The sequence below is a fragment of the Stenella coeruleoalba genome, assembly GCF_951394435.1.
Source record: "Stenella coeruleoalba genome assembly, chromosome: X".
Lineage (NCBI taxonomy): Eukaryota > Metazoa > Chordata > Mammalia > Artiodactyla > Delphinidae > Stenella > Stenella coeruleoalba.
The window spans coordinates 29,735,378-29,807,466 of record NC_137152.1 but is presented as its reverse complement, the minus strand read 5'-3'; the positions used below and the strand labels follow the sequence as shown (position 1 = coordinate 29,807,466).

At 43.6% G+C, this 72,089-nt stretch overlaps 1 long non-coding RNA gene across 1 annotated transcript; it reads right to left on the bottom strand.

Annotated features, from left to right (window-relative positions):
* Positions 1–23,548: 23,548 nt before the first annotated feature.
* LOC307180304 lies at positions 23,549–56,800 on the bottom strand. The gene is made up of 3 exons (XR_013825719.1): positions 56,688–56,800; positions 27,766–27,861; positions 23,549–23,671 (listed from the first exon to the last, which is right to left on the bottom strand). It is a non-coding gene; the product is annotated as an uncharacterized lncRNA (long non-coding RNA).
* Positions 56,801–72,089: the final 15,289 nt, after the last annotated feature.

Genomic DNA, 72,089 nt, shown 5'->3' with positions numbered 1-72,089 from the left:
ACTTCATCCTCTCCCCAGATCATTCTTCGTTTTTCTGTTAACATCATCAAGTGTTTTCTAGAGTCTGAGATGGTGCTGGCCTCAGCAATTGCCACATTTGGTGTGCACGTCTTGCCTTTTTAGCAGGGATCATAGTAGGGGAGCTACAAATCTGTTGAATGAATGGATAAATAAGTGTTGGAAAGTCTCTTGGGGTTAATTACTAAAGTATCATTCATCTCCTTTCCTCTCTCTCATATATATATACATATATGCATATATATGTATACCTATATGTATTAACAAATATATAGATATAGTTATATAAATATAAACATGTATGTGTGTATGTTAACTTTCAATGCTTTTCATATGCTCTGAACTAACTTATCTATTTTGGAAGATAACTAAAAATACTATAATAGCTAACTTTTGTGGTGTGCTTACCATGTACCAAGAACTGTTCTAACTGTTCTAACTGTTCTAAGCTCTTTAAATATTTTAGCTCACTTAATTCCCACAACAACCCTTTGTGGAATAAGCTATCATTTTTCCATTTGACAGGTAAAGAAATTGAAACACAGAGAGTTTGAATACTTTGCTCAAGTTTTCACAGCTACTAAGTTGAAGAGTGAGGATCTGAACCTACAGGTAGGGCTTCCCTGGTGGCGCAGTGGTTGAGAGTCCACCTGCCGATGCAGGGGACACGAGTTTGTGCCCCGGTCCGGGAAGATCCCACATGCCGCGGAGCGGCTGGGCCTGTGCGCCATGGCCGCTGAGCCTGCACGTCCGGAGCCTGTGCTCCGCAACGGGAGAGGCCACAACAGTGAGAGGCCTGCGTGCCGCAAAAAAAAAAAAAAAAAAAAAAAAAAAAATTGAACCTACAGGTAGGCTGTCTCTAATCCTGCAATTCTTAAATTGAAAGGTAGAGACAACTTTTGAAATTGCTGAATAAGAAAATTACATGAATTATATTCACCTCCATCATAGTTTGTCTCCCCTGGAGAGAAACTGGTCATTTACCCTGTAGCCCTGAGTAACCTGATTGTTTTAAGTGTAACCCAAATAAAATTGGGTTGCCTTGAGGCCAGCCCCTGTCTCAGCATATCCAAAAGAAACAAAAATCCAATTACCAAAAGCCTTTAAAAACACTGAAGATCTCTTGAGATGACAGTGGGGGGGATTTTATCATGAAACATACAGGAACACTAATTAAAATCTAATTTACACGCTGTCCTTTCCAAAATCTGTCTTTCTGTCTTTTCTCTCTCCCCCAATCTCCCAGTCCCTGTCCCATTGCTGGTTTGTCTTACTCTCTTTCTCCCCGTTCTTCTACCTCATCTGTGTTCACAAATAGTGCTACCATTCTTCTTTCCATCCCTCCTTACCCTGAGTAGCCAGTAAAGACCTCAAAAGCCAAAGAAGCAATGGAGAACCCCCCTCTCTCCCCGCCACGGCCAGGAGACACTAAAGGAGGCATGTTGAAAATACCTATAATTCATTTATTCCTGACCACAATTCCACAACATGGGCACTATTATTATTCTCATTTTCAGATATGTAAATTGAGGCTTAGAGAGGTTAACTTTCTTAAAATCACACAGCTGGTAAAGGCAGAAGCAGGACTTGACTCCTGACCTGCCTGAACCTGTAGTCCATGCTCTTAATCTCTTTGCTATACTGCAGGTGGTTCATGCCCACACACAATGATCAGGAACCTGCTGATCTGGGGGAATTTTTCTGGTTCCTTGAGCAAAGCTGGAGAAGGAAGCTATGACTAGATTCTGAAGAGTTTTACATGTTTGTTGAAGACTTAAGATTGTGCTTTAGGTTTTAGGAAATCACTAAAGATTTTAAGCAGGGGAGATTTTAATCAGGGAAGTTTTAAACATGAGCTGTTTTGTTTTTTGGAACAATGACAACACTGTGGAAAGTGGACTGGTATCTCAAAGCCACACAAACTTTTTTTTTTTTTCTGCTTGGTCAATAAGTTTATTGTCTTTAGCTGAAAAAAAATCTTCATAGAAAATTGTGATTTGGTTTATTAGCTCTCAGCAGCCCACTCCTGAGCATACATGGTGTTCATGGCTCAGGTCATGGATGGGGTGGGACTGCTTGACATAGGATATGTCTGAGGGATTGAAGTGCATCCTGGGAAATAACTCTCTCTGAGGGAAAAAGAATAGACGTGCCATGTTTATTCAAGGGCAATAGGATAAAGCTGTAAGGGAAGGGTAATGATTCTTAAAAAGATCTGTTTATCACTAAGATTGCCTTCTGTCTCAGGCTTCATGGATTCATACCCAAGTCCTAAGGTGAGAGGGCTACAATAAAGAACAACTAAAGTATTTTTAAAAGGGATGCAGTTCCCTAACATAAATACCCATGAGGCAGCAAAAACTTGTCCTTCGGCAGCATCAGTTTCCACAGTCTCCACAGGGATGGGAAACAATGCCCTGGGTTCTGGCATCAGTAGCAATGACCACACCTCAGTGAGCTCAGTGGGCAAGGCCTTGGGCATTGGTTGGTAGACACCAGCAGCAGTGAATTTTTTGCTGTTTTTGACAATGACGGTAATGCATATCACTAGAGCAAGCTAAAGTAGGAAAATAGGAACATGGCAACTCCTGGGGAGTAGCCAAGAAGACTGGTTCCCAAGGTGCATGTGAAACACTCCCTGGAGAATACCAAAAGTATTTAGAACCCATCTGAGGGGATCTGGAATTCCAGTAGATGGTTAGGGGTGGAGCAAAAGAAAGACCGTGTTGTGATAGATATTCTGGCCCTGATTTTTACCCTCATACTGGGACTGTGTGGCCTGGGGAAGTCCAAGGGTCCCCTGCAGTGGTATAGGTCAGAGATTATAAGGGTTGAAAAAAAAGAAGGAATAGTGGGAGCTAAGGGGAGGTGACAGCTAAAAGAAATGGTTAAAAGGAAAATTGCCAGGATATGGTAACTGGGTGTAGAGAGTAAGGGAAAAGGAAGAGCCTTAGGTGACATCCTGGTCAATGACGGAGCCATTAACCAAAATAGAGAAGTGAGGAAGAGGAGCTTGAATGGAAAGATGATGAATTCTGCTCTGGGACATGTTGGATTTCAGGAGCATGGAGCTGGTTAAGGTGGAGGTACAGTTTATGACAGAAGAGATACATTTAGAAGATATCTACATATAGATTATAAATGAAACCTTGGGATAAAACAAGTCATGGAAGTATGCTGAGTGAAGAGAGAAGAGAAACAAGAATGAGTCCTGGAGTAATGTTAATAGTTTGATATCTGTTAACCAACTGAATATAGACACTGAAAGGCTTTTATACATCTAAATATCAGGTGAGTATGGGCTGTATGTAGTGAGGTCAAAAAATTGAGGGGGAAAGTAAAATAGTATGATCATGAGTTGGTTTTATAAAGGAGCATGGATAATGTATTATAAATATAATATAAAGAGGTTCAACAGACACTTCCACACAATCCCTGTGGAAGGACAGCTCATGTTGAGATCTGCTCATAGATTAGAGTCAAATTAAGAAGATGCTTTGATATCTCAAAGCCTGGTGGACTGGATATTTTCAGCACCATCAGTCTCTTCCAAGTGACTCAGCACTTGAGAAATGCGGAGTCACTGGGGAGAGGCTGATTCCAGTTAATCTTTTCTTAGGACCAGGCTCAGCTGTCAGAACAGGGAAAGTTCCCTTTCGCTAAGCCAAACAAGAATGATATCAGGGTTGTATTAAAAGCACAGTTGGGGTGAATCCTCATCATCTAGTATAATTTCAACTTACCCTGTAGCATCATCATTCAAGTTAATTATGAAGTTGTTCTCCAGTCAGCCCTCTTTCCTTTTAAAGAAACCTTCTAAATGGGTTTTCCTTCTGGCCTGAAATTTCCACCATATGAGTCATTAAGTCATAAAACTTTAGGGCAGTCAGAGACCATAAGGTCCAACTAGCCTAATCTCTTTATTTAGATGATGTTAGTTAAGTGCAGAGAGGTTAAATCAAATTCCCAATCAAATGCCTTCCGGGATGAGGTAGATAACATCAGTGAGTACAGCAGGCCTTGAATCTGCTTTTTAAACACCTAATTTTCACCAATATGAAATACGCCCCTCTTTTGTTTTTCTTGAAATCATGTGACCTTCATGTTCTAGCTCCCCTCCCCCCAACATTTTCAATAGCAATATGGAAACAAATATTTCTAGCTACAGGGAAAAGCAGCACCCATTATGAGCAGGATAAGAGATATGACTTCAGTGTCAGGCTCAGTACGGAGCTAACTGGACAACTAACTGGACAAGTTCCATCCAGAAGGGTCAGATTCTCCCCAGCTTCAGTCAATAGTTGTCTTCAGGGCTTCCCTGGTGGCACAGTGGTTAAGAATGCAGGGGACACGGGTTTGAGCCCTGAGCCGGGAAGATCCCATGTGCCTCAGAGCAACTAAGCCCGTGTGCCACAGCTACTGAGCCTGCGCTCTACAGCCTGCGAGCCACAACTACTGAGCCTGCGTGCCACAACTACTGAAGCCCACACACCTAGAGCCCGTGCTCCACACCAAGAGAAGCCACCGCAAAGAGAAGCCCGTGCACCACAACAAAGAGTAGCCCCCGCTCACCGCAACTAGAGAAATCCCGTGTGCAGCAACGAAGACCCAGCACAGCCAAAAATAAATAAATAAGTAAATAAATAAATTTACTTTGTTTTAAATGGTTGTCTTCAAGACTGTGAAGCAATTGCTGCCGGACCTTCTAAATGTGTTTACTTTTCTTTTTCTCTCTTTCGCCTACAGGCTGCTCCATGCTCTTTCCACAGACCTTAACTCATCTCCTGAAAATAGGCTGTTGACCAGGATGAAAGCATAAATAACTTTCCTAGAGTTTCCCTGTTATTTTGGGGGCACCTGTTGGTTTTCCTGTGTTTCAAATGGGAGAACGTCCTGTGTTTCAAATGGTAGAACGTTCCAAATTTCTTCAGCCTAGGTCATTTGGTACACAGCACTCATGTTTCATTTCTGTCTGCCTCTCCCTGTCTCTCTTCCTACAGACTTTTTTCTGCAACAATTTCAAACACCAAACCAAACAGATTTTAAACACTCATGTAGAAGTTTCTTCATAGTACATAATGGATTAGGTAACCAGAGCAGTATGATAGGGCAATTTTTCCAGAAGTTCATGGTTTAAAAATGCAAACAGGAGCCAGAAACACTTCAACATATATTTATCTCTAAGATTGCCTACTTGAAATTAGAAGGTTACCAGTGTTAACAGATTGTGGGTAAACCCCAGATTAAAACCCAAATATCTGAGTGTATTAATTGTCTATTGCTACACAACAAATTACCCCAACTTTTAGAAACTTAAAACAATACATACACATTCATATTTCCCAGTTTCTGTAGGTCAGGAATCTGGACAAACCTTAGCTGAGTCCTCTGTCTCAGGGTCTCTCACAAGGCTGCAACTAAGATATTGACTGAGGCTATAGTCTCATCTCAAGGTTCAACTGTAGAAGGATCCATTTCCAAACACATTTATGGAGTTCTTGGGAGGCTCCAGTTCCTTGAGGCTGCTGGACTGAGGGCCTCAGTTCCTCACTGGCTGTTGGGTGGAACCCACCCTCGATGCCTTGCCACATGGGCCTCTCCAATATGGCAGTTTGCTTCATCAAAGCCAGGGAGGAAATCTGCTAGCACAAGGGAAGGCACAATCTTTTGTAATCTAATCATGGAAGTGACCCTCCATCATCTTTGAACTATTCTACCAAATATAAACAAGTCATTAGGTCTGTCCACATCCAGGGGAAGAAGATTATATGAAGATGTGAGTTTCAAGAGGTGGGAATCATTGGGGGCCATTTAGAAGTCTGCCTACCCCAGTGTGATTCCAAATATACTTGTCACTATACCAACTAGAGCTTAAGAACATCAGTTATAAGGAATTTGAACTTCATTGTAGCCCTTGAAATGGTAGGAGGGTTGGGAGATAGAGATGTGTTAGTTCAGATAACACTGGCTTCTATAACAAATAAACCCTAAAATGTCACTGGCTTAACACAAACTAGGTTATTTATTGTTACTATAACCATGTAAATTGGGGGTTCCTGATCAGGTGGGTCTTCTGAAAGTGGTGATTCAGAGACCTAGGCTCCTTCCATCTTGTTGCTAACTGTCTTCAAAACGTCACCCTGGAGATTGTCTCCATTCCAGGAATCTAGAAGGGGGAAAGGGCATGAAGGATACCGTCTGAGAAGTCTCTGTGCATCTAACTTGGAAATGGTGCTTCCACGGAATTTCCATCAGATAGAACTCACAGGCTATTCCTAAGCACAGGGAGGCTGGGGAGTGAGGTCTGTCTACGTGCCCAGGAAGAATATGAATCATTTTGATGAGTAACTAGCCAGGCTCTGCCACAGAAACTTTATCAAATTCATTCATTTAACAAACATTAACTAGGAGCCTCTTTGTGCAAGACTCTATCCTAAATGTTGGTAATATACACATGAATGTATGCATATTTGTAGAGTATTCCTATTATATTCTTGAATTTTCTTTCTTCAATTTCTGTGTGTTTTTTTTTTTCCTTCACCATTCCCTTATATTTCGCCCTCCTTGCTGGTAAACTATCACTAAAGATGGCTACCAAAAATTCCTCCCACCCTTTACGTACACGCTGTTCCTTTTATTTAGAACTAGAATCTATTTCCCTCCCCTTGAATCTTATGCTGACTCGGTGACCTGTCGTGGCCACTAACATGCTGTGGACTTGGTACAGTTTAATTTCACAGTACTGGGCTGAGGCCTTAAGAGGCTGGCACCTTCTACTTTCCTGCTCTTGGAACCCTGAGACCACCTTTTTGCAAGAAAGTCCAAGTTAATACCATGAAGAGGCCATGTGGAGAAGAACCAAGGCATCCAACTGACAGCTCCCACCCTGCCATTAGCTGAATGCAGCCACATGAGTGACTTCAGCCAACATCATGTAGAGGAGAACTGCCCAGCTAAGTCGAGCCAACCCACAGAATCACAAAATATAATAAATCATTGTTGTTTAAGCCACTAAATTTCGTAGTGGTTTACTACATAGCAAAAGATAATTGAAACATATTTTATTCATTTTTCTTTCCTTTCTTCCATGTTCTTCACATTTCTAGCATGTCTTCCAGATAATGTTAGAAGAAATTACTTCAGATAATAGAAAACAGGTGAAACATATCACGGGGTACAAATACACAGGATACCACAGGAACCCTGAGCAATCACGCTACTTCAAATCATTGATGCAGTGTGGGCAGGGTATTTATTTGCCTTGTAGAAAGTGTAACCTGTGAAAAAATGCCAAATGAACTTTGGATGCGAATTGCTCCCCTCCTAGGATATGACCTGTTACAGCCACATTCTGCAGGCATGTAAATACTGACGAGTGATAAGTTCTGTAGTTCAAATAAAAGAAAGTTCCAAGCGATATGGTCATGGATTCAAAATGTCAATAGTGAAAGTGAATAGGGATTGATATGCCAGCCCATGCCTGACAGTATGGAAAGACAGATTCCAATAAGTGCTGATATCCTGTTTCTATTTGCATATTTCTCCTACAATTAACCAGCACTTTTTTACACAATTTTGAAAAAAAAATTACATAAGAAGAAGTCTCAATTCCAAGAGAAAAGGTGACAGTGAAACCTAGAGATATTGCTACCTCACATCAAAGCCTAAAAGAAAAAGACACACCCTCAGTTTGCAGAAAGGAAAAATGGCTCTTCTCCAAAGGATGAGTACAAATGATTCTACCATTGGTTCCCATCCAGGCTTGGCTAAGTCTACCTTAGTTTCCTCTGTCCTTGAGTACTCTAGGGGCGTTTGTCTGGCAGCCCATCAGCTATTTGCCTTGGAAGGGTGGAGGGGAAGTAGGGTGGAACCAGGGTGGAGCCAACAGGTACTCTGTTATTTGCCCTTCTCCCACGCCATTACACTTAACCTCATAAGAGTTGCCCCTGAGTCTCTGTGCAGAAGCCTGGCATCACTGAGCTTTATACCACAGTCTGTCATTTGAATGATTTTTGTCTGCCTCTGAGCAGATGATATGTTTGGTGTCCATATTACAATCAAAGCATCCTTATTATGGTTAATTCCCATCAATCAATAAGACTTGCCTCTTTGCTTCATCAGAGAAACAGAGAATGGCCTCCATGCCAAAGCTCTGTAGATAAAATGAGAGTCAAGGCTTATTTGAGGAGGCAGAAGACATCTGGGGGAAATGAGAAAGGAGTTAGTGAGTAATTCAGCTCTAGGGAGTCACATTTCCTGCACTTAGATGGGTTAAAGGAGCTGGGGACCAAAGAGATTCTTTGCTTAAAGATCCAAGGGTGAGAATCTCATTTGTAGTCAGATGGCAGCTGAAGCAGGAGTCATCTGAAGGTTTCACTGGGCTGAACATCCAAGATCAGCTTCTTCACTCACATGTCTGGCATCCCAGTGCTCCTCTACATGGCCTGTCTCTTCAGCAGAGTAGCCTGGACTTCTTTTATGGACACTCAGGGTCAAGGCTAGAATTAGAAAGTACCAGTCCTCTTAAAGACTCAGCCTACCACTGGCAAAGCATCATACCTGCCATATTCTATTGGTCTGTGTAGTCACAGACAAGCCCAGATTGAAGGGAATGTAAGAACGATTAATTCCTCTTAATGGAAACATAGCACTTCTTTACAGGAAGAGAAGGAGTTGACGGCAGCCATTTGGGGGACAAGGTACCACATTGTCCTTCCACTCTCAAATTTTTCTTGGTTTGCAAAATAAATCTGTAGTCCTAGAAGTCAGGATAGTGGTTACCCCTGAGGGAAGGGGAGTGACTGGCAAGAACCCAAAGGGGCTAGTGCGTGTTCTGTTTTTGTTTTATCTATGTGTTAGTTACACAGGTATGCTCATTTTGTGAAAATTCTTCAAGCTGTACACTTGTGATTTGTCCATTTTGCTGGGTGACTGTTACACTTCAATTTAAACAAAGTTTACAGAAGGTGAAAAAAACAACCACAAATCAAAAAAAGCTGACCCTTTCTAGATGATAAATTATAAGGTCATCCTGCCCACTACCCAACTCCAGGCCATATGAGAAAAGCCAAGTGACTCATTAGAAGTTAAAGGTGGGGAGAGAGTGGCTGGAGTGCTGTCATGAGCCTCGCCGTGCCTGTGCCTGTCAGTGCCTTGCCGTCATGAGTGAGAGGAATGGGGCTTTTTCTCTTTGTCTTAAACCAGGTGATAAGGGCTTTATGAGAACCGCGGAGAGCCTGACCTATGCTCCCTGGAGCTTGAGGGACATAAAGGCAGCCATCTGACTCCCTCCTGGGGAAGTACTAAGGTGAGCCTGTGGCCGACCAGCTGCCCTGGAAGCAGCGTAAGGAGAGCTGACTGCCCTCGGAACCACCAGCACTTGCTGTGTCAAAAGGGTCTGAGATGCATGCATATTTCCCCTGAGCCAGACGTGGCCCTTGGAAGGGATCTGGACTGAGTGATCCTGAGAGGGCTCTTCCCAGGAGGACCACTTATAAGGCACTTGATCAGTTGATCCCATCAAGGGATGGACTGTACCAAAGCCAGGGCGCTGAGGGAGAAGCCAGCCAGAGGATGCTCACCCTCACCAGAGGCCTTGCTGGGGAGAGATTCCCAGCAATGCAAAGTCCCCTTTGGGACCATGAGAGCTGCCAAAATAAGAGTCAACACTGAACATTCTCCACACCTGGGAAGTTCCCTGGCCAGTAACAGCTGCACCTGTCTACTGAGGGGTGCCCTGTCCTGTCCTCAACCCCTTCCTCTGCACCAACTGTGGAAGGACTGGAAAGGGTAGCCAGAGACTGGGGGAGACAGTGAAAGGTGGAAAAGAGAGAACAGAGGACATCACTATGCATCTCTCCCAGCCCCTTTGCACAGGTCCCAGTCAGAGGCAGGCTAGAGTGTGGGTGCAGGGCGTGGGGAGCAGAAAGTGCTTCAAATTGAATAAAAGATTGAAGTTTTCAGGTTAGACTGGATGGGACGTTTTATTTACTGAAACGAGATCACGCTTGAGACTGAAGGGGATTGAAAACCTCTGGCACCCGCCTAAGATTTCATCCAGGAGTGAGAAAGAGCTACCTGAGAAATTACGTTTGATAAGGCGGTGGAAGGAAGAATGAATAATTTTCTTCTTACATCCCCACACAAGTCGGATACAAGTAAAACACAAGTTGTAATGTACGCCACAGGCCTTTGTTAGCTGGTGACTTCAAATGAGATTGCCGCCCCGCCTGGTACTCAATATTAAGGCACAGGCCTGTATCAATCCAATTGCTACCACGAGTGCCCTTGAAAGGGCTCCCCCTTTCCCAAGCTCTTTAGGCGAGTTCCCCACGGCACTGACTTGTGGATGTTCCAGAAGCAGCCTCTCTGTTCCTTCCATTCACACGTCCTCATTTGCATCTTTATGCCACAAGAGTCATTGAGTTTAGTATGTATCGGGGCAAGAGGTACAATAACAAAAACAATAGAGTCCCACCTAACAGTGAGGGAGGTCAGAAGACTGTCCTCTGAGGGACTTGTGATTGAGGTGGGATCTGAAAAAGAGTACCAGTTAACTAGGGGAAGGGGGAGACTATCCCAGGCGGAGGGACCAGAATGTGGACTGAGCAATAAAAATAGGGGCTGGAATAGAGAACCTGAGGAGGAACACTGTACCAGGTGGAGAGGTGGGTAGGCGCTGGGGAGTCCTATAGACCTTGTTCATAATTTTGGAGATTATCGCAAGAGTGAGGGCGCTAGGAAGCCACCAAAGTGTTTGAGTATGAAGGAGACATTAACAGAATTAACCCTACCCTCAAAATACAACTCAAATCTGACCACTTCCCCACCCTGACTGCCGCCAGCCTGTTCCAACGTATCACCACTTCTCACTTGATCTCTGAAATCACTTTCCAAGTGGCCTTCATGTTTCCTCACCTGCCCCTCCCCCTATAGCCTGTTCTCCAAACAACAGCTACAGCGATCCTCCCAAAGTGTAGGACTGGTCATGCCCTCCCTCTGCTCCAACCCCTCCAGTGTCTACCCATCATCCTCAGAACCCAATACAGAGTCTGCACCATGGTCTACAAGGTCCTTCAGGAAGCGGCCCCTGCCTGGCCCTTGCTCGATCTGCTCCAGCCCACTGGTCTCCTGGCTATTCCGGGCCCCAACCGAGCGTGTCTCCACCGCAGAGTACTTGCACTTACTGTTCCCTCCGTCTTCCCAGATTGCCGTGTGGCTCTCAATCTCAACTCATTTGGGACTCAAATGTCACCTCATCAGCAAAGCCTTTTCTAAAATAGCACCCTGTCACCCTTACCCCTAGTCACTCTCTATCCCCTTTCCCTGCTTTATTTATTTTTCGGGGCACTCACCCGTAGCTGACATATTTATTTTGTTTATCTCTGTTTCCCAACCACCTCCCTAGGATAAGCTCCAAGTGGGCAGGAACTTTCTCAGTCTTATATACTCCATCGCCAAGAACAGTGTCTGGCACACAGCGGTCTCTCAATAACTCCTTGTGTATGGATGCATGCAGGGAAGAAATGAGATGAGCGAGGCGAGGGTAAGAGTGAAAGTGCACGGCCCACCAGCTGCTAAGTTCCCCCATCCCGCCAAACGCGCAACCGACACGCTACGCCCCAACCAGGGGCAAGGAACCGGTCTTCCTGTGAACCTGTCACTCCGACCCATAGCCTACCCCTACCCTCCAAACGTGCCATGACACTAATCTCAGAGCAGAGGCGGCTATAGCGATGCCCCACGGCAAGATGTGCAGGGCACATGCTCCCGGCCCCGACCCTTCCTACACCTGTACCCAGGCACCCTATAAAGGCAGAGGGCAGAAGGTGGCAGTGGTCACAGGGTGTGGGCAGGGCAGCAACCAGCCAAGAACCCAACCTGGGGAAGCAGGGAGGCAGCAGAGGCAGGAGCACAGTGAGCTGACGCTCCACACCCCGGCACCGTGGGGCTGCATGATGCCTTTGGACTCCATTTACAAAATACAAACTCAAGGACAAAATTATGAAGAATTTCAAGATAACAACCGCAGAGCATTAAACTCCAAGCGTGAGACCCTTCTGAGCACGGGGCTCTGTGGTCCTCCTGTACTGGCCACAGGACCATGAAGCCAGGGCTGCTGGCCCTCTTTGTATTCGGTGAGAGATCTGCGGCTTCTGAGCCAGGATGGGTTGGCAGCGTTCGCATTCACCATCCTAGGGTAGGAGGACCCTGGTTGAGGCTCCGAACACAGCCCTCAGCCTTTTTTGCCCTCCTCCTCACTGTGAGCCTGTTCCCGCATGACATGTGCAGCAAGAGCTTTGACCCCCCCCCAGCCCTCTCCAGTGGAGCTTATCCACTCTTGCTTCTCTCCGACACTTTGGAACTGAACCAGCGGCCTCCTCCCTACACCCCACCCCCATCACACACTTCAACTTTTCCCGCCTCTCCAACTACTTTGATGGGATGATGGCTTGCCCAACATTTTAGAGACTGAAGGGGAGGACTAGGTTTGGGCGACCAGATGGAAAGAATGAGGCAAGGGAAGGAGGGGCCCTCCATGGGAGGACATACAGTGCTGAGAATGCTGAAGAGGTACTTTTCACCACGATATGTCGGGAATTTATGTTTCTATGCTCTACTCAACCCAAACTTCCTGCAGCTCTCAGGAAATTGCTTGGGGTGGGGGAGGGGAGCCACACAATGTCACCGAAGCAAGGAGAATTTCAGTACATTAAAGGTTAAGAGGGATCTTGGCTATTGTTAATTGCTAATTGCCTACTACTTAAGGACTTCCAAAACAGACACTCAGTTGATCAAAGGAAAAATGTAAGTGCAGATAAGACTCTCCCAAACACTCACCCAGACACTCAATGTGTGTGCACACATACTCACAGAGGGGAAAGAAGGCAACTTCAAGTAGAATAAAAGAATAATACTAATAGACAGCACTTAGGTTGTCTATTACCATGTGCCTGTCACCCTTCGAAACATTTTATTTGTAGTAACCGATTTAATCCTCACACAAATCTATAAGGCATTACTGTTATCCCCATTTTACAGATGAGAAAACTGAGGCACAGAGGATGACGTAACTTTTTCTGTGCTGTCATCGTGTACATAGAACTAACTAAACCAGGCAGCGAGTCAGAATTCTTAGAATTAAAACATCAGTCTTCAGAGCAGTTCAAGAAAGAGTACTCAGCTACACAGGTAAAGCTTAAGAGGAAAGTCAGTCCAATGCATAAAACTACAAGCCTGAAAATATATTCATAAGCACTTCTGTCCTGTTGCCTCTATTCAATTACAGTTAGGGGCACAGTCTCTGACTTTGCGGAAGACTGGAGAGGAGATGATGTGACTACATAATCTGTCAGAGCAAAGACTAAGGCCTTCCCACAATTCCCATCTGTTCCTGCTCCCGAGAATAAACAGAAAGTTCCCACATGAACTCATTTTTTAAATATTGCGAGGAGCATGCCAAAGGTGTCCTGACTCATTGCTCACGGGTGGCCACCCCTGAGCCATGCTCAGCTGCTTCATCAGCATGGCCCTAAAAGTCCCTTCATACCAGAACAGCGACCTGCCAAATATAGCAAGCGCCCTATTTTTAAAAAGGTTCAAATGAGCTAGCAGAGAGCCATCAACGCATGCCATCAGCGTAGTTTTATAAAAACCCGGGCCAGGCCATCTGCGCGGCATTCAAATAATGCTGAGGCAATACAGCCACAACAGCAGCAGCAGCCATGAGAGTGAGTAGCTCCTGCTCAGTGAGGGCCTCCACGGGTCAGACCCCTCTAAGCACTCTCTTATATCCACTCTCACTTCATGCTGGTAGCTGCCCTGCATGACAGGTTTTATTATCCCCATTTTACAGATGAAAGTACAGTCTCAGAAAGGTCAAATGACTGCCCTGCATTCACCTAGCCAGCACTCCACACCGTTTCTGAGACACCTCATGAAATACCACTTGCAGTTGTACATTCCCAGGCGTGTGACACTTGTGCTACTGGAGGTTGATTGACCCCAGATGTACCGAGGACCTAAGAGGAGACAAAACCTAGTGGCATGTTGTTGCCCCTGCACCTAACGGTCAGACCCTCAGCTATCAGCGTGGAAATGCCCTTCAAGTTTTGAAAGGTTAGAGAGCTTCAAGAATGGATCATAGACCTAAGCATAAAAGCAAAAATGATAAAATGTCTAGAGAAAAATAAAAACATTTTGTGACATTGGGGTAGGCAAAAAATTCCTAGATAAACAAGCATGGACCATAAGAGAAAAACTAGATAATGGACTTCATTGAAATGTAAAACTTAGGCTCTTCAAAGGACACCTTTAAGAAAATGAAAAAGCAAGCCACAAACTGGGAGAAAAAAGTTGATATATACTTGACAGAGAACTGGCATCCAGAATGTAGAACTCTTACAACTTAATAATAAAACAAACAAGTCAATTAAAAAATGGACAAAATATTTTAACAGACACTTCCCCAAAGACAAGTACAAATGGCCAAGAAGTGTATGAAAAAGTACTCAACATCATTAGTTGAAATGGAAATTAAAACATGAGATGTTAGTACATACCCACTAGAATAGAATGGCTAAAAATGAAAAGTCTGACAATATCAAGTGTTGACAAGAATGCAGAGGAAGTAGAACTGGCCTACATTGATGCTGAGACTGTGAAATAGTCTAGCCACTAAACCAGTTTAGCAGTTTCTTATAAAGTTAAACATACATTCACCATATGACTCAGCCATTCCACTTCTAAGTATTTACCCAAAAGAAATGAAGACATATGCCCACACAAAGACTTGTACAAGAACATACACAGCAGCTTTCTTCATAATAACCGAAAACTAGTGACAACCCAAATGTCCAACAACAGGGGAATGGATGAACACATTTTGGTACATCCATACAATGAAATGCTACTAGCCATGAAAAAAGAGCAAACTAATAATGCATACAATGCCATGGATGAATCTCAAAATAATTATGCTAAAAGAAGGAAACTAAGCAATAAAATAATATAAAAATCTCTGTGTGAGTCTATTTATATGATATTTGAGTACATGCAAAATGAATCTATACTGACAGAAAGCAGATCAGTGTCTGTCTGGTACTGAGGGTTAGGGTGGGTTTGGCTGCAAATGGACACAAGGGAAATCTGGGGGGCATTAGAAATGTTCTACATCTTGACTGCAGTGAGTACACATACCACACGTGAGTATATAAATCTGACTAACTGGATGTTTAAAATTGGCACATTTTTCTTCATGTTTATTACTCCTCAGTAAAGTTGATTTTGAAAAAAAATACTGAAAAAACGTGCTTTGAGAAAGGACAGGAAATTCAGAGGACAAGGAAAGAGGTTCGGCGAATGGGTGGCAGTTAGTGATGGGGCAGGGAGGGGAAAAGGTGAGAGTTTCCAATCGTGAATGAGAACCCGGCCCTGCCATTTGTCACTCGGAGAGCTTCAGTCAGTCTGTGAGGTGTAGGGCAAGGAAATTAACTCCTTTCACCCTCATTGTTAAGTGCAACAATGAGTGTGGTGGCTTTATTTCCAGGGCTGACAGACCTGGTTCCTGGCTGCCCTGAGACCTGAAGACCTCTAGAGCTATCTGCTGCTTTCTCGTCGTGAGGCCTGACGCTCCTGCTGCCTGCTGGCACCACACCTCTCTAGCTGGGAAAGTGAGACTTCTGTGAAACATGTGGTCGGCATGGAACATAAATCTCATTCCTCCCGGGTCCCTGCAAAAAAAGATCTTCTTTGTCTAAGTACATAAGCACATTTCTCTCACAAGAAGGATAAATTATTTCCAAATGCAGGAAAACTGTACCTATGTGCTGCTGCTCTCACTGCAGAAGCTCCCTCAGAGATAGATGTTATTCAGCCACCCGTTTAGTCATTCATCCACTCATTCGCTCATTCAACAACCATCTAGTGAGCACCTGCCATGTGCTAGGCCAACCATGGTGAACACATAGGCCCTGAGAGCAAGGAGCTCACTGCCTGGCGGGGTGGGGCAGGGGGCTACAGGTAGTTAACAGGCCATTACAGCCCAGTGAGGTAAGAGCCCCATAGCAGATGCTGCCAGTCTCTGTCCCTTGGACCGCTTCACCTCATGCCCTTGGACCTCTTTGCCAGTTCTGTGTATGCCTGCTCTAAAGGTACTTTCAGCCTACGGAGATCATCCATGCCCCTTTGTAAAAGGACTTCCCCCAGGCTGCTGGAGCCAGATTTGCCTGCATCAAAGAAGGCTAGAACTACCTGGGAACTTTCCTCTCCCGTCCCCTTAACCAATGACTGAGGGGTGTATAAATATTCCGTAAGTATAAAGTATTGATAAATATAATTACTCCAGCTTCCTCATCCCCTGTTTGGGACAGTATTGAGCTGTGGTCTTCACTGTGTCCAGAGCTCCCCTCCAGGACCAAGCCAAAGTCACCTACTGTGATATTGTGATTTATAATAAGAAATAAATATTTGGTCTTTGTTCTCATTTCTGGCACAGAGCTCCTAAAGCCCTTAGAATTTGTCTTTCGTTATGTTAATGAGGTGACTTTTAAAATAATTTTTATTGGAGTATAATTTCTTTACAACGTTGAGTTGGTTTCTACTGTGCAGCAAAGTGAATCAGTTATACGTATACATATATCCCCTCTTTTTTGGATTTCCTTCCCATTTAGGTCACCACAGAGCACTGAGTAGAGTTCCCTGAGCTATACAGTAGGTTCTCATTAGTTAGCTATTTTATACATAGTATCAATAGTGTACATATGTCAATCTCCCAATTCATCCCACCACCACCACCCCCTGCTTCCCCCTTTGGTGTCCATATGTTTGTTCTCTACATCTGTGTCTCTATTTCTGCCTTGCAAACCAGTTCATCTGTACCATTTCTCTAGACTCCACATATATGCATTAATATACGATATTTGTTTTTCTCTTTCTGACTTACTTCACTCTGTATGACAGTCTCTAGGTCCATCCACGTCTCTACAAATGACCCAATTTCATTCCTTTTTATGGCTGAGTAATATTCCATTGTATATATGTGCCACATCTCCTTTATCCATTCGTCTGTTGATGGGCATTTAGGTTGCTTCCATGTCCTGGCTATCGTAAATAGTACTGCAATGAACATAGGGGTGCATGTGTCTTTTTGAATTATGGTTTTCTCTGGGTATATGCCCAGGAGTGGGCTTGCTGGGTCATATGGTAGTTCTGTTTTTAGTTTTTTAAGGAACCTTCATACTGTTCTCCATAGTGGCTGTATCAATTTACATTCCCACCACCAGTGCAGGAGGGTTCCCTTTTCTCCACACCCTCTCCAGCATTTATTGTTTGTAGATTTTTTAATGATGGCCATTCTGATGGTGTGAGGTGATACCTCATTGTAGGTTTGATTTGCATTTCTCTAATAATTAGTGATGTTGAGCACTTTTCGTGTATTTGTTGGCCATTTGTATGTCTTCTTTGGCGAAGTGTCTATTTAGGTCTTCTGCCCATGTTTGGATTGGGTCTTTTGTTTTTTTGATATTGAGCTGCATGAGCTGTTTGTATATTTTGGAGATTAATCCTTTGTCAGTTGCTTCATTTGCAAATATTTTCTCCCATTCTAGGGTTGTCTTTTCATCTTGTTTTTCATCTTGTTTATGGTTTCCTTTGCTGTGCAATGAGGTGACTTTTAGAAGGCTCCTAAGGATGGGGGCTAGTTGCCAGGGGAATGAACCCTGTGAGTGGAGGGTTAGAACTTTCATTCCCACCCCCTGGATCTCTGAGAAGGGGGAAAGGGCTGGAGATTTAACCACTCATGCCTGTGTAACAAAGCCCCTATGAACACCCAAAAGGACAGGGTTTGGAAAGCTTCTGGGCTGGTGAACACGTGGAGATGTGGGGAGAGTGGTGAGCCCAGAGAGGGCATGGAAGCTCTGTGCCCTTTCCCCACACCTTGCCCTATGCCTCTCTTCCATCTGGCTGTTCCTGAGTTATATCCTTTTATCATAAACTGGTGATCTAGTAAGTAAAATGTTTCTGAGTTCTGGGAGCTGCTCTAGCAAATTAACTGAACCCAAGGAGAGGGTCGTGAGAATCTCCGATTTATAGCCAGTTATCAGAAGCACAGGTGACAACCTGGACTTGCAATTGGCACCTTAAGTCTGGACAGTCTTGCAGGGCTGAGCCCTTAACCTGTGGGATCTGATGCTACCTCCAGGTAGATAGTTTTGGAATAGAGTTGAACTGTAGGACCTTCAGCTGGTGCTGGAGGACTGCTTGGTGGTGTGGGGGGAAAACCACACATTGGAATTGGTACTAGAATCATCTTACCCACCCTCTGGAGGACTTGACGTAATAATTCACCCTGGCTCAGCTTCCTTTGCTCTATCTCCTGCTTCCCCAATTCCCTACTGGTTATTCCCAGAAACACTTCCTAGTAAGTTGCTTTCCCAGGAATCCTTACTTCAGGATTTACTTCTGGGAATTCCAACCTAAGACATGCACCAATTGTAGAATACCAAAGTTGGGCTGTGGAGGCCCCTGGGAGGGGCACTGGGATCAGAGAAATCCTCTAAGAAGGAGCAACATTGGTATGTGCCTGTGTGTGTGCATGTATGTTGGGTGGGGTTGGGAAAACAAAACTGTAAGTGGGGGAGGAGTCTGAACCAAGGCCCCAAGTTGTGGTGAACTTGGGAAACAGCAAGCAGTCCAGTTTGGCTGGAGCGCAGCGCATATATGACAGGTCACGGGGAGAAGTGAGGCTGGAGGGGCCCATAGGGATGGAGGTCATAAAAGTGTAAGTCCCATCAAGAACTTGATCTTCAGGGTAATAGTGAACCATTGAAAGGTTATAGTGATGAGACCAGATTTACTCTTTAGAAAGATGGCTTTGTTTGAGAGGGGCAAAATGAGAGTCTGGGAGCAGTTAGGAGGCTGTCTCAGACATCCAGGCCATAACTGGAAAGAGGTCATCGGAATGGAGTGGGAGAACATGGGTGCACTCAAGAGATGTTCCAAAGTCACATTCAATAAGACTCAAGTTTTGATTGAGTGAGTGATTGATCATATAGGGATGGATAAGGAAAGAGAGGACACAGAGATGTTTCCTGGGTTATCACAGGTCTGGGTCCCTAGGAATCAGACTCTTATTTGGAAATTGGAATGCAGGAAGTCTATTGGAAAGTGCTCTCAGGATTGACCCTTGTTGGTAGAAAGGGAAGGAACTTGGACTGTGATGAAGTCTCCACAAAGGCCTCAGCCAAACTCATGGGGGGGCCCTGGAGGTGGGAGAGCCCTGCAAGAGTTGTCCTAAGTTGGGACAAGGGATCCAGGCCCCTGTCCACCCACATCACCCAGCCACTGGATGCAGATTACCCTGGGGGACAGCATGGAACCTTGGGTGGTATGGCTCCCTTCAGCTGAAGGCAATTCCTGGAGAGGGTTGACAGCTGAGCCGTCAGCTAACAACCTTCCCAGCAGCTGAGGAGGTAGGTCCTTCTGTCCTAGCAGGGGTGCTGGGCAGCATAGCACAGCATCCACAACTGACATGTAAGTGTGAGGTACTTGTGAGACCTGCAGTGGGATATATACAGAAAGCACCTGGTTCTTTGTGACTGGATATCAGGAGTGGATGAGCCGATCTCGAGAAGAAGGGTTAGGTGTTGGTTCTTGGCCTCTTTAGGGTCATAGACCCTTTCGAAAAGTTGATGAAGGCCCTTAATAGTCACAACTCCAAACAAAAATTTGCATAAAATTTCAGGAACTTGTCGTAGTTTGGGTTCCTCTACCAGCAGACCCTGGGACAAAGATGTTGGTTCAAGAGGTTCATTTGGGAGGTGATCTCAGGAAACTTGGAGAGGGAGTAGAGAAATGAGCAGGGAAGGGAGAAAAGCCAATAAAGGTACATTAATGGGAGGTGGCCAACTGGGGCTCAATCTTGCTGGAGCCCCTCTGAGAAACCCTGAGGGACACAACCTAGAATTGTCCCACCCACCCAGCAAGGAAGCTGGGGAGTTTGTCTATCATCTCCCATCTCTCATGGATTGAGGATCGCCCCAGGGGCATTAACTCTCTGGCCTATCTAGTCACCTAGTACCCATTCTCCACCCTGTCCCACCCCCTGTGGGACTAAGAACAACTTGGTTCAGTGGCTAGAGAACACCCTCAGGCAGAGAGGGTGCAGATGCTTACAGTAAGAAACCATTAGATTGCCGCTAATGGTTTGAGAGCCAGAAGACACAGCTAGGGCACCAACAGTATCTGCCACAGGACTCGTATATTCCTTGTTGAGAATTTTTGCCAGAGAGGACTGAGGAACACCGAGGAAGCAGAAGGCATAGCCAGAGAAGTAGGGGGAAAAAAAATCAAAACAGTATGGTGCCACGTCAACAGCGGGAAGTGACGGAGACATCGAGGGTACACAGCTTCCTCCAACTGGGTCCCCACTGGAGCCACTGGGGAACGTACTGCTGTCAGTGAGCTTGGTTTTTCTGTTGTAACTCTGAGCTCCCCAGTTCTGACACTGCCTGCCCTGACAACTCAAAGACCAAATGGAAGGCTGGGATTGCCAACTGTCGGAGAGCAGCTTGGGAAATTAGGGTGCGGCTCTCAGGGGGCCAGGATTGAAGGGGATATTTAATCATTTGCGAGTTCAGTGACAGGTCTAGAAAGTATACAGAGGAGGCCAAGCCACACCCCTTTGTGCCACAAGAATGCCTCAATTAAGATGCCATTCAGTTAGAAGAGGCAGAAAGAAAAACAAACCCCTCAGCTGTAATTGCGCACCGGTTTTTTTTCTGTAAATCAAGGGGTGCAAGTGGCATTTTCTATCAGTGATAAGTGTCAAAAAGCCCAGAGGTGTGCAGCTGTTATTGTGCAGTATTACCCAGTGACCATTTAAACAGCCGATCAAGTTCCTTCCAGAAAAGAAGGTTCTGAGTCCACGTTCCTAGTTCAACCACTTGAAGTGTTTGACTTGAGTGGAGCCATGAAGGCCTTACAACGGGTCTCCTCAAGGCTGGGCTGTACTGGGTTTTGTGGTTGTTATTGCAGTTGGGGTTTGAGTTTGCTTGCTCCTCAGAACACCTCCTGCTACAAACAAATTGCCCTTGGACAAGGTGCTGTGGACCCAGGGGACAAAACACAGTGTACACAAAGCTAAGGAAAGGTTAAGAGGAACTTGGTAACCTTGGGATAGTCTGGAAACGAGCAATGCTAACAACAGCTCCTGTGCACAGTGGACGCCCAGTCAACAGTCCTCACACTTGAGAGAGATGATACAGCTATGCTTATCCATATCTTCACTAACTTATAAAACCCTTGAATGCGGAGACTGTAATCCCTATGCTCATCCCCACCAAACTCCCTTGTGTTGACCGAATCACATACGTGTATACTCCAATTACACAGTGCCCACACCACTGTGCCCACACCACCTAGATGACTCTGTTGATCATTTTGCAAAGACTTGGGTAAAACAAGGAGGGAATCGCAATCAAAAGGGCAGAGCTCCTGCATTATTCTCCTGCCTTTCTGTTGCTGAATGATCTTGAATGAATTACTAAATTCCTCTGAGTTGTGATTTTCCCAACCAGAAAATGGATAAATCACCCCGTTTACAAAGTGCCCTGGTAAGACAACTGGAAATACAATCAAAAGTTTATCAAGGGAGATCTCTCAACTAGAATAAAAATTAGACCATGACATTTTGGGTAAAACTCAATATTTTGTTAGTCAAGTTCCATCAAAATTATACTTAGGTACATTAACTTAATTTAAGAACTAGTGGTAAATTATATTACTATTTGACACATTATTGCTCTGCATAATTATTCAATCAGAGCTCCCCTGAAACAAATTAATGCTGATGCAACCCAATTTTTTTTTGAAATAGTTCAAGAATACAGAAAAGTATCAAGAATAATATAACGAGCACCCGTACACCTACCATCCAGCTTTTTGGAAGACTCACATTTTGCCCTATTTTCTTAAGAAATAACACATCAAAGAGCCAGTTGAAGCTCCCTGTATATCCCTTTCTCATCCCATTCCTTCCCCTCTTTTCCCAGGGGTAAGAACTTAAAATAGCATACCCTCAGCCCACTTCTGGCTTCAGCCGTCAGCCATACTGGCAGTATCCCACTTCCAGGGCCCACCTCGAGTCTCTGTTTCTTTACTCCAAGGCTTTCCTCCAAACCCTCAAGAGTGCACTCAACCCTCACAGGCACATCACAAATGCATGGGGGAATTAGCACCCCCAGGAGAACCATCAACCCAGGGGGACAGAGCATTTTATAAATGCCCTTAGGACAGACAATTCTCAGAGGTGGGGTTGAGCCCTTTTCCCTAAAGCAGTGACCTCAATAACACACCCTTTCCTGGCTTGCCCCCTTTTCTTGTCTCACCCTCCCTGCTCCTTCACTCCTACTCCCTGGGATCGCCCCTCAGTAAATGCCCTGCACCCAAGTCCTGGTCTCAGGCTCTGTTGGAGGGGAACGTAATCTAAGACATGGCTCTCCTGTAATTGTCTACTGCTTACAGGCAGGTATGGTTCTATCACTGACGTGCTTGCATGCATTCTGAGACAATGGATAGCATTTTTTGCACCTTTTTGAATTCTATATAAATGGTATCATATTATACTTGCTTTTTGTCTTTGTGACTTACTTATGCATTCTGTAGCTCTCCAGAACATGGAAAGGCAACTAGACACAAAACACACTTCGTTTCCAAATGTTGAGCAATTCTATTATACCCAACACACTAAACTCTATGTAAAATCTTTCTCAATTCACATCACATTAACATCTAAAGGTGCTGCTGAGCTTGAAAAATCTCAGTAAATTTTCCAGTTAGATGCAAATGTTTGCATACACAGAAGGCTGAGAATAATACTTTGGCAAAAGTATTACTTTCCTGGGGTAAAGAATTACCTTATTGCATTGAATCAGGCATTCACCATAATTGTCATGTCTTAATAAATTCTTACGCTGCTGTAACTCTTTCTCTTTATAATGTGATTTTACATGAAGTGTCTCAGTTGAGTCTCTCAACTCTGAGTCTGATTTATCTGTTTCTCCCACACGTCTACCCTTGCCCATGGTAGGCATTTGATAAATATTTATTGAATGACTCACCATTTTATTCACAAGAATACTGAGTCTTCCAAAGATAAAAACACTGAGTACACACAGCAAGTTAGTGGTGGACCTAGGAGTAAAACCCAAGTCTAGGAGCCAAAATTTGATTCAAAGCATTTTGAAATCTGTGTAATAACATTATATTATCTTCCATAATTAGTGGTTACAGTAGTACCAGTCCAATACTTCCCTTTCTTTTTTAATGTTTTAGTGAATAATCTTTTTTTAAATTTTATTTATTTATTTACTTACTTATTTTTGGCTGCATTGGGTCTTCGTTGCTCCGCACGGGCTTTCTCTAGTTGCGGCGAGTCGGGGCTACTCGTGGTCGTGGTGTGCGGGCCTCTCATTGCTGTGGCTTCTCTTGTTGCAGAGCACGGGCTCTAGGCACACGGGCTTCAGTAATTGTGGCATGCTGGCTCAGTAGTTGTGGCTCGCGGGCTCTAGAGTGCAGGCTCAGTAGTGTGGCGCACGGGCTTAGTTGCTCCACGGCATGTGGGATCTTCCCGGACCAGGGCTCGAACCCATGTCCCCTGCATTGGCAGGCAGATTCTTAACCACTGCACCACCAGGGAAGCCCCAATACTTCCTTTTGTTCAAGGATCAGTATACCAAAGCCACAAGATTGGATATTTTCCTTTAACATGGAATGCCAAAAGAATCCAGAATATAACCGAGTCTCCATGGGAAAGAAACTGCTCTCTTTTTTTTCTTTTCCAGATATATCTATATCTATATCTCATCTATATCTATATCTTATCTATATCTTACCTATATCTATATATTGAGAGAGAGGGCACCTATATAAAGCAAAATGGAAAGATCACAGTTACATGAATTTTTGTACCCATTCACCATCAGATTAAGATATAGAACATTTCCAGCTATCTATCCCCAAAATGTCTTCATTCTCCATCTTATTTAATTACCACCCCTAACCCTGCCAAAGATAACTACTGTTCAGACTTCTCTCACTATAATTTTTTTGCCTATGTTGGGACTTCATATATATGAAATTATACAGTCTGTATTTTTTTTTTCTTTTTTGCGGTACGCGGGCCTCTCACCGCTGTGGCCTCTCCCGTTGCAGAGCACAGGCTCCGGACGCGCAGGCTCAGCGGCCATGGCTCACGGGCCCAGCCGCTCCGCGGCATGTGGGCTCTTCCCGGACCGGGGCACGAACCCGCGTCCCCTGCATCGGCAGGCGGACTCTCAACCACTGCGCCACCAGGGAAGCCCTACAGTCTGTGTTGTTGACGTCTAACTTCTTTCACCCAATCTTATGTCTATGAGACACATCAGCGTTGCATGTATCTGGAGCCACCACTTTTTCATTGCTGCATGGTGTCCCACTGTATGAATACAGTACAGTTTTCTTGCCCATTTTACTGCTGATGTACATTGTAAGTTGTTTCTAGCTTGGGGACATTATGAATAAAGCTGCTATGAACGTTCTTAATGATGTCTTTTGGAGAATATAAAAGCCCAGATATATTCTATTGGCTATATACCCAGAAGTGGATCGCTAAACTACAGGACTGGCGTATAGTTCGCTTTGTTAGATGCATTGCTTTGGCCCAAAGTGCGAAGGTTTCCCTCACCTGGAAAAGCTGGCAGGGAGCAGAGCTCCTGTTCCTAAATGGCTCCTCATTAAAAAACCATAGATTCTTTGATTAGAAGAGACCCTAAAGGCAATGACCTGGCCTCCCACACAATATCGACTCCTTCTCTAGCTCCAGTCTTAGCTGCCCTCACCTGGGCCACCCTCAGTAAGCAGAAGTCACTACCTGCAAAGGACTCGGACAGCCCTGCCACCTGTGACAACCATCCACTCTTCCCTTTAAATCTCCCATGCCTCAAGTAGAACCACACATACTCCTTTGGCTTGGGTCTTACCCCCCAAACCCTTTTTTTGGCACCGAAGAGTAGACCAGAGTTGACTCAGATAAGAGTGAAATTTGTTTCAAACTGAAAATTGGTACCATATGTCATGGATTCTCAGATCCTTAAAGGCTCTCAGAGACCTTTGTGGCCATTTAGCCAATGCCAAATCTACAAGGTATTTCCAAACCTCTGTTTAAGCATGTCCAAGGCAGAGAACTTAGCTCATTCCAAAGCAACCCATCCCATAGTCACACGGATCCATTTGCTAGAAAGTTCTTCCTGTTAGCTTTGAAGCTACCTTCTTTTAATTCCCATCTACTGGTCCTTGTTTTGAACTCTGAGACTCTTGAAAACAAGTTTGTTTTTCTCATTCAGCCATTCTGCAAAGATTATAGGAGCTCCTTCAATATTGGAGCAAACTGTCATCATTTAGTAGGTGAACTGAAGAAGGATGGAAACAGCAGCTAGGGCCTTAGGATGAGGCAAACACTGTTTCATGTCTTAGGTTTTATAATTTGTTATTCTTTAATAGTAACTTTTCTATTTTTAGTTTTGCTATGGCTTCACTGCTCACCAAAGAAGGAATGTGCAGGCTTCTATTATGTATCAAGGCCATGGTGATACCTCCCATCTCATAACTCAGTACCTTTGTCCTCTGGCAGTTGACCAGAGCAGCTCTGGCCTATCTACTGAGCCCTCTGGGCTAATCTGGTTGGCAGTCTGGTGTGTGGTAATGTAGACTAACTATAGTCTTTATAGTCGAATGCATATGCCAAAAATCAGTGTGCTGGTCTAGCCACTTCTTTGAATCTTTGTTTCCTTTACTGCAAAATCTAGCTTTTATACCCGCCTCAAGGGAACATTAAGAATTAGATATGCTCATGTATACGAAGTACCTGGCCCCATGCAAAGCATACAAAAGATGCTCAATAACATTCTCTTCCCTCATCTTCCTCCCACTGCTGCTTTTGAAATCATGAATATCCAGTCATGAAAAGGAACTGTCATGTGGTACCATGGAAAGACCTGTGAAAGTGTCTTCCACTCTAAGCCCAGGTTGCTAATTTTAACCCTGTAAGGCCTAAACTATCAACTCCATAAGAGACCATTTTTTTGCCCAGTTTATCTGTTTATGTAAGTGTCTCCTAGTACACCCCTAGTGGCTTTTGATGCATCTTATATGATACAGCATTTTACATCTTAAGAATATCCATGATATGGAGCCTTCTGAAATCCTCAGAGAGTGCCATGGAGATTCAGCAATCTTTAATACCTGTCAACTGAATTCATTCATGGGAGGAGGGGCTTTCATATACACACAGGCCTGATAACCGTGCTCAAGAGCTGAGCGGAATGGGGCTGAACTGTGAGGGCAGCTTAAGGTCATGTTCGCCCCACGCTGCTGACACAGAGGCCCTGCCAACTGTCTCCCTGTGTGGAGCTGGCCCTGACCCCTGGCATGCAGTTGGTAATTTGAGATCTGGGAATGTGTGACCCAGGCACTGCTGGGGTGATAATCAGCCAGTCCTCAGAGTACCCTAAGACAGTTCACTGCACCCCTCACTGAAAAAAACTCTAGTCAAATGCAACCACCTTGATGGTAAGTCCCAGAGTTTGGCATGAATGCCAGCTCAGCTCATCACTCATTTATTTGAAATCAGCCAACATTTACTGAGGGGCCTCTCTGCTTCATCTCTTATATGGGAACTGGAAAATAAATCAGATTGTCTCTAGAGCCTGCAGTCTGAATTTCCACTCTGGGCCTCCTCATGGAAGTGTCTTTTTAAAAGCATGTGTCCCCTTTTCCAACCCCTCCCACCTGCCCCCCTGCCCCCCACCATGGGTTGAATTACTGAACTCCTTAGAGAGCAGAAATCCGGTTTCCTCCTCTGTACAATTCTGGTCTTTTTTCAGGTGCCATTTTTCTCCTAGAACTGGACAGAGGTACAAGGTAAACCTGGACTCTGTTAACACACGACAGCTTTGGTCCCCTCGTATCTTGTTCATGCTGGGCCAGGTCTATCTACCTATGAGGTCCTTGATCAGGGCAACTCATTCATGGGGAGGACATTCGTTTACCTTGCTAATCCATGCATTTCCCAAGAAAGACAATCAGGATGAAACTAAACCAAATCATTTATCTGCCGGAGCTCAGAATGAATGAAGAGGCTGCAGGGAGGGGAGGGGCGGGGAGGGGAGAAGGCAGAGGAGGCAGTGCAAGATCTAAGGCGGCATCCTAGCATCCTAACAAGAAGAGGAGCAGAATCAGAGTCCTATTGCCGACTTACAATTCCACTGATTTGAGACCGAGGTTAAGCAAGCCTGACAAAGTGGTTCATCAAATTGGAGGCAAACCCCCACATCTATTGGATCTCATTAATTCCCAGACCGGCTTATCGTCAATCCCAAGCAGTTCAGCCCGCCACGTGGCACTTTTGTCTCTCCGCACTTGCTTCCACCATCCATTGGTGGCCTGACTCCGTTCCCCGAAATAATTTCACTGTTCCTGTCACGCCGGCTACTGGCTGTCTGCTGGGAATCCTAAAAGCCCTGTAGGTGGTGAGCGGCACAGCAACTGGCGACTCTCATTTACCAAAGCTTTTCTATTTTTAATTTTTTTTAAATATTCCATGCTAAAGTTTCCTTTCTCCCCCTCCCACCCTTTGTGTTATTTTTAGGCCGTGCAGGCTCTTCAGAACTAGCGTCTCGCTTGCTGGGCTCTGCAAATAGCTTTTCCCCTTACCTGCCAGTCACAGTGTACTACAGGCGTGTGTCATGTGGAGAGCTGGTCCTTTCACTCCAGCCTCTTACGCAGGCTTCGCTTCTGTGTGCCGCTAATCTGTCAAGAAATCAAAGACACCAGCCTCAAAGGGGAGGCCCTGGCCCAACGGCTGCCTGCCAGGGTTATTATGAAGGCCCATCCATCCTGTACCGAGAGCTCACTGGGAGCAACTAGCAGCAGACAGGGGGAAGCCAGAGATCAGGGATCTGAGCAGGGCCAGGCGATTTGGGTGAGAGGAGGGTGGGAAGGGGCACTAGGGATCAGGACTTGAAAGATGAAAGCATCCTGGGGATGCTGTAGTCACGACTGCTTTCAGGCAAGGACAGACGTGAGAATCATTGGAGATGCTTGCGGGGGCGACCCAAGGTCCACCCAACCCAGGGTCTCCTCTGTCAGGGGTAGCTCCAGAGTTTCTATGGGGAAGAGAGAGGGGTGGAGCAAGCTTGTGAGCCGTCCTCCTTTCTATCATCCTCCCCATCACTCCTGCAGGTACAGAAAGAGGCCCTGTAGCTGCCCGGCCCTCCTCAAAATCTATTGGAAGAGACTACAAATAGAATCTCTTAGGGTGGCGGTTCTCAAAGTGTGTCCGCAGACTGGCGGCCCCAGCAGCACCTGGGAACTTGCCAGAAATGCAGAATCTCGGGAGCCCCACCCAAGACCTACAGAATCAGAAACTCTGGGGGTGGGGCCCAGCACTCTGTTTTTTGGGGGTATTTTTTGGCTGCGTTGGGTCTTCGTTGCTGTGCGTGGGCTTTCTCTAGTTGCAACGAGTGGGGGCTACTCTTCGTTGCGGTGCGCAGGCTTCTCATTGCACTGGCTTCTCTTGTTGCGGAGCACGGGCTCTAGGTGCTCAGGCTTCAGTAGTTGTGGCACACAGGCTCAGTAGTTGTGGCGCACGGACTTAGTTGCTCCGCGGCATGTGGGATCTTCCCAGACCAGGGCTCAAACCCGTGTCCCCTGCATTGGCAGGTGGATCCTTAACCACTGAGCCACCAGGGAAGCCCCCAGCAATCTGTTTTAACTAACCCTCCCGGGGATTCTGATGCGCATTCAAGTTTGACAACCACTGTATTAGGAAAAACAAGGCAGGGTTATCTACTAAGGAGTCAACTGAAGGAGCAATTTTTCTGTGTCACAGAATGAGATAGAAACATTAGGATTCATAGGTGCTTCTCATATGACCTCTGAAATGAAACAAAATGAATGAAATGAATGTTATCAATATCTAAGAAAAGCAAAATGGCCATAAACCAGAGAAAAAAATAACTCTTTCAAATTCATGTTATAATGTTAACAAGACCTTATCTGATGTTTCCTTGAGGAAGATGGGGGTGAATTTTCCATTGAAAAACTAGTCAGTTGGGACCAGTGTACTGGGTTTTGATTATGAAGAGAACATCCCCAAAGACCATGCATACCTGAAATTGCTGAGTACCCCCAAAAACTGTGCTTGAAAAGTTATAAAAATATGTTATCGTGATTACTGATGTTTCTAAAGGATAAACCTACAAGGACAACTTTTAAATTATAATTCTTGGCTGTTCCATATAGTAGAATAAGATGGAAGACTCCCTCCTTGCTCTCAGCTCAGGGCTTTCTTATTTACTGAGAAAATTGAAGTCATCAGAACTGAAATCCCACATGAGCTGACCACCAACTAGCCCCACCTCCCTGCAACTCTACGCTCTGCTCCACATTCCCTTGTACGGGGTCTTCTCACAATGCTCTAAGGCCAACTCCTTCTGTTGTGCCCTGGAATCCCACCGGCTCTCAGCTCATCAAAGATGCGCCTCCTGCAATCACCAATTTCCCCTCCTGACTGGGTCGTACCATCTGCGCATAAACATTCTAAAGTGCGGCCCACCTTTAACAAGCTCTCTTGATCCCATTGTCACTGCCAGCTACCACTTAATTTCCCTATTCCATTTTATAGTTAAACTAAAATGAAATCAGTCTAAGTTTGCTGTCTCCACTTTCTCTTCTCCTAGTTTTTCCGGATCCCTCTCCAATCAGGCTTCCGGCCTTATCCACACCACTGAAATTATCCTCCTCCAGGCTACCAGTGACTTCTGTGTTGTCAAACACAGTGACCCATGCCCCATCTCATCTGGCTCAGCCTCGGCAGCCTCTGATATAGTTCTCACCTCCCTGGCTCAATCTCACCTCCCTGAATCCCCCTCACTTCTCCCTATCCTAAACTTTGGAATGTCCCAGAACACTTCAGCTGCTCTGGCCTCCTTGATGGCCCTTAAACCTGCCCAAGCTGCTCCCACCTCAGCATCTTTGCACTTGCTATTTTCGCTGCTTAGAATGTTCTTCCCCTATATCTACATTTCTTCCTTCCTGTCTTCATTCAGGTCTCTCCTCAAATGTCACCTTACCAGAGCAGTCTTTCACAATCCGTCTATCTAAAGTCATCCACACATTCACCACTCCATCCCACCCCACCATCTATCCTTTCACCTGCATTATTGTTTTTCACAGCACTTATCACTACTCAGCCTGTTATATATTTTTTTGCTTAGCGTCTGCCTCCCTCATATAGAATATAAGCTCCGTGTTCCCCAGGATCTAGAACAGCACCTGGCACATAGCACACTTCCAGTAACATTTTGTTGAGTGAATGAATAAATGAATGAACAAAGGTATATTCTCTGTCCCCCAGAAGGAGAAAGTAAGGGTGGGCTCCTCTCTGTCCTAGAAACTTGACACTTACAGGGCATTTACCAGCTCCCTGGAAAATTCTACACATTCTTTGCTGGCCAAGTATAAGAATTAGTTCTCATTATTTATGAAGACCCTGATCTTTTGGTTCACATTAGAGTCTCCCGTGAAGTTTTAAAAATAAATGTTTCTTGCTCCACTCCAAGGAGCTCTTGATTGGGAGGTCAGTATCAGGACTCTGAAAGGCAGACTCTTGAGAGTGGAGTGGAGAGATCTAGAGCAGGAACACTGAAGTCTCCATTTTGAATCCTGACGCCATCATAGCTATAGAACCTTGGGCAGGTGACTGTACCACTCTGAGCTTCAGTTTTCTCATCTGCAAAGTAGTGACAATAAGAGGAATCCTATTTCACAGGGTTGCTGTGAGAATTAATGAATATACATAAGCTCCTTAGAACAATGCCCAGCATGTAATAAGCAGGAACTATTATCACCAACATTGTGTAAGTTTCTTGGGTGATTCAGGAATATAGCCAGGTATGAAAATTGCTGATATAGACTGTATGTGACACCACTGCATGAGAGAGAAAGGAGATTTCAATGAGGAGTAGGGCAAGCCAGGGCTTGAGAAGAAACCAGAAGGCACACACTGGCTGGTTTCTGAAAGGTGACAAGGATTGAGCGGATCACAAGACAGGCACCACGCTCTCCTGAGGGCACTCAGGAACTCTGAGACTGGCAGAGAGGAATCAGCCCTTTCTGAATTCTATTCTAGTTGGTTATTCTTAGCCAGCTAATCAGTTCAAAGGCAGATGATTTGTCTTCTCTAACCAAAGCTGGTGATAGAAAGACCCATGTGCTGTACTCAGGGCTGCTAGGGCCTAGAGATTCTCGCAGGGGTACTGATCAGGCCCAGCTGCAATGGGGTACAGTAGGCAGCAACAGCCCATCCTCCAAGACTCCTTCCTCATGCTCCTCACAAAAACCTTCCCAACCTGCTCCCTGATTAGCATGCTTAAAATGGAAACACCTCCCCAAGAAGCACAGATGTAAAGTGACAACACGTTTGATCAGAAAAGCTTAGTCGGGTGATCTAGGAAGATGGAGGAAGAGCAAGACGTGGAGATCACCTTCCTCCCCACAGATACATCAGAAATACATCTACACGTGGAACAACGCCTACAGAACACCTACTGAATGCTGGCAGAAGACCTCAGACCTCCCAAAAGGCAAGAAACTCCCCACGTACCTGGGTAGGGCAAAAGAAAAAAAGAATAAACAGAGACAAAAGGATAGGGACGGGCCCTGCAGCAGTGGGAGGGAGCCGTGAAGGAGGAAAAGTTTCCATACACTAGGAAGCCCCTTCGCGGGCGGACACTGCGGGTGGCGGAGGCGGGGAGCTTCAGAGCCGCGGAGGAGAGCACAGCAACAGGGGTGCGGAGGGCAAAGCGGGGAGATTCCCGCACAGAGGATCGGTGCCGACCGGCACTCACCAGCCCGAGAGGCTTGTCTGCTCACCCACCGGGGCGGGCGGGGCTGGGAGCTGAGGCTCGGGCTTCGGTCGGAGCGCAGGGAGAGGACTGGGGTTGGCGGCCTGAACACAGCCTGAAGGGGGCTAGTGCACCACAGCTAGCCGAGAGGGAGTCCGGGGAAAAATCCGGAGCTGCGAAGAAGCAAGAGACTTTTTCTTCCGTCTTTCCTATCTGGTGCGCGAGGAGAGTGGATTAAGAGCGCTGCTTAAAGGAGCTCCAGAGACGGGCGCGAGCTGTGGCTAAAAGCGTGGACCCCAGGGACATTCATGAGACGCTAAGGCTGCTGCTGCCGCCACCAAGAAGCCTGTGTGCGAGCACAGGTCACTATCCACACCTCTCTTCCGGGGAGCCTGTGCAGTCCGCCACTGCCAGGGTCCTGGGATCCAGGGACAACTTCCCTGGGAGAACGCATGGCGCGCCTCAGGCTGGTGCAATGTCACGTTGGCCTCTGCCGCCACAGGCCCGCCCCACACTCCGTGCCCCTCCCTCCCCCCGGCCTGAGTGAGCCAGAGCCCCCGAATCAGCTGCTCCTTTAACCCCGTCCTGTCTGAGCAAAGAACAGACGCCTTCAGGCGACCTACACACAGAGGCGGGGCCAAATCCGAAGCTGAACCCCCGGACCTGTGAGAACAGAGAAGAGAAAGGGAAATCTCTCCCAGCAGCCTCAGAAGCGGGGGATTAAATCTCCACAATCAACTTGATGTACCCTGCATCTGTGGAATACCTGAATAGACAAAGAATCATCCCAAATTGAGGAGGTGGACTTTGAGAGCAAGATTTCTTATTTTTTCCCCTTTTCCTCTTTTTGTGAGTGTGTATGTGTATGCTTCTGTGTGAGATTTTGTCTGTATAGCTTTGCTTTCACCATTTGTCCTAGGGTTCTATTCGTCTGTTTTTTGTTTTTTTAAATTTTTTTCTTAATAATTACTTTTTTTATTTTGATAACTTTATTTTATTTTACCTTACTTTATTTTATTTTCTTTTATCCTCTTTCTTTCTTTCTTTCTTTCTTTCTACTTTTTCTCCCTTTTATTCTGAGCCATGGGGATGAAAGGCTCTTGGTGCTCCAGCCAGGACTCAGTGCTGTGCCTCTGAGGTAGGAGAGCCAACTTCAGGACACTGGTCCACAAGAGACCTCCCAGCTCCACGTAATATCAAATGGTGAAAATATCCCAGAGATCTCCATCTCAACACCAACACCCAGCTTCACTAAATGACCAGCAAGCTACAGTGCTGGACACCCTATACCAAACAACTAGCAAGACAGGAACACAACCCCACCCATTAGCAGAGAGGCTGCCTAAAATCATAATAAGTTCACAGACACCCCAAAACACACCACCAGATGTGCACCTGCCCACCAGAAAGACAAGATCCAGCCTCATCCACCAGAACACAGGCACTAGTCCCCTCCACCAGGAAGCCTACACAACCCACTGAACCAACTTTAGCCACTGGGGACAGACACCAAAAACAATGGGAACTAGGAACATGCAGCCTGCAAAAAGGAGACCCCAAACACAGTAAGATAAGCAAAATGAGAAGGCAGAAAAACAGCAGATGAAGGAGCAAGATAAAAACACACCAGACTTAACAAATGAAGAGGAAACAGGCAGTCTACCTGAAAAAGAACTCAGAATAATGATAGCGAAGATGATCCAAAATCTTGGAAATAGAATAGACAAAATGCAAGAAACATTTAACAAGGACCTAGAAGAACTAAAGATGAAACAAGCAATGATGAACAACACAATAAATGAAATTAAAAATACTCTAGAAGGGATCAATAGCAGAATAACTGAGGCAGAAGAACGGATAAGTGACCTGGAAGATAAAATAGTGGAAATAACTACTGCAGAGCAGAAGAAAGAAAAAAGAATGAAAAGAACTGAGGACAGTCTCAGAGACCTCTGGGACAACATTAAACGCACCAACAATCGAATTATAGGGGTTCCAGAGAAGAAGAGAAAAAGAAAGGGACTGAGAAAATATTTGAAGAGATTATAGTAGAAAACTTCCCTAATATAGGAAAGGAAATAGTTAATCAAATCCAGGAAGCACAGAGAGTCCCATACAGGATAAATCCAAGGAGAAACACACCAAGACACATATTAATCAAACTATCAAAAATTAAATACAAAGAAAACATATTAAAAGCTGCAAGGGAAAAACAACAAATACCACACAAGGGAATCCCCATAAGGTTAACAGCTGATCTTTCAGCAGAAACTCTGCAAGCCAGAAGGGAGTGGCAGGACGTACTGAAAGTGATGAGAGGGAAAAACCTACAACCAAGATTGTACAACCAGCAAGGATCTCATTAAGTTTTGATGGAGAAATTAAAACTTTTACAGACAAGCAAAAGCTGAGAGAGTTCAGCACCACCAAACCAGCTTTACAACAAATGCTAAAGGAACTTCTCTAGGCAAGAAACACAAGAGAAGGAAAAGAACTATAATAACAAACCCAAAACAATTAAGAAAATGGGAATAGGAACATACATATCGATAATTACCTTAAAGGTAAATGGATTAAATGCTCCCACCAAAAGACACAGACTGGCTGAATGGATACAAAAACAAGACCGATATATATGCTGTCTACAAGAGACCCACTTCAGACCTAGAGACACATACAGACTGAAAGTGAGGGGATGCAAAAAGATATTCCATGCAAATGGAAACCAAAAGAAAGCTGGAGTAGCAATTCTCACATCAGACAAAATAGACTTTAAAATAAAGACTATTACAAGAGACAAAGAAGGACACTACATAATGATCAAGGGATCGATCCAAGAAGAAGATATAACAATTGTAAATGTTTATGCACCCAACATAGGAGCACCTCAATACATAAGGCAAATACTAACAGTCATAAAAGGGGAAATCGACAGCAACACATTCATAGTAGGGACTTTAACTCCACTTTCACCCATGGACAGATCATCCACAATGAAAATAAATAAGGACACACAAGCTGTAAATGATACATTAAACAAGATGGACTTAATTGATATTTATAGGACATTCCATCCAAAACCAACAAAATACACATTTTTCTCAACTGTTCATGGAACATTCTCCAGGATAGATCATATCCTGGGTCACAAATCAAGCCTTGGTAAATTTAAGAAAACTGAAATCGTATCAAGTATCTTTTCTGACCACAATGCTATGAGACTAGATATCAATTACAGAAAAAGTTCTGTAAAAAATACAAACACATGGAGGCTAAACAATACACTACTCAATAACGACGTGATCACTGAAGAAATGAAAGAGGAAATCAAAAACTACCTAGAAACAAATGACTAGGGAGACACGACGACCCAAAACCTATGGGATGCAGCAAAAGCAGTTCTAAGAGGGAAGTTTATAGCAATACAATCCTACCTTAAGAAACAGGAAACATCTCGAATAACCTTGAACCTAAAGCAATTAGAGAAAGAAGAACAAAAAACCCCCAAAGTTAGCAGAAGGAAAGAAATCATACAGATCAGATCAGAAATAAATGAAAAAGAAGTGAAGGACACGATAGCAAAGATCAATAAAACTAAAAGCTAGTTCTTTGAGAAGATAAACAAAATTGATAAACCATTAGTCAGACTCATCAAGAAAAAAAGGAAGAAGACTCAAGTCAATAGAATTAGAAATGAAAAAGAAGAAGTAACAACTGACACGGCAGAAATACAAGAGATCATGAGAGATTACTACAAGCAACTCTATGCCAATAAAATGGACAACTTGGAAGAAATGGACAAATTCTTAGAAATGCACAACCTGCCAAAACTGAATCAGGAAGAAATAGAAAATATGAACAGACCAATCACAAGCACTGAAATTGAAACTGTGATTCAAAATCTTCCAACAAACAAAAGCCCAGGACCAGATGCCTTCACAGGCGAATTCTATCAACCATTTAGAGAAGAGCTAACACCTACCCTTCTCAAACTCTTCCAAAATATAGCAGAGGGAGGAACACTCCCAAACTCATTCTAAGAGGCCACCATCACCCTGATACCAAAACCAGACAAGGATGTCACAAAGAAAGAAAACTACAGGCCAATATCACTGATGAACACAGATGCAAAAATCCTCAACAAAATACTAGCAAACAGAATCCAACAGCACATTAAAAGGATCACACACCATGATCAAGTGGGGTTTATCCCAGGAATGCAAGGATTCTTCAGTATAAGCAAATCAATAAATGTGATACACCATATTAACAAATTGAAGGAGAAAACCATATGGTCATCTCAATAGATGCAGAGAAAGCTTTCGACAAAATTCAACACCCATTTATGATAAAAACCCTCCAGAAAGTAGGCATAGAGGGAACCTACCTCAACATAATAAAGGCCATGTATGACAAACCCACAGCCAACATCATCCTCAATGGTGAAAAACTGAAAGCATTTCCACTAAAATCAGGAACAAGACAAGGTTGCCCACTCTCACCACTCTTATTCAACATAGTTTTGGAAGTTTTAGCTACTGCAAACAGAGAAGAAAAGGAAAGAAAAGGAATCCAAATCAGAAAAGAAGTAAAGCTGTCACTGTTTGCAGATGACATGGTACTATACATAGAGAATCCTAAAGATGCTGCAAGAAAATTGCTAGAGCTCATCAATGAATTTGGTAAAGTAGCAGGATACAAAATTAATGCACAGAAATCTCTGGCATTCCTATACACTAATGATGAAAAATTTGAAAGTGAAATTAAGAAAGCACTCCCATTTACCACTGCAACAAAAAGAATAAAATATCTGGAAATAAACCTACCTAAGGAGACAAATGACCTGTATGCAGAAAATTATAAGACACTGATGAAAGAAAGTAAAGATGATACAAACAGATGGAGAGATATACCATGTTCTTGGATTGGAAGAATCAACATTGTGAAAATGACTCTACTACCCAAAGCAATCTGCAGATTCAATGCAATCCCTATCAAACTACCACTGGCATTTTTCACAGAACTAGAACAAAAAATTGCACGATTTGTATGGATACACAAAAGACCCCGAATAGCCAAAGCCATCTTGAGAACGAAAAACGGAGCTGGAGGAATCGGGCTCCCTGACTTCAGACTATACTACAAAGCTACAGTCATCAAGACAGTATGGTACTGGCACAAAAACAGACAGATAGATCAATGGAACAGGATAGAAACCCCAGAGATAAACCCACGCACATATGGTCACCTTATCTTTGATAAAGGAGGCAGGAATGTACAGTGGAGAAAGGACAGCCTCTTCAATAAGTGGTGCTGGGAAAACTGGACAGGTACATGTAAAAGTATGAGATTAGATCACTCCCTAACACCATACACAAAAATATCATCAAATACTAATCTTCTTAGCCTCCCTACAAAATAGGTATTATCCTCATTTTACAGGTAATGAGCTGAGGCAAAGGGAAGGGAGAGAACATGTCCAAATTCATATAGTAAGTCGATGCTTTTGGCTACTACCTTATCCTACACTTTGAGGGATGCTGAAAGGGCCATGGTTCAAAATTATCTTTGAATTGTCTCTTATCCAAAGTGCATGCATACACACACACACACACACCACTTCTATTTCACAACAATTAATAAGCAGAATTGTTAGCACATTAACCCAAAAGATCCATTAGATTCTATAACTTGGGTTATGTAACCTGAAAGATATAAACTAAACAGACTCCCACAGGGGGCTGGTAAGAACCACTGCCTTATCCTCGGAAGAGGTTCTGGTACAGAAGAAGCACTGACTCAGAAGTCCTAAGTCCTGGGTTGTGGTTCTTGCATAGCCACTTACAAACCCTGTGACTTTGGCAATATTCCTTCCTCTCTCCAAGCCTCAGTTTCCTCATCTGTAAAAGGGAACTTTGATACCTGCTTTACCTGCCTCATGAGGAGAATCAGATAACGGAGGGGTGCTTTATCAATACACCTGTCAAGAGAGAAGACAATAAATGTTTTTGTGCATTCAAGCTATTATGGTTTGGACAGTATGGATCTTATAGTCACTGACTCAAGTACACAAAATTTTAACTTTTAAAAATTTCCTATAAACTGGACTTAAATTCTACCTGGTACTCCCATCTGTCTGAAGCAGAAAACATAGGCTGATCACTAATAGGCTGTCAGACATTTCAGTGATTTTCTCAGTCATCCAGATGAAAACTCAAACAAACTCAGAATTCCCTGTGCAGCCCCCTTTCCTTCTCCTGGGCTGGATCTCAGCTCATGCCTCACCCAAATGCTGTCTCACCATCAGCAGTAAGAGAAGCCCCCTCTCAGTCTCCATCTGTCTCAGTCTTTTGAGATGTGCCTATGTCCTCATTCTTCTCCTGGCTGGGTGGTCCATTCTTTGCTGAGATGTCCCCCTGTTTGGCATTACATCTCCATCTCTCTGTCTCTCTGTCTCTGCCTCTGTCTCTCTCTCTCTTGATTTCTTGTAGCTTAGACCCTAAAAATGGGTTTATTTCAAGATTCAGTACTTGGTCCTGTATGAATTTTTTCCACGTTGTTTCTCTCAGGCAATTTATCCACCTTCTTGACTCCTCCAACCTCCCACTTAAGGCGAAGATTCCCGGATTAAAGCTCTGGCCCCATTTTTTCCCCTAGTCATCAGAGAATCACAATGTTGGGGTTGAAAGGAACCGTTTTCCTGCAGGACTCTGCATGTCTAACTGCTTGGTAGACATCCCCCCATCCTGGCTGCTTCCCAGCCACCCCAAATTCACTATGGCTGTAGCCAAATTTATCGTCTATTCCCCAGACAGCCAGCTCCCCTCTGCACTACCTTACAGTTCCCAAGGGAAGTGCCATTACCTCGGCTGCTCAGCTTCGGAGCTGAGAGCCTCTCTCAATTGTTCTTTATGTCTCTCCTTACATCTAGTTGGACCTCACGATGCTCAATTCTCACCATTTAAGGTCTCTGGAATCTGTTTTTCCTTTCCACACAGAAGGGAACCACCAGAGTTCGGGCGATTATTGCTTCCTGCCTCAATTACTAAAATCGTATCTTGATTTGCTCCCAGTTAAAATGCATCCTACCCGACAAGTCTCTCATCTACTTCTCTGTGACCTCCCAGTCAATACTTGTTGAGACATAAGGGGTTTTTAATGGGTGGCACAGAGTTCACAGATGGGCTCTGGGGAAAACTGTGAACCCTCTGAAATTATACAAAACATTACTTAAACCGGACAATTAGAAATTTGATTTAAAATGCAAATGTTTCTCAGAGAGGGGGCATGTCAACTTAAACTCACACCTAAAATTCAATGGCTAACATTAGGACCTCTCCTGAGACCAGATTTGAAGGGGAGAGAATGAAGGCCCTGGGGCCCAAAGATTGAGCCTCAGTTCTTCCTCGTTTTCCACATGAACACACACGGTAGCCCTTGGACTGATTTCTTGGACTCTAATCAGTCATTCATTCTTTCTTCATTCCTTCGTTCATTTTCTATGTATGGAACACATAGTATGAGCCAGAATATTCCATTTATCATTTCATCTCCACCACGAGCCTCTGTTGAAGACTGTATTACACCTATTTTATAAAAGAGGACATTGAGGCTTAGAGACGTTAAATCCCTGGCCTGAGTTTCACACAGCTTTACAGAAGGGCTGGGATCCAAACCCAGTCTAACTTCAGTGCTCACATTCCTTCCAAAATACCTTATTTTTTTACCTCAACTTCCCGGGTTCCAGGCACTGCCCGCACCCTAAGAATATAAAAATGATTAGAACTAAATAAAAGAATGTATGTTAAAGCACCTGGCATTGGACCTGACCTAAAGTAGGAATTGAAAATTGTTGGTTAAAAGAATGATCTTTGAAAAAAATAGTACTGAGTGCTCAACTTAAAGAACTGGCAGTGTGATAAGAGACGGCCATCCAAAGTGGCAAGGGGCACCAAGCAGGAGGGTCTAACTGCGCAGGGCAATCAAGTTACTCATCATCCAGTGGGGAAAGACAGGCCAGAGACCAACTGTGTGACACAGTGAACCGTGAGCAACCTGAAGCCAAAGGCTTGACCTCTATCAGTTTCTCTTCCCTTCAACAAATAGCTTCAAATAAATCTAATCCAATCTATAATTTTATAGACAAAATTGAAATCAAGAAAAGAGAAGAAATAAGGAAGATAAACTGTTAATAACTATGGGCAGTTCTGGGTGGTAAATCTAGAGGCTAAATTTTCCCTTTCTCTCTTCTTTTTTTTATGTACTTAATGATCTACAATGAGGAAGTACGGCTTTTGTTCACAGAAAATAACAGTGTTAATTAAAGATACAGAAGTAGAGGAAAGATCCCAGTGTCAGGGGTACAGAATCTTCTCCTCCATTCTATCACAGAAGGGCCCCCACTGTGGTTGCAATAACATGTCCTTGACCAAGCATAGCTTTAATTATCGTTAGAGAAAGCTTATTTTACAGATAAACACACTGACATTCCCAAAGGCCTGAAATTTGACTACATTATATAGCAAAAATCAGGCATAAGACTTCAGCCAAACTAGAAAAGTAAGAAAAGTAGCCTGATAAGGACCTTAATGCCGGTTCTAAGCATTTAGCATACTTTCTTTTCTACCAAGGAGGCTGATGGGATTCATTAGTACTCATTTGATCATTTCAGGGTCAACCTGTGTTGTTAATTAATAATCCTCTCATCCTTCTGTCCTCTGTTTACCCAGGGGCCTGGAACTGCTACTAACGCTCGGTGCCTTAGGGGGGGAAATCCTTTCCTCAGACAGAGACTGAAGCTGTCTAGCACACCATCTTTTCCTCCTCTACCTGCCAACAGCACTCTCTGCTCTCTCAGTGGACAGTTTCCACTGTTAATGTGATACATCAAGAAGCCACCTCAGGGAGTCCTTGCTCAGGCCTCTCGCTGGTGATTTCCAGCTCACCTCCAAAGCCAGCACAAAACTACACTTCTCTCCTTTCTCTGTTTTCAACCCCAAGCGACCTAGTTTCCTCCACACTTCTTTCCCAAAAGCGGCACAAGGGAGCTCGTGAAAACTTCAGCCAGTGGATACAGAAGAGGACATGATAACAACAGTAACTGCAAAGCTGCAAGTTCTGTGTTGTTTCTTAATCATTTCTTCCGTGCTAACGTGAGAGGCCAGTTTCCAAGCAGGAAAGGCCACACGTATTCTTTATCCTTACCAACGATAAAAGCAAGGAGACATTTTCTTCCAACTTTTGTGCCTTTTTTTTTTTCCTGATGTAGGAACTAGGCTTTTATTTTCTTCTTGGATTCTTCATTTCTCCACCTCATTTGTTTCTACAGCCTGAGCAGAGACAAAAATCACGCTTCTACTCAGTTTTCCTGTCCCCCCGAACCTCCAGAGGAGGTCAGGAATGAAACAGCGCTTCCCCTGCATTCCCATCTGCCTGTTCCATAGGGCCTGTGGTGAGCCTTTCTTTCCCAGCCTAGTTCACAGGCTACCTGCTTCTCTCGCCTGGCCTACCCATGGGTTGAAACTCTCCTTCCCGGCTAGGAAAGCCGGGGCCGGGGAAATTAACATGAAGAAGCAGATGCCTTAACCGCGGGGATGTTTATAAATAAAGTTCAGAGGACAAATAGCTTTTAACACAAGTGGCTATGGCTACATTAGAGTTTCCTCAGAAGCAAGCCTGGCCAGCATGGTCAGAGACGGGAATTAGAAAGTGTAAAGGATGCTGGCCATACACACATCCTCGATCAGCAAGCAGAGGCACCTTATTTTGGACATTTCAAAGGTCTAAGCACACACAGGCTCCTCTGGCTCACGCCCTGGCACATCAAACATACAATGGAGTGGGACGCAGGTGGCCTTAAGCCTTGCCTCCAGGATCCCCAGGTGAAGACAAACCCAGCTGCAGCTGCAGGGCAGAAAGTTCCTCAGCCATCACAGAGAGGCTCTATTTAGTAACTTTCAGAGAAGGTGGGAGGCGTATAAATGTTTGTATAAGTCAATGTTATTTAGAGGAGTGGTTTTAAACATGGGCTCCATGGAGAGATTCGATGATAGCATTCAGAGGTCTGTGAACTCAGATGGGAAAAGTTTGACATTTTTATACTCGCTAACCTCTAACTAAAATACAGTATTTTCTTTGTTTATGACTGTAGGAAACAGACCACAGTTTTATTAGTAATTGTTGTGGCTTTGCTACCAATAAGCATCACAGGTTCGTTGGTATCGTTACAGTTGTTCAGAATATCTCAATATATCATTTGTGCTCATCTCCACCTCAAAACTATGGCAGTTAGGGATCTGTCACTACACCTCTCCATTGAATATACCAACAGAACACACACATTATCACAAATGTGTTTACTAATATTTTGATAACTATATTTCAGTATAATTGCCTCCCTTATTAAATCTGTGGATTTTTATAGCATTTTTAAAACATTCTGTTTTTAACATCTTTATTGGAGTATAACTGCTTTACAATGGTGTATGGTTTCTGATTTATAACAAAGTGAATCAGCTATACATATACATATATCCCCTTATCTCCTCCCTCTTGCGTCTCCCTCACACCCTCCCTATCCCACCTCTCTAGGTGGTCACAAAGCACCGAGCTGATCTCCCTGTGCTATGCGGCGGCTTCCCACTAGCTATCTATTATACATTTGGTAGTGTATATATGTCCATGCCACTCTCTCACTTCATCCCAGCTTACCCTTCCCCCTCCCTGTGTCCTCAAGTCCATTCTCTACGTCTGTGTCTTTATTCCTGTCCTGCCCGGAGGTTCTTCAGAACAATTTTTTTATTTTTATTTTTAGATTCCATATATATGTGTTAGCATATGGTAATTGCTTTCCTCTTTCTGACTTACTTCACTCTGTATGACAGACTCTAGGTCCATCCACCTCACCACAAATAACTCAATTTTGTTTCTTTTCATGGCTGAGTAATATTCCATTGTATATATGTGCCACATCTTCTGTATCCATTCATCTGTCAATGGACACTTAGGTTGCTTCCACGTCCTGGCTATTGTAAATAGTGCTGCAATGAACATTGTGGTACATAACCCGTTTTGAATTATGCTTTTCTTAGGGTATATACCCAGTAGTGGGCGTGCTGGGTCGTATGGTAATTCTATTTTTAGCTTTTTAAGGAACCTCCATACTGTTCTCCATAGTGGCTGTATCAATTTACATTCCCACCAACAGTGTATGAGGATTCTCTTTTCTCCACAACCTCTCCAGCATTTATTGTTTGTAGATCTTTGATGATGGCCATTCTGGCTGGTGTGAGGTGATACCTCATTGTAGTTTTGATTTGCATTTCTCTAATGATTAGTGATGTTGAGCATTCTTTCATGTGTTTGTTGGCAGTCTGTATATCTTCTTTGGAGAAATGTCTATTTAGGTCTTCTGCCCATTTTTGGATTGGATTGTTTGTTTTTTTGTTATTGAGCTGCATGAGCTGCTTGTGAATTTTGGATTTAATTCTTTCTCAGTTGCTTCGTTTGCAAATATTTTCTCCCATTCTGAGGGTTGTCTTTTTGTCTTGCTTATGGTTTCCTTTGCTGTGCAAAAGCTTTGAAGTTTCATTAGCTCCCATTTGTTAATTTTTATTTCCATTTCTCTAGGAAGTGGGTCAAAAAGGATCTTGCTGTGATTTATGTCATAGAGTGTTCTGCCTGTTTTCCTCTAAGAGTTTGATAGTTTCTGGCCTTACATTGAGGTCTTTAATCCATTTTGAGTTTATTTTTGTGTATGGTGTTAGGGAGGGTTCTAATTTCATTCTTTTACATATAGCTGTCCAGTTTTCCCAGCACCACTTACTAAAGAGGCTGTCTTTTCTCCATTGTATATTCTTGCCTCCTTTATCAAAGATAAGGTGACCATATGTGCGTGAGTTTATCTCTGGGCTTTCTATCCTGTTCCATTGATCTATATGTCTGTTTTTGTGCCAGTACCATACTGTCTTGATGACTGTAGCTTTGCAGTATAGTCTGAAGTCTGGAACCCTGATTCCTCCAGCTCCATTTTCTTTCTCAAGATTGCTTTGGCTGTTCGGGGGCTTTTGTGTTTCCATACAAATTGTGAAATTTTTTGTTCTAGTTCTGTGAAAAATGCCATTGGTAGTTTGATAGGGATTGCATTGAATCTGTAGATTGCTTTGGGTAGTAGAGTCATTTTCACAATGTTGATTCTTCCAATCCAAGAACATGGTATATCTCTCCATCTGTTTGTATCATCTTTAATTTCTTTCATCTGTGTCTTATAGTTTTCAGCATACAGGTGTTTTGTGTCCTTAGGTAGGTTTATTCCTAGGCATTTTATTCTTTTTGTTGCAATGGTAAATGGGAGTGTTTCCTTAATTTCTCTTTCAGATTTTTCATCATTAGTGTATAGGAATGCAAGAGATTTCTGTGCATTAGTTTTGTATTCTGCTACTTTACCAAATTCATTGATTAGCTCTAGTAGTTTTCTGGTGGCATCCTTAGGATTCTCTATGTATAGTATCATGTCATCTGCAAACAGTGACAGCTTTACTTCTTCTTTTCTGATTTGGATTCCTTTTATTTCCTTTTCTTCTCTGACAGCTGTGACTAAAACTTCCAAAACTATGTTGAGTAATAGTGGTGAGAGTGGACATCCTTGTCTTGTTCCTGATCTTAGTGGAAATGGTTTCAGTTTTTCACCATTGAGAACGATGTTGGCTGTGGGTTTGTCATATATGGCCTTTATTATGTTGAGGTAGGTTCCCTCTATGCCTACTTTCTGGAGGGTTTTTATCATAAATGGGTGTTGAATTTTGTTGAAAGCTTTCTCTACATTTATTGACATGATCATATTGCTTTTCTCCTTCAATTTGTTAAGATGGTGTATCACACTGATTGATTTGCATATACTGAAAAATCCTTGCATTCCTGGGATAAACCCCACCTGATCATGGTATATGATCCTTTTAATGTGCTGTTGGATTCTGTTTGCTAGTATTTGTTGAGGAATTTTGCATCTATGTTCATCTGTGATATTGGCCTGTAGGTTTCTTTCTTTGTGACATCTTTGTCTGGTTTTGGTATCAGAGTGCTGGTGGCCTCGCAGAATGAGTTTGGGAGTGTTCCTCCCTCTGCTATATTTTGGAAGAGTTTGAGAAAGATAGGTGTTAGCTCTTCTCTAAATGTTTGATAGAATTCGCCTGTGAAGCCGTTTGGTCCTGGGCTTTTGTTTGTTAGAAGGTTTTTTTATTTTTTCTTTTTTTTTTTGCGGTACGCGGGCCTCTCACTGTTGTGGCCTCTCCCGTTGCAGAGCACAGGCTCAGTGGCCATGGCTCATGGGCCTAGCCTCTCCGCAGCATGTGGGATCCTCCCAGACAGGGGCACGAACCCGTGTCCCCTGCATCGGCAGGCGGACTCTCAACCACTGTGCCACCGGGGAAGCCGTGTTGGAAGGTTTTTAATCACAGTTTCTATTTCAGGGCTTGTGTTTGGTCTGTTTATATTTTCTATTTCTTCCTGGTTCAGTCTTGTAAGGTTGTGCATTTCTAAGAATTTGTCCATTTCTTCCAGGTTGTCCATTTTATTGGCATAGAGTTGCTTGTAGTAATCTCTCATGATCCTTTGTATTTCTGCAATGTCAGTTGTTACTTCTCCTTTTTCATTTCTAATTCTATTGATTTGAGTCTTCTCCCTTTTTTCTTGATGAGTCTGGCTAATGGTTTATCAATTTTGTTTATTTTCTCAAAGAATCAGGTTTTAATTTTATTGATCTTTGCAGCATTTCCTTCATTTCTTCTTCATTTATTTCTGAGCTGATCTTTATGTTTTCTTTCCTTCTGCTAACTTTGGGGGTTTTTTTGTTCTTCTTTCTCTAATTGCTTTAGGTTCAAGGTTATTCGAGATGTTTCCTGTTTCTTAAGGTAGGATTGTATTGCTATAAACTTCCCTCTTAGAACTGCTTTTGCTGCATCCCATAGGTTTTGGATCGTCGTGTGTTCATTGTCATTTGTTTCTAGGTATTTTTTGATTTCCTCTTTGATTTCTTCAGTGATCTCTTGGTTATTAAGTAGTGTATTGTTTAGCCTCCATATGTTTGTATTTTTTACAGATTTTTTCCTGTAATTGATATCTAGTCTCATAGCATTGTGGTCGGAAAAGATACTTGATATGATTTCAATTTTCTTAAATTTACCAAGGCTTGATTTGTGACCCAAGATATGATCTATCCTGGAGAATGTTCCTTGAGCACTTGAGAAGGAAGTGTACTCTGTTGTTTTTTGATGGAATGTCCTATAAATATCAATTAAGTCCATCTTGTTTAATGTATCATTTACAGCTTGTGTTTCCTTATTTATTTTCATTTTGGATGATCTGTCCGTTGGTGAAAGTGGGGTGTTAAAGTCCCCTACTATGATTGTGTTACTGTCAATTTCCCCTTTTATGGCTGTTGGCATTTGCCTTATGTATTGAGGTGCTCCTATGTTGGGTGCATAAACATTTACAATTGTTATATCTTCTTCTTGGATTGATCCCTTGATCATTATGCAGTGACCTTCTTTGTCTCTTGTAATAGTCTTTACTTTAAAGTCTATTTTGCCTGATATGAGAATTGCTACTCCAGCTTTCTTTTGATTTCCATTTGCATGGAATTTCTTTTTGCATCCCCTCACTTTCAGTCTGTATGTGTCTCTAGGTCTGAAGTGGGTCTCTTGTAGACAGCATATATACGGGTCTTTTTTTTTAATCCATTCATCCAGTCTATGTCTTTTGGTTGGAGCATTTAATCCATTTACACTTAAGGTACTTATCGATATGTATGATACTTTTTCCATTTTCTTAATTGTTTTGGGTTTGTTATTGTAGGTCTTTTCCTTCTCTTGTGTTTCCTGACTAGAGAAGTTCCTTTAGCATTTGTTGTAAAGCTGGTTTGGTTGTGCTGAATTCTCTGAGCTTTTGCTTGTCTGTACCGGTTTTAATTTCGCTGTCGAATCTGAATGAGATCCTTGCTGGGTAGAGTAATCTGGGTTGTAGGTTTTTCCCTTTCATCACTTTAAATATGTCCTGACACTCCCTTCTGGCTTGCAGAGTTTCTGCTGAAAGATTAGCTGTTAACCTTATGGGGATTCCCTTGTATGTTATTTGTTGTCTTTCCCTTGCTGCTTTTAATATTTTGTCTTTGCATTTAATTTTTGATAGTTTGATTAATATGTGTCTTGGCATATTTCTCCTTGGAATTATCCTGTATGGGACTCTCTGCGCTTCCTGGACTTGATTATTTTCTTTCCCATATTAGGGAAGTTTTCAACTATAAGCTTTTCAAATATTTTCTCAGTCCCTTTCTTTTTCTCTTCTTCTTCTGGGACCCCTATAATTCGAATGTTGGTGCGTTTCATGTTGTCCCAGAGGTCTCTGAGACTGTCCTCAATTCTTTTCATTCTTTTTTGTTTATTCTGCTCTGCAGTAGTTATTTCTGCTATTTTATCTTCTAGGTCACTTATCCATTCTTCTGCCTCAGTTATTCTGCTATTGATTCCTTGTAGAGAATTTTTAATTTCATTTATTGTGTTGTTCATCATTGTTTCCTCTTTAGGTCTTCTAGGTCCTTGTTAAATGCTTCTTGTATTTTCTCCATTCTATTTCCAAGATTTTGGATCATCTATACTAACATTACTATGAATTCTTTATCAGGTAGACTGCCTATTTCCTCTTCATTTGTTTGGTCTGGTGGATTTTTACCTTGCTCCTTCATCTGCTGTGTTTTTCTCTGTCTTCTCATTTTGCTTAACTTACTGTGTTTGGGGTCTTCTTTTCTCAGGCTGCAGGTTTGTATTTCCTGTTGTTTTTGTGTCTTCCCCCAGTGGCTAAGGTCGGTTCAGTGGGTTTTGTAGGCTTCCTGGTGGAGGGGACTAGTGCCTTGTTCTGGTGGATGAGGCTGGATCTTGTCTTTCTTGTGGGCAGTACCACGTCCGGTGGTGTGTTTTCGGGTGTCTGTGACCTTACTTTGATTTTAGGCAGCCTCTCTGCTAATGCTTGGGTTGTGTTCCAGTCTTGCTAGTTGTTTGGCATAGGGTGTCCAGCACTGTAGCTTGCTGGTCGTTGAGTGGAGCTGGGTCTTAGCATTGAGATGGAGATATCTGGGAGATTTTCACTGTTTGATATTACATGGAGCCAGGAGGTCTCTGGTGGACCAATGTTCTGAACTCAGCTCTCCCACCTCATAGGCACATCCCTGACACCCAGCCGTAGCACCAAGACCCTGTTAGCCATGCAACTCAGAAGAAAAGGGAGAAAAAAAGAAAGGAAAGGAAAGGAAAGGAAAGGAAAGGAAGAAAGAAAGAAAGAAAGAAAGAAAGAAAGAAAGAAAGAAAGGAAGGAAGAAAAGAAAATGAAGTTATTAAAATTAAAAATAAAAAATAATTATTAAAAATAAAAAAATTAAAAATAATAAAAAAAAGAGAGAAAGAAAGAAGAGAGCAACCAAACCAAAAAACAAATCCATCAATGATAACAAGTGCTAAAAACTATACTTAAAAAAAAAAAATAACGGACAGACAGGACCCTAGGACAAATGGTAAAAGCAAAGCTATACAGACAAAATCACCCAAAGAAGCATACACATACACACTCACAAAAAGGGAAAAAGAAAAATATATATATATATTTATTTATATATATATAAAGGAGGAAGAGAGCAACCAAATCAATAAACAAAACTACTAATGATAATAAACTCTAAACACTAAACTAAGATAAACATAAAACCAGAAACAGATTAAATGCAGAAAGCAAACCCCAAGTCTCCATTTGCTCCCAAAGTCCCCCACCTCAATTTTGGGATGATTCATTGTCTATTCAGGTATTCCAGAGATGCAGGGTGCATCAAGTTTACTGTGGAGATTTAATCCGCTGCTCCCGAGGCTGCTGGGAGAGATTTCCCTTTCTATTCTTTGTTCGCACAGCTCCTGGGGTTCAGCTTTGGATTTGGCCCCGCCTCTGCTTGTAGGTCACCGAAGGGCGTCTGTTTTTCACTCAGACAGGACAGGGTTAAAGGAGCAGCTGATTTGGGGGCTCTGGCTCACTCAGGCCGGGGGGGAGGGAGGGGTACGGATGCGGGGCGATCCTGCCGTGGCAGAGGCCAGCATGACGTTGCATCAGCCTGAGGAGTGCTGTAAGTTCTCCTGGGTAAGTTGTCCCTGGATCACGGGACCCTGGCAGTGGCGGGCTGCACAGGCTCCCGGGAGGGGAGGTGTGGAGAGTGAGCTGTGCTCGCACACAGGCTTCTCGGTGGTGGCAGCAGCAGCCTTAGCGTCTCATGCCCGTCTCTGGGGTCCGCACTGATAGCCGCGGCTCGCGCCCGTCTCTGGAGCTTGTTTAGGCGGCGCTCTTAATCCCCTCTCCTCGCGCACCCCGAAACAATGGTCTCTTGCCTCTTAGGTAGGTGCAGACTTTTTCCTGGACTCCCTCCCGTCTAGCTGCGGCGCACTAACCCCTTCACGCTGTGTTCACGCAGCCAACCCCAGTCCTCTCCCTGGGATCCGACCTCCGAAGCCCGAGCCTCAGCTCCCAGCCCCCGCCTGCCCCGGTGGGTGAGCAGACAAGCCTCTCGGGCTGGTGAGTACCGGTCGGTAACGATCCTCCGTGCGGGAATCTCACCGCTTTGCCCTCTGAACCCCTGTTGCTGCACTCTCCTACGCGTCTCCGAAGCTTCCGCCGCGGCTCCGAAGCTTCCGCCGTGGCTCCGAAGCTTCCCCTGCGCCCAGCCCCCATCTCCCCAGTGAAGGGGCTTCCTAGTGTGTGGAAACTTTTCCTCCTTCACAGCTCCCTCCCAAAGGTGCGGGTTCCATCCCTATTCTTTTGTCTCTGTTTTTTCTTTTTCTTTTGCCCTGCCCCGGTATGTGGGGAGTTTCTTGCCTTTTGGGAAGTCTGAGGTCTTCTACCAGCGTTCAGTAGGTGTTCTTAGGAGTTGTTCCACATGTAGATGTATTTCTGATATATTTATGGGGAGGGAGGTGATCTCCACGTCTTACTTCTCCACCATCTTGAAGGTCTCCCTCTAAAACATTTTTTTGAGAAGGAATCCATTGGCTTCACAAGACTGTCAAGGGGGTCCGTGGCACAAAAAAACATGAAGCACCCCTGTCTTTGAGCATCTTATGTCAAGAGTCTATAACGAATGAATATGGACAACTTATTTTATATAATCACCACAATTCCACAGGCAAATTTATCATCAATCCTATTGTATTAATGAGGAAACTGAGGCTAAAGCCAAATCTGTATGATTTCAAAGGCCATGGTCTTTCTATTACATCACATATATACACACGTGCGCACACACACACACAAATATGCATATCTTTTTATGATTCCCAAACATCCAGTCAAAAATTCAATTAGCACAGACACTACTGGCCATCAAACTAAATTAACTAATGATCTGTCTCTACAATGCCACAAGAACTGGTTGAAACAATGAAAAAAATCAATCTAACAGATGTTTTGTCTAATTGCAGTCATAATTTGATGGCCCTCTCCCCCCTTCCCAAAGTGGCTGAGTAGGCCAAGAGCTTCCTGTTATCAGACACAAGTTAAACGAGCCCATCCTTTGGTTATATGAGGGCATGGATGCCCTCCTTCCTCTGCTAGGGCTCTAACATGTAGGTGTAGGACTCCACACCCACTCCCCTTTCCACTGTGGACACCCATCCTGTTCTGCCCCACCTAATGGCTTTAGGACTAAATTATTTATGGAGAGAAGGGGAGGGGAGGGGAGGGGAGGGGAGGGCTACAATTGCATTTTGCCCTGAGTGTTAGGGAGAAAGACAGAGAGGTCTCTATCTGTATGGAATTAACATTAAATATTTGAGGACCAATAAGAAATAATTAAATAATGGATTAATTTATGACAACACCAGTGAGTGCCACAAAGGAGGAATTCAGGGCATTATATAACAGAGGGTCCTCAACCAGTCTGGGGCATAAGAAAAGATTTCTCTGAGGAAATGGTGTTTGCCAACTCTTCTTTTATAGTATTTATAGTTTTATTATCCTGCTGGCATGTAACCATCTTTTCATTATAGTATGAAATACAAGTCAGGCCTCACCTCTGCAGTCTCCTCTGGAGTAGAAGCGTGGTTTTCCCACCGTTTCTAGTTAAGATTCTACTGCAGGGAAGCCAGAGCCGGTGGCAAAAGTATCTGTCATACGTGGTTAGTGCACAGCCCCAAACAGCTTGTGCTGCCCCTGGCCTGTGTCACCACAGCTAAGCTGAGCGAGGCTGAGACGTGCAGGCCGCCTAAATTGGCCCAGCTCAGCCCCACCATGGCAGCTTGCTGCAGGGACTAGGGAACACCAGCCACATGCCTCGGTGGCATTCAGATGGCCTCCTACAAATCTGATCAATCAAACTTGACAGGCCGGTGTCCCATTTGCCCATGCTGTACAGCATAAATCCAGTGTCTTTTCAACTAGAAGCATAATAGTCGCAGTTACGATGAGGGATGGTCTGGTGTGAGCAGACAGGATCACTGACCCACCCAGGAAGGGAAACCTCCTTTTCCCAAGAGACAAAGAATCATTCATTGAAGGTTTAAAATTCTTACTTGAGAGCAAAATTACAGTGTACTCAGGAAGTACTCCTTCTGATAAATTATTCTGTGGTATTTTTTTGATCCTTTTTTTTCCTCCCTCCTGACATCACTGATCACGGGTGCTAAGCAACATGGGAAAGGGAAGAAGAAAGAGGAACAAAGACTTACTGTTAAGCAAAATAAAAAATAATAACTTGAGTTTTAGATGGCATTTCTAACAAATAAGTACACAAACTCTTTATGCTCAGGATGAAATTCTGTACTCATTTTAAGATTTCTTCCTGAGATGTGTTCTGTTGATGCAGAATCTTATGACTTTTGGAAAAAAAATTTCTACCCACATAAGAAATATACTAATTCTGGAAACTTCTGATTCTTAAACCTTTATTTATTGTCTTGCTAACTACATTCCAGGGGTCATCTTTGCTCTCTAGAGGAGGCCTTATTTAATGGTCATTTGCAAAACAGAATTTCTTTGGCTATATCATACCTAACTCACGTGATTAATAACAAGAACATCATACCCACAGTTCCCTTCATGATACTTAGAAATTTATCCGCTGTTTTCTTAGCACAAGGAAAATAGGATTCCTTCTTTACGTGGATAGATTTTGATTTACTAGCTATTAAAATGGAAAACTAAAATTGCTATCAATCATATATCTTTTCTATAGCCCTCTAAATGATGCAACTTAAAAATCTTCTAAGAGCAAAATAGAATTGTCTATCTTTTAAAGAAACCAAATTTACTTTATATACCATTGGGCTTTGCGTTTGCCACTTACAAGAAATCATTTGATTGTATTTAATCTAACTTAATGATTATTCTGATTCTTATTGGCAAATTCTTTCATATACTGATTTGAATCCTATCACTAAGGAAATTGATCAAAGTCCACACTTTTCTGTATTTTTCTAGTTTATTCTTTCTTCTATGCTTGCTTTGCTTGGACTTTCAGCTGAAATCCTGAAATAACGTGTGCTAATTGCATAGCATTTTATCTCTCAAATTAATTCTGCAGAACACTGGTCTTTCATGAATTGTTGACATGCTCATAAAAGGGGTTTCAAAAGTTAAATGAGATCAGACACTGCAAACTGCATGTCCCAGGGAAGTCGCAAAGCCCCTTGGCATGACAAATGCTCTGACGATCCTGTTATGAAGAAACCCGTATAATAATTTGATTCAGCACTCCCAAAGCTTATTTAACCATAGGCTGCCCATCTCCTCCACTGCACCCATACTTATGGATCCCAGAACACTTCTGGTCCTCAGAACACGGTTTGGGAGACTTTTACAGCACAGGATGGTTGTGTCTATATGCATATACGGTTTTGCAGAATATAGCTTGATTCATCCAAACTCATATGCAATCAGGAGTAGCTAACGGGTTGTTCTCAAAGGAACTGCACATTTGACTCAGCTCAAGAATTGCTGTATTGCTCCTTTAAAAAAATCAGTTTCCATAGATAAATACATTAAGTATCCCTAAACAAAGCTGAAACTCCAATCAAAATAAACTTCTCTGGAACTGTTCCATTATATCAAAATTTTGCCTTTTTTTTTTTTTTCCAATTCTGCTATCTCACAGCCAGCAATTTCAAGACAAAATCTTGGGGTAGGAAATGAGAAACCCAGAATGTTCAAGCTAGAAGAACTTTAGAAAACTCTAGTCCAACCCCTTCAGTTTACAGATGAAAGAACTGAGGCTCCAGATCCCATAACCTTTAGTAGCTGATTGGCCCTAAAAGTCACACCCCCTCTCTAAGTAGGCCCCTCTGATCCAATATCATATTTCTCCTTACTTTTTAAGCCAATAAGTCAATTATACTGTGTGATCTCAATACTGTTGGAAGATTCATGCTCACAAGGAAGACAGATATTTAGGTACACATATTCTATAAGCTGCCAGGGGTACTCTCTTAGGAAGAACTCTCCTAGGGAAATTTCACATCAGTGTGAGGTCTCAGAATCTCATGTATGGACTTATTTCTTTACTAGGGTCTTGTAATTAATTCTCATTAAAGAAAACATTAAGTAATGTCTTCCAATTAGCCCACAAACAGTTTTCGAACCATGGTAGAATGCACGTTTGTTCTTTGCCGGGACCTTAATATTATTAAATGCTGATTAAAAAAAAAACCCACCACTTGCTGCCTGTATCTTGTGGCAGCTGCAGAATTGCTTTCTATAGAAAGGACAGAGATACAGTGCTTTTTCTTGGCTTAAGCATTTATTTGGGGTGGCTGTGAGGGTTGGAGTAGGAGCAGCTAATGGAAATTATGAGGAAGCTCTAAAGCCTTGGGTGTCTGCCTCTCTCCCCCTTCCTCTTCCTGCTGTTGACCTAACCACACTTCCCTGAGCAGGTGATGCTCGCCCAAGTCAAATGCTACACCTGTGGCTAATTCTCAGGCAACACAAGTAAGGCTCCCTCACTTAGAAGCAATTGGCTGTTTGTAGGAAGCATGATGATCGGTAGTCACATCTCATTAGGGGTGCCTGGGCCCCGTGGTGCACGAGTGAAGCAAACTCTGCCAATGTAATTTGTTTTAGATGCCTAATTCTCTTCCTTATAATTAACATCTGAAATGCAAAAAGAAAACTAGGGTGCTTTGCAGGCATGTGGGGTCCGTAGAACACTTTCAGGGAGCCTGAGATTTTAGAGCAGCACTCACCCTTGCCTTGTCCTTTCCCACAACAAACAACAGTGTGAGCTGGACTGGGACATCCATAGGTTGTCCTGGAGGACTGATTCCTGGGGTACCATACGTGGAGGGAGGGAGGAGAGGTCAGAGTAGTGAGAGCCAGCATTACCTGCCACCCCATGCATGGGTTTAACTGCTGTCATCTCTGCAATGAAGTGACCCTACGAAGATAACTCAGCAGTAGAACAGAGCCACCAGTCAGGACCTTGCTATACGTTGCCCTAGGCAGACTTTGCAGTCATTCCTCCACTGTCCGACCCTCCCACGACAGCTAGAAACAGTCAGACACAGAGGGACAGAGATGAAATGTGGCGTGATGGGGTTTCTGCTGCCAACCACGCTGGCAGACAGTCTGTGGAACCAGGAGAGAATGCCGTTCACAACATCTCTGCCACGTAAACAGGGCTGTGCAGAAAGGTTTTGGTTTGGCCATCAGATCTGGAGCCTGAACATCTAAGATGAGCCAGAAGAGATGGAGTCTATATCCTGGGTGTACCAGGCAGCTCTCTTGGTTACAAACCTCAGAAACTGACCCTAGAGAATTGAAGTTGAAGAAGAATTTATTGGTAGGATATTGATTAGCTCGCAGACTTGACAAAAAAGCAAGAATATGGGGGCTTCCCTGGTGTCGCAGTGGTTGGGAATCCACCCGCCAGTGCAGGGGACATGGGTTCAAGCCCTGGTCCGGGAAGATCCCACATACCACGGAGCAACTAAGCCTGTGCACCACAACTACTGAGCCTGCACTCTAGAGCCCGCGAGCCACAACTACTGAACCCGTATGCTGCAACCACTGAAGCCCACGCGCCTAGAGCCCACGCTCCGCAACAAGAGAAGCCACGGCAATGAGAAGCCCACGCACAGCAAGGAAGAGTAGCCCTCGCTCGCTGCAACTAGAGAAAGCCCGTGTGCAGCCATGAAGACCCAACGCAGCCAAAAGTAAATAAATAAATAAAATTTTTTTTTTTAAAAAGCAAGAAGATGAGATGATTAAAAGAAGCTCGTGACCACCAGCGTATACAGGTTCATGCAGCAAGACCAGCCTGGTTAAAGAATCCCAGGCACTGCTGCCTCTGAACGCTGCCACTGCCACTGGAGGTCACCACTAAACACTGGGTGCCACCCAGCTCCTTGTCTCCCACGAATCTCCATCCAGAAATATAGGAAGGGGGCTCAGTTGTGGGGTAGCAAAAATACAAGTATCTCCTAGCATTGGCCAGCACACTTGGCAGTGTGTTGCTTGTTCTTTCAGTTAATGAGTTTCTGCTAAACCTCAGATGAGTCAAAGATACGGTGGAAGACATGTAATACCAGAAAAGGCTGTTTTCAACCTCCCTTGGTATCCCCATCTCGTAACTAGCTCACAGCTAATGCCTTTCCTTCACTCTCCTCCCGTCTTCCTCCTCTTCTTCTGTCTTTCTATTTTTTCATAACAAAATCAATAATTATTTATTGAGCCACATGCAACTTGTTAGATGATTTACATTTAATCTCCATGGAAACCCATGAAGCAGATATGATGATTCATTCCCATTTTCAGGTAAGGGAATTAAGGTTTTCAAAGTTAAGCAACTTGCCAAAAGCCACCGAGCTAATATGTGACAGAGGTGGAATGTGAACCCAAGTTTGGCTGACTTCAAAGCCTGAGGTTTAGGCGGGATAAAGGACCCCCTTTCAACATCAAAAAATTCATAGACACCAACAAGATAATAGTATGCTTATAGTATGTTTTGACTAAAAAATACATAATAACAAAAGCAATGTTAATTCATATATGTTAAGATATATTTTATGAATCCCAATAGTATCTACACATAATATTTTATTAATCACAACAGGATCTACATGCATTTGAAAAACATATGTGAAGGACATGTTACTTATCTGGTCTTTCACACGACCCCTCATACATGCCCCTTACGATAACTACGTCCCTCAACCCACGAGCTAGGGGGCAGGCATGTGACCTGAGTTGAGCCAGTCGGTTCGGAACCAGAAGGCAGGAAAGACTGCACTGAAACCTGTAACTCCGTGACTCCCATAGGACGCCCATGGTAAATGTTGAAGGAGGAAAGGGCTGAAGGGAGGGAGGGAGAGAGGAAAGGAGGAAGGAAGAGGGGGGAGGGTCAGGGCAGGTTTAGTTAGGAAAAACTAGCAGGAGAAGCTAAGCCAACTTGAAGGTTAAGGCTAACAGGTCCCTTGTGTTCAAAGGCCAAGTCCAGAAAAGTCAGCTCCTGCTGGAGCAGGCTGGCTTCACAGGTCCTGGCAGGTGAACTAAAGCACTCTACAACCTTGAGGACAAAACCAGGAGCCAAAGGAGCAGGGAGCAGGGAAAGGGCTCAAATAATTAGACACGAGCTGGGTCACTGACAAAAAAACAGGCACTAAACATCAAACCCACCACCCGCCAGCCACCACCCATCACCCAACATAGGGCTTCCTTTACCATCCGGTCAAGGGGCAGAGCAGTCCTCAGGGTTCCAGCCAGCCTGAGCCCCTCCATGCCTCCTGGAAGACGTCATTGCACAGACTGTGTTCTCTGGGACCCACTTGTTCTAGGAGATCTTCGTAGGGCTTCCTATGAAAGAGATTTGTACTCAGATTCCATTCCCCTCTTGGAGTTTCACAGTGTACATGAGTATGTGAAAGGGCCTTGCAAATCTGAAGTAAAGAAACCCATTCTCCTTTGTTGAGACAAACACTTCCCACACTTATTTGATCCTGGAAGCCTATTTGTCAGAGTGCCCACCGTTGTCTCAGAGAGCACGAAGGTTCCAAGACAACAGCTGTGGAAATACGGGCCACAGCACTGCCATCATAGGGCAGTGTGGATCCTTCTTCCATGGAGTCATGTCCTGGAAGCTCTCTCTCGCCTTGCCCTCAGTTTTCTGCCTTGCACACTGATTAGGTTTCCACACATATTCATGCTGACATGGCCAATGGAAGTATTTTTGAGGCTGTTATTTCTTCTGAAGAGTTTCCTTGACTCTTGCCCATCCCAGGCCCACTTCAATCCCACCCAATCCCTAGTGTCATGGGGAAGAGCACAGGCTTTTTTTTTTTAATTAATTTATTTACCCATGTTTGGCTGCGTTGGGTCTTCGTTGCTGCCCGAGGGCCCTCTCTAGTTGCAGCGAGTGGGGGCCACTCCCTGCCACAGTGCGCGGGCCTCTCGTTGGGTGGCCTCTCCCGTTGCAGAGCACGGGGTCCAGGCGCACAGGCCTCAGAAGCCGTGGCACGCAGGCCCAGCAGCTGTGGCTCACGGGCTCCAGAGCACAGGCTCAGCAGTTGTGGCACACGGGCTGTGGGATCTTCCCAGACCAGGGCTCGAACCCATGTTCCCTGCATTGGCAGGCAGATTCTCAACCACTGCGCCACCAGGGAAGCCCCAGAGCACAGGCTTTGAATCTGTCTGACTGCCTTTGTATTCTGCCTCTGTGCCTTTAGCTCTATGTTTCCTGTGTCTAGCATAGTACCTGACACTGGCTGGCTATACCATATAAATTGGTGAGTAAATAAATGATCTTTTGTGATTTTGAGAAAAACCAAATGGTGGCCAAAATTTGTTTTCTAGAAAATGATAGCAAATGGAGAGAAACCAAATAATGATTAAAAAAAAAAAAAAAGCTCAGGTGTGAAGCTACAGCTGAGAGATGTCTGGTTCATATCCCACTGCCGGTTTCATCTCTCCAAGTCCATAATTACAAAACAAATGGTATGCCTTGTTTACATTGAGCATCTTATTTTAATGAAGAATTGATTTCCTCTCGCTTAGCAAAAATGTTCAGTGTCCTTACAAAGGGGGAAAATAAATTCTTACATTTGCATGCCAGATGTTTTAATTTTCGATTATGAAATCCCTGTCTTTCTAAGACATTCTAGGAATGGCAGAATGGAAGCCTGGTTGTAGGCTCTAAAATGCTCTTAGCGGCTCAACTTTCCAATGTTCCATTCCAGGGCAAGCATTTCTTGATTGGGTGGGAGTTCCTGACTACCCAGACGTTTATCTTTCTTCTTCGTTTGGGGGAAAGAGAGCTGTTTTGATCCCTGAGCCTGGGTTTTCCTAACAAAATGATTGTCAGAAATGCCCTTCCACTCTCCTGCTCCAGCCACAAGAAGAGAGGTAACATTTAATGACTCTTACTTGTAAAGGGAATAAAAATAAAAAGCAGAGAAAGTCGTAGAAGTGGGGAGATCTCCAAAAGTCATAGCCCCCATTACAGTGTGTTTCTAATTCTAGCCACAGATACAGCCGCAGACCCCAAAGAATTTGTTCCTAACAATGTAAGCAAGATTGTTTTAAGTTAATCATATACCGCAAACCCTTAAAACAGCCATTTCCAGTCAGCAAACCATTTTTACAGCTCTCTGCTTGTCTGTTTTGCCTTGCGGTGACAGACTTATCTTGCTCTGTCCTTGTCCTAAACTCAGATATGACAGTGGGAATGGACAAAGCTGCAAAGAGAATTATCAAATATCAAAGAAGAAGATACTAAAGTCTGTGCTGGAGTTTGCAATTCACATGGGAAGTGTTTCGTACTTTGTGGCATGTTTCAAGTTTAAAACCTGTGCGTGTGCGTGTATGTGTGTGTTGCTTTTTGTTTTGGTTTTTGCAAAGTGTAAGGGAGGGTGTTTAATGGCCTAGTTCACCACCTTCAGAAACACTGGCTCTGTTCTTAGCTTTGAAATGGACTTGGCTGTTATCTCTAAGCAAGTCACCCTAGTAATCTACCCTGCTGTTTTCCCAACTCTAGAAACAGAACGTACTTGCATCCAGTCCCACAGATAAGGCACAAGGACTATTTAAAAAGTTAGCCAATCTTTCACCTCCCGGGAGCTTTTTACAAGGTAGAGAACGTTAATATTCTAAATAGTTCTAGCCCTCTAGCCTGTGCACGTTTCAAGCTGCTTCATCATCCGTACAGAGCCTTTCTTTAATCTCCCCCATGAGCGTGTGCACAGGTTCAAATGGTGACAATTACCATAAAACAATTGTGTTGTCCTTCTCCCAATAAAAATCGCTCTGTTAATCGGCCAACTCGCAGCCCCCTTGTCTGAGGACCCTTATGCCAAACTGGCTGCAGATAAATTAGCCCACGTGTGATTGCATGCGAAAACACACTGATTTAGGGGTTTTTTCTTCTCCCGTTCAACCTGACAACTTGTCTAAATAGGCTTCTGCCACGACCTGACAGCTCGTGGACAAGCTGTGTACAACAGGCCATTAAAACGAAATGCTCTGAATATGGAGAGTACAAAACACAGACAAAGGGATAAGATTGAAAGATAAAAGGATGAACAAAGGGAGTGGTGGGGCTGTTATGGGGGAGTGGAGCCTGAAGAGGTACCCTTTCATTGTGCTTTCAGTCTTTGTCATAGGCTGGATTCTTTGAAGCAGACCCTGAGATGGAGTTTGGGGCGAAGGCTATTTATGAGGGATCCACAGCTATGGAAAGGAGGGGGAAGAAGCAGGATGGGGCAGAGGGAGAAGCTGAAATGCATTGCAGGCTGGACAAAATCTCTGTTAATCTCCCCTCTCCTGGGGAGCTTGGGAGTGGTCCTGTGTTGCACTGAGACAGTAAGGACTTTATTCCCCTCCTTTGGCTCCGTCATTATAAAGGCAAGGGTGTGTTCCTGCAGCTGAGGCAAACCCTGACCAAGGTGACAGCTAGAGTACAGAGTCCTTCCTTGGAGTGGGATCTGGGCCTTACATCTCTGTATCTACCACAGAGGTGTTGACAATTGCCCACATGATCAGAGCCCAGCTTCCTATACCTGTAAAGTCGTTTCCCAGCCTTGATCATGTTATAAATCTCCACTGATCACAGCATAATCACAACTCTTGATTAAGCACTAATTAGCCCTATGCTATGAGCAGTACCTACTTTATCTCATTTACTTCTCATAACAACCCTAGGAGGTAAGTATTCTTATAATCTTCATTTTGTAGATGAAGAAACCGAGGGTATGAAAGATGAATTGACAAAAGTTATATAACTGGTGAATGGCAAAATTGGTATCTGAACTCCGGGCTGTCTGATTCCAAAGTCCATCTGCTTACCTATGACACTGTACTGATTGGAACAGATATAGGTCTGATTGGAACAGATGTAGGCCAATACTGCAACTCCTTCCTTGACCTTCATCCATGAGGATTTAACAGAAAACAATTTTATTAAGACTGTCAGAACTCATGAAAGAGCCCACATCTTGGGCTGGGAGGAACAGCCATGTAATTCTAGTGGATCCTTGCCTCTCTTTGACTGCCAGACCCAGTAAGTGTTTTATTTAGAATACACTATGTTCCATTTCTGGTTGGATTCTCTGGAAGCGGACACTGAGACAGAAATTAGCGTGCGGGAGATTTATTAGGGCTTGCTCTTGGTATCAACACCTGGAGAAGGGAGGGGCAAGAAGCAGGACTGGGCAGACGAAGTTGGACTACAATGCAGTTCCATTGAAGGCCTCAGCTGATCTCAGAGTGAGCTCTAGAGCTAAAATGGCTCATCAGAGTTACCCTGAGCTGGAGGAAGGGGGCTGAGCCTTCATATACTATGCCAGATAGGCACTGGGTGTGGGATGCCCTAGGAATGGAGCATTACCTTGGGCTAGGTGGCTCTCTGCAGTTGAGACAAATCACAAAGTGGGACTCAGCTGAGGGCTGTCAGCTGTCAAACTCCCAACAGCTGGGGGAATGAGTGCTTCATGATTTAAAAGGGACCCAGGGGGGCTTCCCTCATGGCGCAGTGGTTAAGAATCCGCCTGCCAATGCAGGGGACACGGGTTCAAGCCCTGATCCGGGAAGATCCCACATGCCGCGGAGCAACTAAGCCTATGCACCACAACTACTGAGCCTGTGCTCTAGAGCCCGTGAGCCACAACTACTGAGCCTGTGTGCCACAACTACTGAACCCACATGCCACAACTACTGAAGCCCCCGCACCTAGAGCCTGTGCTCCCAACAAGAGAAGCCACCGCAATGAGAAGCCTGCGCACCACAACAAAGAGCAGCCCCCGCTCGCTGCAACCAGAGAAAAGCCCGCGTGCAGCAACGAAGACCCAACGCAACCAAAAATAAAATAAAATAAAATAATTTATATAAAAAAAAAAGGATCCAGGACGCAAATCATAGCAGCCACTACTGCTATTTTTTTTCAAATACCCCAAGGATGAAGTATTATTAGTCCCATATTTTAGAAGAGAAAATTGAGGGTGAGACAAATTAATGACTTATCCAGAGACATGCAGGTAGCAGTTAATTATTCATTCATTTATTTAACAAATATTTATTGAGTACCTTCTGTGTGCCAGGCATTGTGCTTGGTCTTGAGAATTCAATAGTGAACAAAAAGGACCCTTGACTTCATCCAAATAACATTTTAGTGTTGACAACTGTCCCAGATACAGAAAAAAGTTTAGGAGTTTGTCAATTTCTTTAGCTAGCTATATAAAATTCTAATTGATTCCATTTATACATATTGCCAAACTTCTTTTCAAGAGAGTTAAAAACTTGTAAACGTACATTCCTAAAATTTTGAGAATGGGGAAAGGGGAAACCAACCTGGTCATGAGATTTGTGGTTAGCATAATGAGGAAGTATTCAGTATAAATCAACCTTAAACCAGCCAGCCAGTTTTCATCTGGAATCTCCAAAGGCACTGCAGATAATAACACCTAATTCTTCATCATTTCATTGATCGCATGAATAGCATCAACAACAAGAACCAACCAGTCAAGCACTGAACTTATGTTTTTAATTGGGATACAGTTGCTTTACAATGTTGTGTTAGTTTTTGCTGTACAGCGAAGTGAATCAGCTTTATGCATACATATATCCCCTCTTTTTTGAATTTCCTTCCCATTTAGGTCACCACAGAGCATTAAGTAGAGTTCCCTGTGCTATACAGCAGGTTCTCATTAGTTACCTATTTTATACATATTAGTATATATATGTCAATCCCAATCTCCCAATTCATCCCACACCCCCTTTCCCCCCTTGGTGTCCATACATTTGTTCTCTACGTCTATGTCTCTATTTCTGCCTTGCAAACTGGTTCATCTGTACCATTTTTCTAGATTCCACATATATGCATTAATATACGATATTTGTTTTTCCCTTTCTGACTTACTTCACTCTGTATGACAGTCTCTATGTCCATCCACGTCTCTACAAATGACCCAATTTCGTTCCTTTCTATGGCTGAGTAATATTCCATTGTATATATGTACCACATCTTTTTTATCCATTCATCTGTTGATGGACATTTAGGTAAGCACTAAACATTTATCAAGCACCGATTCTCATTAGCACATTTCCTATTTAAGAAATTATTGTTTAAGAGAGTAAGTCAATTACTTTCAGAAACAGAGTGAATAAACAGTATAGCTGAACCAGGTCTCTTGTACCCAGGCATTTTCTTGTCCAATAATTTCACTCTTGACATCTGTTGAATCTTGGCACAATCAAAATGGTGCCAAACTTACCACCCACAGATGCCAGTGCCCTCAACCCACTCTGTTCTTTGGCTCCAAGGCTTTTTGGATAGGAAAAGGAGAAGAAGGGAAGAAGTGCCTCTGCTCTGGGTTCTGATTCTGTAGGCCTAAGGTATAGCCTGCCATTTGCATTTGGAAAGTGTTTTCCCCACCTCCATCCACACCCTCCAAATGAGAACCATGACCTTAGCATCTAGAATTTTCCCTCTCACTCACCTCTGTAGTGTCTTGTGGTCTATGCCATCAGGGCAGTCAAGGAGCTTGTCAGCCAATTCAAAAGGCTGGTTTGAGCTCAGGTTTTAATGGGTGACCCTAAATCACATTGATACCCCTCTGAACTAACATTTGTACGTCAAGTGTATTTGAGGCTTGATCAGTGACTGCATTGTGCAGACCTTAATGGCAGATTCAAGTCACCGTGGGTTTCCTATAGACAAAACGACATGAGGATTCTGGGACTCCTAGGATGGTGGACATGATAATGGGCATAAACAGGTAATTTTTCAAAAGACAGGCAGAATGGACTAGAAGCACGTCCTATTCACCACTCAGCAGGGAAGAAGTGGTCTTCTCAAAAAGACCAATCAAGGGATGGACAAATGCATCTTTGTGTTGCAAGGATGGCGTTGACCTTGCACAGGGAGAAAAAGCCAGAGAGTTCTGCAACTTGTAGGTAAGTGTAGAACTGTCAGGATAGTAAGAGAAAGAATTAAAGCTGATGCAAATGTTTACTCTAAATAGACCAACAAGTTGTGCAGCTCTCTTGTTTCACCTGAGCTGAACAAGACTTGCTCAGGGCAAGAAGTCAGGGATAAACCCTAAGATTGTAACTAACAGAGAAGAAATTGTCACAGTGGCCCAGATCTCAGAACGAAATACATATACTTGTATTTTCCATTCTTTTGGATTCTTTTAGATAAATTCCTCTTGCCAAAAAGCTGTGTACTTGGGAAAGGGTGGCCCCAGGGCCTTAATGACGGCCTTGGATTTTCAAGTCGGCCCTCAGAGAAAGTGTTTGGAATAGTGTTCTGGGACTTCCAACCACCACGATGAGGTGACTTGTTACGCTAAAGAATGATAAACTCAACAGTCATAACAACCAAAGCTCCCAGCAGAAGTCACTCCTATTCATACCCCCAGGTAGACCTGGCCATGTCAACAAACTGCCCTGTATGGACACCCACCACCATTTGTTCGTCAGGAACCTCAATCATGTAAAGACTTAATAATAGCAGCTTGTGTTCAAATAGCTTTTAGGCTTACAAAGTATATTTAACATATATCTAAGCCACAAAACAACCCCTTGAGGTATGTCCCATATGCCTCTATTTTACTAATGTGGACACTAAGGCTTATCTAGGTCAAAGGACCATCCAAAATGTTCACCCAGGCATCTACTTCCAACAAGGCTGGAGTATTTTTTTGCAGACTAGCCCTTTCATGAGAACAACTAGAAGAGTGGGTCAAAAATACAAAGAACATGGGTGAAGGCCTCAGAGAGTTTCCAAAGCAGCAAGGACTTGAAAGGCCAGAGTCTCAGTCCTCGCAGGCTGCTATAATAAAAATAGTGGCAGGTGGTTTGAATAACAAACATTTATGTCTCATAGCTCTAGAGGAGGTCAAGTCCAAGATCAAGGCACTGGCAGATTCAATGTCTGACAAGGATTTACTCTTTAGTTCACAGATGGCCATCTTCTTTTTTTTTTACAGATGGCCGTCTTCTTGCTGTGTCCTCACATGATGGAAGGGGCAAGGGAGCTCTGTGGGATCTCTTTTATGTGGGCACTAACCCCACACATGAAGGCTCCGCCCTCAGGACATAATCATCTCTCAAAGGACCCACCTCCTAATACCATCACATTAGGGGTTAGGATTTGAATATATGAGTTGGGTGCAGGGGAGACACAAACATTCAGTCTACAGCAACCAGGATCCCAGAGAGAAATGCATTGAGGGGAATCTGAATCTGGCATCTGTACCCAATTTCCCCACTGAAGTATCTGCTGATTCATAAGAAACTTGGGGCCAAGAGTCTAAGAAGCCAAGTATAATGTGACAACTAAGAGACTGGGAAGCCAAAGGGGGCTTTTGGAAGTCTCACAGCATGGGGAGAAAAAACCTTGGAGTTCAGGGCTACCCAGGAGGCCAGAACTTGAGGGGCCAAGATTTCAGAGAGACAGGAAACCTCCTGAAGTGAGCCCAACATTCTCTGAGGCATTTGGCACAATGCCCTTCCTTTCTATAGAAAGATACAACAAGGTTGAAAGTAAAAGGACGAAGAAAGTTATAGCATACAAACATCAACCAAAAGAAAGCTCGTGTAGCTATAATAATAGCAAACAAAGTAGACTTTGGCAAGAAGCATTATAAGAGATAAAGAAGAACATTTGATAAAAAGGGTCAGTCTACTAGGAAGATAGAAGAAGCCTATATGTGAATAATAACATAGCCTCAAAATACAAAGCAAGAATGGACTGAAATAAAGAGGAAACAGACAAATGCACAATCACGGGAAATTTTAATGTAACTCCCTTATTCTTGAAAACCCAAGACTATCAGCAAGACTTTGGACCAACCTTTCCCAAATAAACATCTTTCTGGCAAGCAGGGATTTATCTAAAAGAATTCTAAGGAATGAAAAATGTAGGTATGTGTGCTTCATTCTGAGACTTGGATCATTTTTATAATTTCTGTCTTGGTAGTTATTTCCCTCCACAACTGCTAGAGAAAAAATAGGCAGAAGAGATATGGGAACCTATGTATATGTATAACTGATTCACTTTGTTATAAAGCAGAAACTAACACACCATTGTAAAGCAATTATACTCCAATAAGATGTAAAAAAAAATCAGGAACAATATGGAAGATCTGAACCACACAAATAAAGTCCCCCCCACCTCTCTCTCTCTCTCACACACACACACACACACACACACAGACATCTCAAGTGTGCATGAAATATTTATCAAAATTAAACATGCTGGGCCATAGAACACATCAACACAAATTTTGAGCAATTGAAATCACTTATAATATGTTCCCTAACCACAGTAAATTAAGCTAGAAATTAATTTTAAAATAGGCATAACTAAAAAATCATCAAATATTTGGAAATTAAATATTATGCTTCTAAATAACCTTTAGGTAAAGGAAGAAATCACAGTAAAACTCAGAAAATACTTTGAACTGAGTGGTAATGAAAATATAGCACAGCAAAACTTGTGGGATGCAGCTAAAGCCATGCTTACAGGGACATTTATACCCTCAATTTCATAACTTAGAAATTAAGACTGAAAGTCAGTGATCTCAGTATTCATCTCAAGAACTAAGGGAAAACACAACAAATTAAACTCAAAGAAAGTAGAAGGAAGGAAAGAATAAAGACAAGCACAAGAAACATTTACATAAATAGAGAAATTCTACAAAGCCAAAGCTGGTTCTTTGAAAAGGCTAAATACAGTCAGTGAGACTGATGGGAGTTTCACCGATCCTGAGGCAGAGCCATGACTGAAACCCAGGCCTTGACCAAGCACTCCCCAAGTGGCCTCTGTTGCAGGAAGCTCTCTGCAGGTTTGTTGGGATTTGGCTGTGCCCTGGCTTGGCAAGCTGGCAGGAAGGCAAGTTAGGGAGTGCCACTGCGGATGGGGTCGGGGATGGGATGAGAGGTCACTGGTCTCGCTTTCTGGCAGCTTCAACAATCTATCAGGGAAGGAGTCTCTCAAACCGCCAGGAGCTCTTTTATCAAAAGTGAACATTTTCACTGGCTGATAGTTTTCATTTTTTTGCTCTCTTCTCTCAAAGTAACTACAGTATCACATGATTACAGTCTAAATCCTCAAATAGCAATATATGAGCTTATTTTCCATCAATTACTCCATTTAATGGAAATAGTCACCCACCACCATTTCCTGTGAAGGATCAGGGGTCAGGGCTTACTCAGAGGCAGGCACTCAGCTGAGGGCTACGATATTCTCTAGCCTCCTTACTGAGCTGGGAAAACTCGGGCAGTGTTACTTTCAGCCCTCTGGAAAGCTTTAATTTGAGCTAACACTTCCCTGATTTCCATCTTGCAGTGGAATCCAAATGGCTTTCACAGAGAGAAAGGGAACTGTCTGCCTACTGTGTGCCAGAATTTAAATTAATTAATCCACTTAATCCTCACAACCCCTCTGGGCTGTGTGCATTTTCCAAAGGAGAAAATCAAAGGACAAAGTGTTTAAATAGCCTCACCACAGTTGTAGAGCTTTAACTGGCAGTTTTATTTTTCTTTTATGCCAAAGCTCACTTTCTTGAGAGACGATCAACTGAAATAATTAAGAGAATGGGTTTTGCAGCTAGACAGACCTTGCTTCCCGCTCTGGGTCTGCCACTTAAATGGCTGTGACCCTGGGCAACTTAACTGATCTTTACTGGAGAAAAAAGCCAGAACCCACATCCTCGGACTGTTGAGAGAATTAAATGAGATAATCCAGACAAGTGCTAAATACAGTGATTGACACATATAATAAATGGTTACTGTTCCTACTGCTCTTTGGTTTTTTGGCCACGCAGCATGCAGGATCTTTGTTCCCCGACCAGGGGTCGAACCCGTGCCCCCCACTGGACCGCCAGGGAAGTCCCCTCCTACTCCTACTCCTACTATTGCTCTTGCTGCTCTTCCTGCTGGTATGCCAGTATATCGCACTGCCTATCTCACCTGCATTATCTCCATTTAATTCTAATGCTGAACCCATGGCTGCACTAGCTTCACTGGATGCCATTCTAAAGAGCCAAATTCACCAGCCATAAAAAGTAATGAGGAAGTTACAGCTGATGGGGAAGCACAGGCCTCAGGAGTTAGGTCCCACGGGTTTTGTTCTGACCACTGAGTCACGTAGTGACCAACAATCACATGGAACATTGGCGAGCGCTCCTGTTGTTCCTCAGGGGTAGAGGCATAAACAAAACCTCCTGCTTAGCACATGAAAATTCACTACCTGCTTTAAAATGTCCCTGGGGGAAAGGTTTAGGAACCACAATTAGCAATTTTTCTTGACGGAATCATTTCAGGTTTCCATCAGGCTTTTCTTTTCACTTCTCACCTACCCAGCTGGTCTTCTGGTGTATCTGAGCAGAGCAGTCCCCAGAAGGATAGAAGAGAGGAATGATGCCACTACATAGATTATGAAAATAATCTTGAGGAATCAGAGATGAGTCTAGCTGGTATATCCTGGAGGTGTTCAGATATATGTCACGTGAATGCATAAATGAACTGGCAGGCATTTGTGTGGTCATTCCTTACATCCAAAGCATTAGAATGCAAAATCTAATTTTCTTTCCAGGTTTGGCCTTCCATTTGGCCCATGGGCTTCGTGTGTGTCAGAAGCAGCTGTCCCTATGCTAGAAAAACTTCCCAACTCTGCTCCTGGTAGTAGTGAACGATGTGCTAGAGCTCCCAATTTTGGCTGGGTTTGGCTTTTTAACACTCGTCACAATTACAGATTTTGTGTGTGTGTGTACGGCTGATTTCCTTGATAGATGCATCATGGAGCACAGAAACTGGCACGTAGAGGATACTTGCTAAATACCAGTTGAAGGAAGGAAGGAAGGAAGGAAGGAGCTACTTACTATCTAACAAACCAGTGCTTAGAAATGGCGTATGTTGCAGATTTCAGTTTAGTGCTGCTGTACATTCTGTCTTCCTTTCCTAGATTTTACTTCCCAGGCAGGCAAGGTGCAACTCTCCCAGTTTGTTTGATTGAAATGAGGAAACGCATATGTTAGCGTGAGACTGGCTCTCATGTACTTTAAACCCACGCCCATCGGCACCAGGGTGTTCACAGGCTACTCCTACATTCCCTGGGTGCAGAGTCAGGAAAGTAAGCGGCTTCCCATTTGTCCACACGGTGACTCATCTTGCTTTGATGTTGCTTTGTCCTGTGTGAGTGGAAATGTGACTCCTGAGAGAACCATGGCCGACAGAGCCACTTCCTAGAAACCAAACACACACCTGGCACAGGTCATTTGCTTCCATCTCCCACAGAGAAGGGCGGATTATCTAAATGCTGATTAAGTCATGAGCTGTTGGTATGACGACATTTCACTACGAAGCACCACAGATCCAGCGGGTCTCAAATAGATGATGCCCTCTGTATATTTCTTTTCATTTCTCCCACAGGGACAGAGATGGCCAGAAGGCAGAGAAAAACTCAAAGTGGTGGCCTGGAAAGGTGAGTGTCCTGAGAGGGGGGGCTAAGGGAGGGACCAGCTGAGTGGAAGGGCCAGGATTACAAGGGAAGCCTTAATGCTTTAAGCCTGTACCAAGGCAGCTACTCGTGTGGCAGTGCGTACACTCACATGCTCATCACTCATGAGGGCACAGACTACTAGAGTTTTGGGTGCCCGTGGACATCTTGTTCCTGACAAAGAATGTCCAGGAAGCTAACCTGCCTTACCTCTGAAAGACTTTCTTTAGACTCACTGGTCTTGTGGCTGTTCTGACTTGACTACAGATAAAAGCCTGGTGAGGAACAACAGACTGTCTTGGTGTCCCCACTGAGATCCGCTTTTTGGCAGGTGCACCCAGCCCTCAGCCGCTGTGAGCTGTTGGCTGCTAAGAGCCCACAGCTGTCCCCTTTTCTGGAGGATTGGCCTCAGCTAACAGGAGCAGAGTCCCCAGTCCAAGAGTTCTCCACCCCCTGCAGCCCACAGCCAATGACAGACCGCAATGGGGGTATAAAAAGCCAAACCCGTTGTTTCAAGGTGGGGCAACTCTGGTGCCATTTATGCTCCAAGAGCCACCATAGGATACACTAAAGCTGGACTCCAGCTTTAGTGTATCCTATGGTGTACCACATCCTTGCTTAGGTCCTTCCCCTGTCCTGTCCTGCTTCTTGACCTTCCTTTCTCCAGAGAATGCTCCCTCATTTGTACTTAAACAAGAATCTTCTTCTCAGGCACTGCTTCTAGGGTTCAAGACTTAAGATAGGTAGAAATACAGCTAACACTCACATGGCACATACCACATGCCAGGAGTTCTTCTAAGTGCTTCACATGTAGTCCCAGATTCAGCCCTCACGAATCTACCCCTATGAGGTAGATGTTGCTAATACCGTCTCTTGGCAGCCAAGGCAACTGAGACACAGACGTGTTAAGTGATTTGCTTAATGTCATACAGCAAGTGATGGAGCCAGAATCTGAACCCATGCAGTCCAACTCCAATTACAATCCAGACTGATTTTCATAACTCTCTTTAATACCTGCTTATCTTCCTTTTCAGAAAGTAAGTTTAGCTTTCATTCATTCCTTCTATAAGCTTTAATATCTGGGGAATCAGGGACACTTTGAAACTATAATCCTGAAAAACAAATCTCAATAGCCAGAATGGTTTCCTCTAGTTTCACCCCCCTCCAATCCCAGCCAGCATTATGTAAAGTTAATTTCATACTTGAGCAGATGCTGAGCAGTATGCACTGCAGTGGCTACAGGAAGTATCCACTTAAGACAGAGTAGGCAAAACTGCTCCAGAGCACAGCCTTTTTCAAGTGAAGTCCTGTCAAACCACACTTTCAGATACTCACAGTGGCAGCAGCTAGAAGTTACTCAAGGTAGGGGGGAAGGGAGGGATGATAGCAAAATGACAGAGGCCAGAGCTCTCCTGCACTGCTAATAGGAGTGGAAATTGGTGCAACCACCTTGGAGAACTGTTCGGCAGCATCTACTAAAGTGGGATATAAGCAAATCAGCAATTCCGCTCCTAGGAATATACCTAACAGAAATGGGTGCATTTAAAGCAGCACTGGCCGTGATAGTAAAAAACTGCAAACTCCCTAAATGCCCATCAAAAGTAGAAAGGAAAAATAAACTATGGTAGATGCACACAATGGATGACTATATGTCAGTGGGAATAATTGAACTATGCCTATATATAAAAGTAAGGATGAATTTCACAAACATGATGTTGAGCCAAAGAAGCCAGACACAAAAGAGTGTATACTACAAGATTCCATTTACATTATGTTTTAAAACAGACAGAATGGATCTACTGTGTTTAAAGACAAAGCAGTGGCTACCTTTGGTGGGGGAGATGACTGGAAGAGGGCAGGAGGGGGGTCTTCTAGAGTGCTGGTCATGTTCTGTTTCATGATCTGGGTGCTGGTTTCATCAGTGTGTTGACTTTATACAAATCCATCAAGTTGTACACTTAGGATTTGTGCATTTCCTGTATGCTTTTCCTATGCTTCAATAAAGAGCTCAGTAGCCAAGACAATGGAAGCAACCTAAATGTCCATCAACAGATGAATAGAATAAAATGATGTGGGGTATATACACAATGGACTATTACTCAGTCACAAAAAAGAAGGAAACATTGCCATTTGCAGCAACATGGGTGGACCTAGAGATTATCATAGTAAGTGAAGCAAGCCAGACAGAGAAAGGCAAATATCATATAATGTCACTTATATGTGGAATCTGAAAAGATACAAATGAACTTATTTACAAAACAGAAATAGACCCAGACATAGAAAATAAACTTATGGTTACCAAAGGGGAAGGTGGGGGAGGGATAAATTAAGAGGAGGGTATTAACATATACACACTGATATATATAAAATTAATAAACAACAAGGACCTACTGCATAGCACAGGGAAGTATACTCAATATTTTATAATATCCTATAAGGGAAAAGAATCTGAAAAAGAACATATATATCTATACATATATATATATATATATATGTGTGTATATATATATATAAAACTAAATCACTTTGCTGTACACCTGAAACTAACACAACATTGTAAATCAACTATACTTCAATAAAAAAAAGAGAGCTCAAAAAATGATAGAGGAAAATTTTGCTACAAGAGACAGAAAGCCTCCCCACATAGACAGGCTGCCTTTTTATTTTCCAGGAGGAAAATTATTTCAATGAGGACCAAAGCAGTTTTCTAACCCAGTGACCACCCTTAGGGTGGTCTGCTTCAAATTCCTTAGGGAGGTATTATGTTGATATCTCAGAGCTCTCCCCCTATACTCATCATATTCTGCCCTGCACTGCTTCCTGGAATGGTTTCTATATTCCAAAGAATGGGGTCTAGGCCATTTACTCTGAAATTGGAAGACAGTTAAGGGAGGCCTTCATTAACCACCAGAATAAAATGTCTCTGTTTGCTTCATCCATGTTTACCCAGGGCATGGATTGAGGATGGTGATGAGCAAGCAGGGCAGGAGAAGGCTGTGTTACATGGAGCCAGTGAGCACCAAAGCAGCAGGAGCCCCTGGCAGACAAAGGGCTGCCTTTGGCAGCTCCTCCAGTGCCCGTCCGTTTTGCTGGAGTTTCCCGCCACCCCTTCTTCAACACAATGAGTCAGC